The sequence below is a fragment of the Tachyglossus aculeatus genome, chromosome 7, assembly GCF_015852505.1.
Source record: "Tachyglossus aculeatus isolate mTacAcu1 chromosome 7, mTacAcu1.pri, whole genome shotgun sequence".
In the NCBI taxonomy this organism is placed as follows: Eukaryota; Metazoa; Chordata; class Mammalia; order Monotremata; family Tachyglossidae; genus Tachyglossus; species Tachyglossus aculeatus.
The window spans coordinates 27,621,127-27,693,215 of NC_052072.1; the positions used below are offsets into that span (position 1 = coordinate 27,621,127).

Below are 72,089 nucleotides of genomic sequence, written 5' to 3' on the forward strand. Positions count from 1 at the left end.
CAATCCACTACGCCATGCTGCTTCTCTGGGCACTTCTTATGAGTCCACAGGGGTGGGGTGAGGGCAGAGGGGACAAAGTGGGTGGGGGGAAGAAGGATGGTCCAAAGTCGCATCCTAGAGTCTGCTCAGGGTGTCCTTCTAGGGCTTCTGGTCCATCATTTGAGGGAGACAGGGCAGACTGTCTGATCCACCCTCTTCCCTTTGGGCCACGCGTGCAGAGTGATTGGTTGCGGCTGCTCGGCCTGAGAAGCCTCCGGTTGGGCTCTGTTTAAGTAGTGTCACCAGAAGGTAGAGATGGCAGGTGAGGGAGTCCCATGCATTCCCTCTCCAGGTCAAAGATTAGCCTTCACCCTGCTGGCGTTTTGGCACTCAGCAGTATTTACTGAGCATCTACTATGTGCTGAACACCGTCTTAACTGCTTCAATCACATGCACAATCCTTGCCCTTAAAGACTTCACAGTCCAACAGAAGAAAAAGACACTAAATTACAGGCAGGGGGAACAATAGAATAGTGTGGCCTCCCGGAAACAGCATGGTCCTGGAAGCTAGAGGGCCTGAGTTCCAATCCTGACTCCTCCACTTGTCTGCTGTGTGACCTGGGGCAAGTCACTTAACTTCTCTGTGGTCACTTAACTTCTCTGTGCCTGAGTTTCCTCAACTGAAAAATGAGGATTCAATACCTGTCCCCCCTTCTCCTACTTAGACTGAGAGGCCCGTGTGGGACAGGAACTGTCTGAGCTATTATTATTATTGTGGTATTTGTTAAGTGCTTACTATGTGCTGAGCGCTGTTCTAAGCACTGGGGAAGATACAAGGTAATCAGGTTGTCCCACGTGAGGCTCACAGTTTTAATCCCCATTTTACAGAAGAGGTAACTGAGGCACAGAGAAGTTAAGTGGCTTGCCCAAGGTCCCACAGCAGACTAGTGGCAGAGCCAGGATTAAATTTTATCTACCCCAGCACTTAGAACAATGCTTAACATACAGTAAGCATTTAAATACCACACAATAATAAAGTTATATAAATTATGGCTGTAGGGAGCAGTGAGCACCCAAAAAGTTTAGGTGGTACAGAATTGCTGAAGTGACAGCTGTGGGATTATAAAGTGGGAAAATTAGGGAGAAATCAGGGAGGGCTTCCCTGATGATGATAATAATAATGATGGTATTTAAGTACTTACTATGTGTGAAGCACTGTTCTAAGCACTGGGGAGGCTACAAGATGATCAGGTTGTCCCACGGGGGGCTCACAGTTTTAATCCCCGTTTTTACAGATGAGGTAACTGAGTTACAGAGAAGTTACTTAACTTAACTTTGTGACTTGCCCAAAGTCACACAGGTGACAGTTGGTGGAGCCGGGATTTAAACCCATGACCTCTGACTCCAAAGCCCGGGCTCTTTCCACTGAGCCACGCTGCTTCTCCAAAAAGATGGCATTCATTAAGCGCTTACTATATGCAAAGCACCGTTCTAAGCGCTGGGGAGGTTACAAGGTAATCAGGTTGTCCCATGTGGGGCTCACAGTCTTAATCCCCATTTTCCAGATGAGGGAACTGAGGCCCAGAGAAGTGAAGTGACTTACCCAAAGTCACACAGCTGACAATTGACGGAGCTGGGATTTGAACCCATGACCTCTGACTCCAAAGCCAGGGCTCTTTCCACTGAGCCACGCCGCTTCTCCTTATGAGATGAAGTCTCAGAAGAGCTGTCAAGGTGGGGAAGGAGCAGTGGTCTGCCAGGTGTGAAGGGATCAAGGAGAATGGCAGGTGGTAGGGGTGCTGAGAATGATAGGTCAAGAGATGAGAATCGAGGGGAACGAAGAGTGCGAGTTGGGGTGTAGTGGGAGAATGAAGTGGATAGGTAAGACGGAGAGAACTGAATGAATACTTTAAAGTCGATGGTCAGGACTTTCTGCTTGAAGCAGAAAGGAATGGGCAACCATCGGAGGTTTAGAGAAGCAGCGCGGCTCAGTGGAAAAAGCACAGGCTTTGGAGTCAGAGGTCGTGAGTTCAAATCGCGCCTCGGCCAATTGTCAGCTGTGTGACTTTGGGCAAGTCACTTCACTTCTCTGGGCCTCATCTGTAAAATGAGGATTAAGAATGTGAGCCTGCTTTAGGACAACCTGATCACCTTGTAACCTCCCCAGCACTTAAAACAGTGTTTTGCACATAGTAAGCGCTTAATAAATGTCATTATTATTATTCTGAGGAGTGGGGAGACCTGTACAGAATGGCATTTTAGAAAAAATTATCTGGGCAGTAGAATAAAGGATGGGCTGCAGAAGGGGAAGGCTGATGCATGTTGGCCGTCTGTCTACTGGCTGCCCAGGGGGGGCAGAGCCGCCGGGGTGCACACTGCCCCTGCCTCGGATGCTGCGGGAGTCGGAGACCCGGGGCAATTTGTGGATTCAGCTAGCCAGTTAGGCTCACTGGCTCTTGTGAACCAAACCCACAGAGCTTCAGTGGACTGAGCACCCTTGTGAAAGGTGAGTCAATCTCCTGGAGAAATGCTCAGCTGGATAATCGTTCTAGCCTGAACCTCATCTCCCAGCGCTTAGAACAGTGCTTTGCACATAGAAAGCACTTAATAAATGTCATTATTATTATTATTATTATTATCCTCCCTCCCCAAGGTAGCCCAGCCTTCATCCACTTCTGTCCACCAGAGAGCAGCAGGGAAAGGAGGGTGTCGACAGTTGCTCTTTGGCATCCGCTGATTTTCCATTCCACTCCCTGCCCACTCCCCCTGCCCGGTCCTTTATGCATTGTACGTTTTGTGTGTACACAAACACACACAGCATTCCACCCCCCTCCCTCCCTTAATTTACCAACATGCCAGGACCTTACGGTGAAGGCTGGCAATAAAAATAAAGCATCCCCCTGTATGCTTCTGAACTGGAAAACCCAATCCCAAGACAAGCAGTTTATAAGGGAGTAGAGTTGGCATTAACTCCTAACAACTGAGATAGCCCGGTTTTAATTTAAAAAAAATAATGGTTTCAAGAATCCATATCTGTTCTCCTCCTCCCTCATCAGCCCCTCACCAACCCCTCCCCTCTTGCAGTCCCCTGGAGGGGGGTGTCAGTGCTAACCCTGGCCAGGGACCCTGGAACATGGCCAACATCCAACCCAGCAATTGGTGGGGGTGGAAGGGAGGAAGAGGAGGAAGGATACTGTGGTCGCACTGCACTTCTCCTCTTAGTATGTGAATGGCCGCCAACCTTGCCACAAGCTCTCTGATCCTCCAGCAGGTAGGCCCCTCTCATCTCCCATACCACATGGCCATACCACCCTGAACACGCCCGATCTCGGAAGCTAAGCAGGGTCGGGCCTGGTTAGTACTCGGATTAGAGAAGCAGCGTGGCTCAGTGGAAAGAGCCCGGGCTTTGGAGTCAGAGGTCATGGTTTCAAATCCCGGCTCCGCCACTTGTCAGCTGTGTGACTTCGGGCGAAGTCACTTAACTTCTCTGTGCCTCAGTTATCTCACCTGTAAAATGGGGATGAAGACTGTGAGCCCTATGTGAGACAACATGATCACCTTGTAACCTCCCCAGCACTTAGAACGGTGTTTTGCACATAGTAAGCACTTAATAAATGCCATTATTATTATTGTTATTATTATTATCATCATCTCCCACCAGCCCACCATGCCTCCCTCTGCTCAGACCAGGGCACTGGCCTCCAGATTCTGACTTCGAACAAACATCCCAGTGTGGGGGAGCACCGGATCCCGACAAACCCATCGCTGTCCAGTCTCCCCCCAGGGGTTTGGGGGTGGAAGGGGGTGGCTTCAAGAGGTTAATGGGGTCATAAAGAGGAGACTGGGAACTAGCCAGAGAAACGGCTTCCTGCCTGCAATCCAAGCAGTGGACTACAGTCACTGATCAGTGCACAGAAGAAGCCTGCACTGTGCAGATATCTGTGGCTTTCGCAAATCCAGTTAAAATGCCTGTAGAAAGCCATCACGGGCTAAAAATAGAGAAGCTGAAATATTTTGCAAAGGAAAAAAAAAAAAACAGATGCCCAAACAGCTCACTTTCTGAAAACCGTCCATGTGCTGTCCAACCCTGCATGTGGTGGAAAATTTTAAACTGTTTTGTACTTTGGGTCAAGGTCCTGGTGGCTAATTCCATCCAGGGCCAGGTCCCGCAGCTCTGATTCAGGGGAGCTGCCCTGGAGGGAGCAGGGTTGCCCGAGAGAAGAGGCAGGGAACATGTCTGTTATTTTGCACTCTCCCAAGTGCTTAGTACAGTGGTCTGCACATAGGAAGCGCTCAATAAATGATTGATGAGGCAGGATGGGACTTTTCGTCAGGTTGGACTGGATGGGACAAAACTTCGTGGGTCCTTTTCAGATGTCCTCATCTGCACCCTTCATGCCCTGGACACTATTTCCTTTTCAGGAATAAGAGAGCTTACTATCCATTGCCACCCATTTGGTCCCCTGAGGCCATTTTCTCTCCCATGACCAGTCTGTAGCAGAGAAAAACAATCAGTGGTATTTATTGAGCACTTAATGTGTGCAGAGCACTGTACTAAGTGCTTGAGAGAGTGTAATCTAGAAGAATTACTGGATGCATTCCCTGCCCATAATGAGCTGGATTTCTATCAGTAGTGCTCTGCAGCTCATGCCCAGGAGTGAAGGAAGTGGACTGTGGAGGTGAACCAGGGCTGGGAGTTAGTGATCAACAAAGAGGAGTGAGCGAGTTGAGTAGAAAAAGTGATGGGGAGCGTGCCAATTTAGTCATCAAGGGAAGGTAGTCTGGGCCTGGAGACTAAATGGGGCATGATGACTTGAGAAAATTAGATGGGGTCAAGGATAGGAGGTTTCTGGTGGGAGAACAGGATAGTTTTGTGGGGAGAAGCTTTGTGGGACAGGAGGCAGGTGAGGATGTTTTGGTCGGCTAGAAGGATTTCAGAGTTGGTGGGGGTAGAAGTTGTGCAGTGACAAGAGATAATAAGATCAAGTGTGTGTCCAAGTTGGTGAGTGTGTGAAATGGGGTGGAGCAGGAGGTCAGTGAAGTTGAGGAGTGGTAGAAAGCAGCCAGCGGAAGCACTGCCAGGAACATCCACATTGATATTGAAGTCCCCGAGGATCAATGTAGGGATGGAGAAAGAGAGAAGGAATGTGAGAAAGGGATCAAAATGGTTCAGAAAGTTGGAGGTGGGGTCAGGAGGGTGATAGATGACTGTGATTAATAACCAGAGTGCATGGTAGAGGCAGATGACATGGGCTTCAAAGGGAGGGAAAGAGAGGGATGGGGAGAGTGGAATGGTGAGGAAAAAGTGGCACTGGGGAACAAGAACGTAGCCCACTTCTCCCTCTTTTTGTGTTTTGGGGAGTGGGCCCCCTCTAGAAAGAGTGGCAGGGGAGATAGTACAGATCCTCCCCACACCCAACCTGTTCTTACCTCCACTGCAATGGCAACTAAACTAAAACCAGCCCTTGCAGCTTCTACTTTGCAGGGTGGAAGGGAGCTAACTCTGGCCCTGCGGGGCTCACAGAGCTTCCTGTCCCACAGACTCACCAGAGCCTTAATCTGGAACTGGGCAACGGTGGCAGCAGGACCTATTTAGTCTGGGCCCCAAGGGAGAGCATCTACCCCATAAAAGTGGTTGGGGCGCTCTGCTTCAGAGAGAGGCTGTGAGCGTAAGAGAAGGGCTAGGACAAGATGAGGAATGACTCGGAAACTACCAAACCTCTCTGATTTCCCACTATAGCCCAGTTCTCACACTTCACTCCTCTAATGCCGACCTACTCACTGGACCTCCATCTCTTCTATCTTGCCGCAGTCCTCTCTACATCCTGTCCCGGGCCTGGAACTCCCCGCTACCCACTTTATATCTGACTGATGATCACTCTCTTCACATTCAAAGCCTTATTAAAAATCACAACTCCTTCAAGAGGCCTTCCCCACCTAAACCCACGTTTCCTCTTTTCCCCCTCCCTTCTGAGTCACTCTTGCACGTGGATTTGCATGATTTATTCATGTTGCCCTCAGCCCCCTATGTCTATAACTTATGTAGATATGTACTTATGTCCATAACAGTAATCTATATATTCATACTAATGCCTGTCTCCCCCTCTAGCCTGCAAGCTCCCTGTGGGCAGGGAATATGTCTACCAACTCTGTTATACTGTACTCTCCCAAACACTCAATAGTAGGATTGATTGATTGATTCCAGGATTTAATCACCCTGACATTCAGGAGATTCCTTCTTAGTCCGATCTCTTGCACTCTTGCTACAGTTTAAAACCCATTTCCTCTAGTTCCATTGATCCAGGAAATGGAGAATGCCATTTAGCATCCTCCTTGTAATAGTAATACTTTCAACTGCTGAAAATCACTACTGAATTACCACTCTGCCTGCTCTTTTCTAGCCAAAAAGTCCCAGGATTCCTCCCAGTGGGGTGACATCGGGTTGGGAAACGTTTAAATCCAGGAGAATTCAGGTACTGAGAGTTCTCAGCCAGTTCCAAGCTAAAGTGACCGTTCTATTTTCCTGATGATGTCACTTTCTGACCTTTCTCTCACAACAACCTGGATTCCCAGAACAGAAGAGAGGGGAGAGACAGAGTCAGAGGGTGGAGTAGGAAGGTAGTAAGGCCACTGGGCAACTATGCTTGGCTACCAGTGGCCCCGGGGGGGGACAAAGGGGAGGGCCCTGGGGTAGATCAATGCAACAGCATCTTCCCATTCCAGGATCAGGTCTGCAGTCTCCAGCACCAACTGGAGCTCTGCTAAGTCCTGGTGGCAGCTCTGTGTTCTATTCTCACCTCCTGGAAAGTGTCGTAATTTAGTGCTATTTCCCTTACAGCTGAGAGCTGACAAAAGACCCTGTGAGATGACTGCATGGAAGCCTGGAACTAACTGGACACGAATCTCGAAGGACATGTCTGGGCCAGACCAAATTTATTCCACATAAGTTCTCAACCAGAATCTTTTCAAGGGCCAAATTCAGGGGAATACAATGGGAAGGTTACGTGGGGATCTGCCCAGAATTTTCCTCTACTTGGGGTTCCCATTAGCCTGCTTGATTCAGACAGGGAGGAGGGTTTTTGGAGGCAGAGGAGAAGCTGCCACAAAGAGTGTGAAGTTGAAGGAGACAGTCATGGAGGGAAGAAGAATGGGCACAAGGGAAGGGATGGAGAAGAGAGGGTAGATTTTGAATCCTGGGGAGAGATCTCCTAAAGAGGTGGTGGAGAAGGATGAGGGGGTGGGAGTGGGAGACAGTTGATGAGATGGGGGTGACTTTGGGAACCTGGGGCCTGGTAAATTTGATTTGATCAATAAAGTAATAGGCAAGGTCAACTAGAGTGAGAGAGGGGACAGGTTGGGTGGGGGGCAGTGCAGGCACCAGAAGGAGGGTGGGACAGTAGCCACAGGAGTTGCTGACGGAGGAGAAGTACTGTGGCTATAGTGAAGAGAGGGAAGAGTTATAGCAGGTAAGAACTGAAAGTGGCCAAAGTTATCTTGGTTCCTGAATTTCCACCAGGAGAAGTCTGCATCACAAGCACAGGAGGAGGAAGAGGAAGTGTATTGCATAGGGCTGATGAAAGAGCAGGGAGAGGGGAAACTGGGGAGAAGATGGAGAGGAAAGGATCCATCTCTTCCTCTCTACCCTTAATAGCATCAACCTGATTCAAGCCCTCATCATCTCCCAACTGGATTACTGCAACAATCTCCTGCCAGTCCCCCAGCCTCAAGTCTTTCCTCTCTCCAGTCTACCCAGATCATAATTAATAATGAATATTTATGGTGTTAAGTTCTATGTGCCAAGCACTGTCCTAAACACTGGGGTAGATTCAAGGTTATCAGGTAGGATGTGGTCTCTCTGTCCCACATAGTGCTCACAGTCTAGGTAGGAAGGAGTAAAATTTTAATCCCCATTTTACAGATGAGGAAATGGAGGCACAGAGAAGTTAAGTGACTTGCCCAAGGTCACCCGGCAGACATGTATTGGATCTAGGATTAGAACCCAGGTCCTCTGATTCCCAGGCCTGTGTTTTTTCTGCTAGGCCACAGTGCTTCTTTAAATCATCTTTCTAAATCACTGTCCAATACACATCACATCCCTCCTCAAAAGTCTCCGACAGCTACCTATTTTTCCTTGCCCAAAACAAAATCTCCACTAGCTAAGTCCCCTATTCTGTTGTGCCCCAGCTTTGCTTTCCCCAAACTGGCACTACTGTGCCTCATTCTCCTGCTTCTGGACCCATTGCTCATCGCTTTTTCCCTGCGGGAAAATTCCTTCTCCCTCTGCTCTCCCAAACTGCACCCCTCCCCTTCTTCCTCATCTTCCTGCTAAACCCCCGACCTTGTATGAGTTGTTCCTTGACTCATCCCCTCCTTTCTGGGCATGTCATCTCAGCCCTCAGGTACACATCTGTGCACTTATCATTTTATCATGGCATAGAGGCTAGAACCCGGGCTCGGGAGTCAAGAGGTCATGGGTTCTAATCCTAGCTCTGCCGCTTGTCTCTCTGTGTGACCTTAGGTGAGTCACTTCTCTGGGCTTCAGTTACCTCATCTGTAAAGTAAGGATTGAGATTATGAGCCCCACATGGGACAGGGACCGTTTCCAACCCGATTTGCTTGTATCCATCCCAGTGCTTAGTCCAGTGCCTGGCACTTAACAAATACCATAATTATTATTATTTATTTTCTTACTCTTCAAACTTCTGCATTTGGGGCTATTGTGTCCTCCCACCTGCCAAGAAGATTGTAAGCACTTCAGGGGATAAGGTAACACTCATGCCTACCATCTGTTATTTGTGTCCATTACAACACCCCCCACCCAAAAGGGGCCAGTAAATACCACTAATGAGGATGAAGTTGCCCTCCGCCTCTCCTCCAGTTCCTTCTCCCACCTTTCCTCTTTCTCTTTGTCTTTTTCCTCCCCTCCCACCCAAGATGCCAGGGCAAAATGATCCTGTCTCTCTGATCCTGACAAGATGTATGGTCATTTGTGTGTCTCCTGCTGCCTTGAAATACTTATTTCAGCAACAGTGCAAGGGCAACCTTGCAAGCACAAGCATTAAATGGGTGCAATCCTACTTTCCCTCCACCAGTGACAGCAGGCTGGATGGGGGCCCATTATTTCAGCCTCTGCAAGACACAGTCCTTCAACACAGGAAGTGTAAGGCAGATGGAGCCCCCCCACCCCCCGACTAAGGAGCAGACACCCCAGCGAGTGAGTAGTGGAATAGTGATACAGAGCCAGGGGCCATGAGGATCAGCAAACGCCTCAGGGACCTGTGTTAGGGAAAGAAGTCTGGCATCAGGGAGAATGCCACACGAGTGTGACCCAGTGAACTCTGCCACCCTCCCCATCTCATCCCTGGCCCTAATATAAACCAGAGGGTCCAGTCTGAGGATCAGAAAAATCTGGAGTTGTGCCCCAAACTCTGACCTCCCAGGCTTCCCCTGAACTGGGGATCATCCTGACCTGGACCATGCTCCCAAGATCCTCTCTGGACCAGACATGCACTCCAGGGGTGGTGAAGGGGTAACATTTCTGGGGCATTTACCCCTGGGCATTCAGTGGAGCATCAGATCCCCACAGGGAGACTGGCCCCTCACCCAGTTTTGCTCTCCCTTGCCCCAGATGCCGGGGATGCCAGAGCCAGCTGCAAACAACTAGAAATCGAAGCACAAGGAATGGAAGGAACACACTCCAGTGTGCCAAAGGAAATGTTCCCCTGGCTGCTCCTCAGGGTCATGTGACTTTTATCTCCAGCTGGGGAAGACCTGGGGAGCCAAGGAGACCCAGGGCGGCCGACCACACCGCGTGGCAAAACCCTCCCTGTTGCTCGAGACCCAGACTCTCTGGGAAGTCACCATCTGTGTGTGCATCTCTGGGTTCTTGGGCAAAGACACACACAAAAATAAATTAAACCCCCTTCTGGCAGCTCCACCCAGAGCCTACCTATCCTCCTTCTGTTCCAGCCGGGCTAATCTCCCTACTTCACAAGTACCCTTATTTCATCTCATCATCATCTTCCTCCTCATCGAACCTCTACCTGGTGTCCCATCCCACTGGTCAATCATCAAGTCTCCCTTCACCTCTCCTAAGCCCAGTTCAAAGCACACTACCTCCAGAAGGGCTTCCTTGATTAGGTATGAGGAACACCTGGATTTACACCAAGAAGCCCTCTTTCCCAGATAATCAGTCTACTTCCCCCAAGAGGAGGCCAGAGTGGTATGTGGTTCTCTGAGCATGGCGGGGGGGGGCAAGGAAATGTTGACAGCATTACCATCCTTCCCATCTCACAAGCCCGCAACCTTGGTGTCATCCTCGACTCCGCTCTCTCGTTCACCCCTCACATCCAAGCCATTACCAAAACCTGCCGGTCTCACCTCCGCAACATTGCCAAGATTCTCCCTTTCCTCTCTATCCAAACCACTACCCTGCTCGTTCAAGCTCTCATCCTATCCCATCTGGATTACTGTATCAGCCTCCTCTCCGATCTCCCATCCTCCTGTCTCTCCTCACTTCAATCCATACTTCACACCGCTGCCCAGATTGTCTTTGTCCAGAAACGCTCTGGGCATGTTACTCCCCTCCTCAACAATCTCCAGTGGCTACCAATCAACCTACACATCAGGCAGAAACTCCTCACCCTCAGCTTCAAGGCTGTCCATCACCTCGTCCCCTCCTACTTCACCTCCCTTCTCTCCTTCTACAGCCCAGCCCACACCGTCTGCTCCTCTGCTGCTAATCTCCTCACCGTACCTCATTCTCACCTGTCCTGCCATCGACCCCCGGCCCACATCATCCCCCTGGCTTGAAATGCCCTCCCTCCGCACATCCGCCAAGCTAGCTCTCTTCCTTCCTTCAAGGCCCTACTGAGAGCTCACCTCCTCCAGGAGGCCTTCCCAGACTGAGCCCCCTCCTTCCTCTCCCCATCCTCCCCCTCTCCATCCTCGCTGCATTACCTCCTTCTCTTCCCCACAGCACCTGTATATATGTATGTTTGTATGTATTTATTACTCTATTTTACTTGTACATATTTATTCTATTTATTTTATTTTGTTAATATGTTCTGTTCTCTGTCTCTCCCTTCTAGACTGTGAGCCCACTGTTGGGTAGGAACCGTCTCTATATGTTGCCAACTTGTACTCCCAAGCACCTAGTACAGTGCTCTGCACACAGTAAGCACTCAATAAATACGATTGAGTGAATGAACGAATGAATGAAAAGAAGAAGAGGGGATAACCTAGCCAGTTTGTGCAGTCCACAAAAAGAGGCAGGGCCTAAGGAATGGGGAGAATGGGCTGCAACAGCAATACTGTGATGACTATCATTTGACAATGCCAACACTAAATAGGTCAGGAATGTCTTGAGGACAAGGACTGGATCTTGGATAATAATCTCCAAACTGCCCTGAGGGGCCAGATGATCATAGGCCAGTCATTTAGTCAGTTCCCCCATCTGAAAAATGGGGGCCATGTTTCCTGCCCCTCTGGCCTCCAGGGCCACTGGTGGGACAAAGGAGAGCAAGAGGACTGGATTCTGATCAAATTTATTGAGCACTTCATGTGTGCAGAGCACTGTACAATGTGCTTGGGGGAGTACAAAGCTTATTGTGGGCAGGGAATGTGTACTCTCCCAAGTGCTTAATATGGTGCTCTGCACAAAGAGCTCAATAAACACTACTGACTGACTGACTTGGAGCTTACAGTCCACAAGGAGCTTACAGTCTAGAGGGATCTGATCTCAGTTCTGTTCTGTTCCAATCCCTTTGGAAGATGATGCTTCCTAAATGGATTGTTTTCATACTTAACATTCTGCTCCATTCTGTCCCTATTCCACACCCTTAGGGAAGTCAACAGAAATTCACTGGCAAGGCCCCTGTTAGGAGAGTCTAAGGGGATGGGGGGGGAGGGTCAGATAAAAGCTATGACTTGGCTAGTGTAGACACTCACTTATCATCCCTCCTGCGCCCTAGAGCTGCTCAGCCAAGATGGAGAGAAGGTGGAGAAGGGGGAGGAAGCATCACACAAGTGTTCCTCCTGGGGTCTGGCCCACCCCCACCCACGTGCAAACCAGATCCTGGCTCTGGGCAGCAGAAGCCCTAGAATTCCCTCCTGACCTCATCTCCATCCTTTCTTCCCCCATCTCTGGCCACCTCTCTCTAGGTAGCCTGGGAGACACCCTACAGCTCCACTCTGGGGTTCAAATCCCGGCTCTGCCACTTGCCTGCTAAGTGACCTTGGGCAAGTCACTTCCCTGTGGCTTAGTTCCTCATCTGCAAAAAAACGGGGATTCAATATCTGTTCTCCCTCCTACCTGACTGTAAGCCTCATGTGGGAAAGAGACTGCATCTGGACTGATTATCTTGTATCTACTCCAGTGCTCAGAACAGTGCTTGACATGTAATAAGCCCTTAACACCATAAAAAAAAGTGAAGTCGTTTGTCCAGAGGCACAGCAGGCCTGTAGCAGAGCTTGGATTAGAACCCAGGTCCTCTGACTCCTAGTCCTGTGCTCTTTCCACTAGGCTGCACTGCTTCTCGATTGATGCTAGAGTAGTGACTAAGAATCCTAGAAAGATGGCAAGATATTATCTAGCCCAGCCCCTTGCCTCCAGGACAGCTGTCCGAGGCAGATGGGTGTTTATCCTATTGTTGAAGATCTCTAGGAATGAAGGTTCCACTATCTCTCCTGAGAGCCCGTTCTAGTGTTGAATCATTCGTAACAGCCTGGGTGATTTCATCCATTTACTCCTCCGGGAGCCGAGGAAAAAGAAAAAATGTGTGTGGGTTGCCTGCTTTTGAAATACTGTAGCAAGAACCTTGACTTTTATACTTGAATTCCTCTCTTCTCTCTCTGCCCTGGTGAGTGTGGGGTGTGCAGAGGGAAGATGTGTTTCAGAGAGCTTTTGTTCACAGTCTAAATGGGGAGAGTTGGGATCAGAGTAGACCCTGGATGAAATGACTGAATCTCCTTCCCTAAAGATTAAGGTGCTGAACAAGTGACAGGGATTCGGATAAAATGTCTTCTGGAGCATCCTTCCAGCCCACAGGCTTTGTAACCCCCAAGTCCACAAGATGTCAGAGTGAACCAGGACCCTTAATGGTCGGTGCCTCAGTTTCCTCATCTGTAAAATTGGGATTAAATATCTCTTTTCCCTCCCACTTAGCCTTTGAGTGAGACAGGAACTGTGTCTGACCGGAATATCTTATATCTCTCCTAGTGCTTAGTACAGTGCTTTGCACATAATAAGCACTTGATAAATACTTCAGTTAGCATTAAGGAGCTGACTATGTAATAGGGAAGACAAGAGACCCCCGCCAAACACAGACACACACCCTGTAGAGAACTGCAAAAGCAGAAACATACAAAATTTGCCAAGGTGAGTACCGTTTAGGGGAGATAGAGGAAGTGACTGGACTGCAGGGTGTGAGAAGGGATCCCCAGTTTGGTGAACTTAATCTGGAAAGAACTGAAAGGGAGGTAGCAAGATATCTTGAAAAGCAACTTGGAACCAAAGGTCCGCTTCTCATCCTGTAGGTGACCTTGGGGAAGCCACTTCACCACCTGCCTCCATTTCTTCATCTGTGATACAGAGATGACAATACCTACCCTGAGCAGAGTCAAATGACAACCAAGCAGTGAGATCCAAGGAAATGTATTTTAGGCCCATTGCCTAAATTGCATTAAATTCACCTGCCTAACTTCCCCAGGGTCCCAGTAGCCCCCCGACCCCTGGCAGAAAACCCTGCACATTGGTTCCAGAACACAACCTAGCTGGAAACTCTGAGCTTGGCCTCCTTGCCCGCTGCTCTCTGTGTCCAGTGACTGCTGGGAAGTGAGGCTTTCCACTTCATTGGGCACATTTACCCAGCTGCATTACACTAAACCCTGTGCCACCTGTGAGCCCGGCCTCTTCAATCACCCAAGGGGAATGAACGGAGGCTCTTACTACAGACAACAGGATTTTCCCAACTGCAAAATGGTGATGGGAGAGTCTGGGGCAGGAGGAAAGTGAAGACAGAGCATTGCTTTGGGACAAAGAGTTGAATAAGTCAATACACCTCCAACCCAGGACTCATTCCCACTGAAGCTGGCAGTCCCAGTCTGATTTGGGAGCAGGACCGAGGCAAGGATACTTCGCTTTCTTTTCTGGAGGTGATTCGAATCAGACAGAATGGAATGTTTAATGAGTCTCCCAGATCTGCAGGGTTTATTTCATTACCAGCTTGAGACATGCTGAAAAACTCTGCTGCTCTGGCATCCAGCTACCGAAGTAGCCATGGAAGAAATAGAGCAGGGATGTCAAGCAGAGGCACCTAAGCAGTGCCCAACCAATCATTCTTCTGGCTGTGGCTAGCCCAACCTGACTTATCAAAGCCACTGGGACTATTGTTAGAAAAATACAGAGATGTTGGGGGTGGGGGGAAACTGAGAAGAATTGGATGGAAGAAAAGAGGGTGTTGGGGGCAACGGAGAAGGTCAGGAGCTGGGACTGGAGGTAACAAGGGAGAGAAGGGCACTGAGAAATAATCCCAAGTGTTAGGGCAATCCACCATGTGCTCTACGCAGTTCTCACCTTACTCTGAAATATTAGTCTAGCTTTGAGGAGGTCCTTTGAGAGCAGGGATATATATATAAAATGGCATTTATTAAGCACTTACTATGTGCAGAGCACTGTTCTAAGCGCTGGGAAGGTTACAAGGTGATCAGGTTGTCCCACGTGGGGCTCACAGTCTTAATCCCCATTTGACAGATGAGGTAACAGGCACAGAGATGTTAGGTGACTTGCTGACAATTGTCAGAGCTGGGATTCTAACCCATGACCTCTGACTCCAAAGCCCAGGCTCTTTCCACTGAGCCACGCTGGATCCATGCCTACCTACTCTATCGTACTCTCCCAAGTGCTTAGGATAGTGCTCTGTACACAGTAAGCACTCTGTCTCTGTCCTGGAACGCCCTCTCTCCTCAAATCTGACGGACAATTACTCTCACCCCCACCACATTCAAAGCCTTTTGAAAGTAGATCTCCTTCAAGAGGCCTTCCCTAAGCCCTCCTTTCCCCTTCTTCCACTCCCTTCTGCATCACCCTGACTTGCTTCCTTTATTCATCCCACCACTTCCCAGCCCCACAGCACTTATGTACATATCTGTAATGTATTTATTTACATTCATGTCTGTCTCCCTCTCTAGACTGTGAGCTCATTGTGGTCAGGGAACGTGTCTGCTTATTGTTGCATTGTACTCTTCCAAGCACTTGGTACCATGCTCTGCACAAAGTGTTCAATAAATACAATTGAATGGATAAATATTATTGACTGAGTTGGAGGGCCCAGGAGAATAATGCCTTTGGAAGTGAAGCTGTTGGAGCATTGCCTTGAAGTTGCCTGCATTGTGGGCTAGGGAGAGGGATGGGAAGCAAGCCCAGGACAAACTGCTACCTAATGAGGGGAAGGAACCTGCTATGCCCACCTCCCTCCCCCTAATAGGTGGTCTCCAGGGGGCTTCTCAGCCTTTAGAGACCTACCTCCACTCCCCAAATTGCCCTAGAGGTTCTAAAGCTTCCAGTCAAAGCTTTAGGCCCACAACTGGTCCTAGCAGAAAGATAGGAAGCCCACATTGGTAGTCCCTTGCCCAGCCTGTCTGCCCAAGAACCTATTAGCTCTTGGGGAGGAGGGGATGGAAATGAAAGACCTTCCATTGAACATTTTGGTTTAAGCCCAGGAGTGTGGGCCAGCCAGCCAGGCAGCCAAAGGTCCCTGTGAAAACCTGTATTCACAGCTGTTTACTAAGTAAACACAACAGCTTTTTTCCTTTTTCCTTTCCCCTGCCCATTTGGGAAAAATGCCCTGGGCTGTCCCAAGGCTCTCGGGCGGGAAGAGAGCGAGAAAGGGTATGAGTTGGGGATTCAGGGTCTTAGGGCTCCTGTCAAATGACAGGCAATAATAATAATGATGATGGCATTTGTTAAGCACTTACTATGTGCCAAGCACTGTTCTAAGCACCGGGGTGGATACAAGGGTGTCAGGTTGTCACAGTCAGTCCCCATTTTACAGATGAGGTAACTGGCACAGAGAAGTTAAGTGACTTGCCCAAAATCACACAACTAACAAGTGGCTGAGCTGGGATTCAAACACACAATCTCTGACTCCCAAGCCCATGCTCTGCCCACTAAAACCACACTGTTTAGCATGGCCTAGTGGATACAGCACAGGTCTAGGAGTGAGGAGGACCTGGGTTCTAATCCCCACTCTGCCATTTGTCTCCTGTGTGACCTCAGTCAAGTCACTTAGTTTCTCTGTGCTCAGTTCCCTCATCTGTAAAATGGAGATTAAGACTGAACCCCATGTGGGACAAGGACTGTGTCCAACATGATTAGCATGTATCTAATCCAACGCTTAGTACAATAGCAGACACACAGCACTTAAATACCTTTGGGAAAGAAAAAAGAATGGGATTGCTATCTGATATACTTGGAGGCCACACAGCTGTGGTGACACTTAGCAATGCAGCTAAATTGGGGAAATGGCAACTCAGATCACAGTCCAGGGATTCTTTCAGCCAAGTGAAAGCTAGAGGAAAGGGCACTAGCCTGAAAGTTCAAGGATCTGCGTTCTAATCCTGCCTTTGTCGGACCTTAGATAAGTCAGTTTTCTTCTCTGAGCCTCAGTTTACCCATCTGTAAAATAGAGATTCAATACGTGTTCTTCCTCCTATTTAGATTGTAAGCCCCATATGGAACAGGGAGAGTGTCCAACCAGATTATTTTGCATTTAACTCAGTGCTTTGTACACAGTTAGTACTTAACCAATGTCACAATTATCTTCAAAGGGCTCACCTGCGCAGTGTTTTAGTTTGCTACCAACTACTGAATCGAGAATTTCCCCCACACAAGCCACTGGATTCATTGTCACCTCCAGATTCCCACCACCTCCACTCCTGAAGAATGTTGCCCAGGTAGTGCACCCTGAAATTTGTCAGATAATCTTAACTTCTCTGTGCTTCAGTTACCTCATCTGGAAAATGGAGATGAAGAGTGTAAGCCCCCTGTGGGACAACCTGATCACCTTGTAACCTCCCCGGTGCTTAGAACAGTACCTTGCATGTAATAAGTGCTTAATAAATGCCATCATAACCTGCCACTTCCCCACCGATTTAGAATTATAGCCTCCCCACACCCCCAAAAGGCACAGGAATGACTCAGCCTTCCCTATCCAGTCCTGCTTTACGCTGAGCTGAAAATTGTGTTTGAGAATCCTCCCCTCATTTTGTGTTCGCAATATGAACGCGTGGATTTCCAGGAAGCAAGACTTTCTCTCTACAAAGTAGAAAAGAGATTTTACTAAGGCTTAAGAAAGGTGATTCAGGTATAAATTATAAATAGCAAATAGGAATGGAAAAAGTTGAAATCAGAGGACAAGGCTACATATTATGTACAAGGTCACATCAGTCCAAAGTCAAAAGAGCAGAAAAGAAAATCCAGTAATAAAATGCAAATATATGCTTGATCTATTCCATTTCCCAAACTAGAAGCCAGTTCCCAAAACTTTTCAAGACACTTACTGACCATGGACGTTGCCTTTCCCAAGCAGGCTATTCTCAACAGTTCACCCTTGTAGTATCCATCTCTGAAGATAAAATAAAAAACCTTCCCTTGCTGTTCCCAGGTGTTTTATATCTTCACCTGCCCCTCTCCCCCGACCTAATTCCTAAAGGGGCAGTTCTGGTAACTATTAAGCCTCTTTTCCTCCACCTGTTCCATTCCCTTTTCAGGCCAGGCAGTGGCTTAAAGCTGTGAGTTTACTAATGCCTTTCCCATCTTTCATTCGGCCAGATAATAATAATAATAATAGCATTTATTAAGTTCTTACTATGTGCAAAGCACTGTTCTAAGAGCTGGGGAGGTTACAAGGTGATCAGGTTGTCCCACGGGGGGCTCACAGTCTTAATCCCCATTTTACAGGTGAGGTAACTGAGGCACAGAGAAGTGAAGTGACTTGTCCAAAGTCACACAGCTGGCAATTGGCAGAGCGAGGATTTGAACCCATGACCTCTGACTCCCAAGCCCGGGCTCTTTCCACTGAGCCACGCTGCTTCTCTTCTCTGTAAAAATACTGTCTTTACAGGCTGGTCCTACATGCTTGCTGGATGATTTTAAAAGTACAGTCCAGATCTTACCTTTCACCTATTCTATGTGTTCAGCAAATAGTAAGTTCTTATCAAATGCCACAGTTATTAGTATTTTATTATCAATCAATGGTATTTATTGAGCACTTATTGTGTGAAGGGCACTGTACTAAGAGCTTCAGAGAATATAAACCAAAGGAGTTGATAGGCACGATCCCCGTCCTCAGGAAATTTACAATCTAGCAGGAGAAACAGGCTTTCTAATGATTTCAAAGCATCAATACAAGAGAGCTGACTGCATTCTTAATGACGGTGATAGTGATGTTAAGCAGAGAAATATCATCCCTACATCTAAATCCAGCTTGGACTGGCTAAGCTGGGTGACCTTGAATGTATCCCTTAACTTCTCTGTGCCTCAATTTCCTTCTCATGCCTGGGGAAGGTGATCCCTAAACCATACCCGGGAGGAGGTAAGGAATAGCAGAGCTGCTAACATCTCTGTTCTGCATACACTAACCACTCAATAAATAAGATTGACTGACTGACAAAAAAAATATGATCTGACAAATCCAGAGAGACATTCTACAGTCCAGGGAAATCCTTTCTAGGTTAGAGACATCTATGTCAAGCACAACAATGCTGAGAGGCAGTATGACCTAGTGGGAAGAGCATGGGCCTTGGAGACAGAGGACATGAGTTCCAATACCAGCTTCACCATTTGTCTGCTGTGTGACCTTGGGCCAGTCACTTAACTTCTCTGTGGCTCCATTCCCTCACTGACAAAATGGGAATTCGATACCTGTTCTCCCTCTTACTAATATTGTGAGCCCTATGTGGGACCTAATTATCTTGTATCTACCCTGGCACTTAGTGCAGTGCTTGGCATATAATAAGCACTTAAAAAATGCCTCAATTATTACAACAATATGGTTTCTTCTGAAACCAAAGCTCCAGAGCAGGATAAAGCTGGGCCTCTGTGGAATGACTAAAACCCACTGGGCTTTGCAACATGACTGAATGTCAGTAACAATAAAGACAATCAGCTCCTTGGGGTTTCAAAGCCCACGGCTATTCTGGAGGAAAATGGTATAAGCCGGGAAAGTGTGGTGGAGTTTAATGGCAGTAGGAAATGTACTATATGCTCAGAAAAGAGCCCACATGTTCCTCTTTCACGTAGGATTGAATTTCTTAGCTGTTCTTTAGCGTCCTCTCTTCTCTGCTCACAACATCAATAATAATAATAATGGCATTTGTTAAGCACTTATGTGCAAGGCACTGTACTAAGCACTGGGGTGAATGCAAGAAAATCAGATTGGACACAGTCCTTCTACAGGGTTCACAGCCTTAATCCTCATTTTACAGCTGAGGGAACTGAGGTACAGAGAAGTGAAGTGATTCATCCAAGGTCACACAGCAGTCAAGTGGTGGAGCTAGGATTAGAACCCAGACCTTTTGACTCTCGGGCCCACTGTTCTATCCACTAGGCCATGCTGCTTCTCCAACCAGTCAGTGATATTTACCTACCTGCCACTTGTGTGATTTTGGGCAAGTCACTTAACTTTCTGTTCCTCAGTTCTCCCACTAGCAAAATGGGGATTTAAAACATTCTCCCTCCTTAGTCCGTGAGCCCTATATGGGACCTAATTGTCTTGTATCTACCCCAGACCTCAGTACAGTGCTTGGCACATAGTAAGCACTTGACAAATACCACAATTGCAGCATGCCATAGTGGAAAAAGCATGGGCATGGGAGTCAGAGGGTCATGGGTTCTAATCCTGGCTCTGCCACTTGTCTGCTGCACGATCTTGGGAAAATCACTTTACTACTTTGTGTCTCAGTTACCTCATCTGTAAAATGGGGATTGAGACTGTGATCCTCCTGTGGGACAGGGACTGCATCCAACCCGATTTGCTTGTATTTAGTACAGTGCCAGGCACAAAGTGCTTAACAAATACCACAATTATTATTATTATTACTATCGTTACTTTGACTGTGAGCCCCATGTGAGACCTGATTTTTTTTCTATCTACTCTAGCACTTAGTACAGTGTTTGGCACAGTAGGCACTTAAATTCCCCAATTGTTATTATTATTATTCCTTGGACTGTGAGCCCCATGTGGGACCTGATTATTTTTTTATCTACCGCAGTATTTAGTAGTAAAGTGCTTGGCACACAGTAAGTGGTTAACAAATACCACGATTATTATTATGTATTAATAATAATAATGATTGTATTTGTTAAGTGCTTACTACGTGCAAAGCACTGTTCTAAGCGCTGGGGGGGATACAAGGTGATCAGGTTGTCCCACATGGGGCTCACAGTCTTAATCCCCATTTTACAGATGAGGGAACTGAGGCTCGGAGAAGTGAAGTGACTTGACCAAGGTCACACAGCTGACAAGTGGTGGAGCCGGGATTCAAACCCAAGACCTCTGACTCCCAAGCCCAGGCTTTTTCCACCACGCTGCTTACTGTGTACAGAGCACTGTACTAAGCACTTGGGAGAGTGCAATAATGTTGGTAAACACAATTCCTTTAGCCACAAATGGATCTGGCAATAACCACCGTTGGCATGAACTTTATCATGTGCTGTATCCCTGTGAGAAGCAGCATGGCCTAGTGGATAGAGCAGGGGCCTGGAATTCAGAAGGACCTGGGTTCTAATCCCAGCTCCTCCACTTCTCTGCTGTGGGACTTTGGGCAAGTCACTTAACTTCTCTGGGCTTCATTTACCTCTTCTGTAAAATGTTGGGTATGGACTGTGTCTAACCTGATTACCTTCTACCTACCCCAGCGCTTAGTACAGTTCCTGGCACATAGTAAGTGCTTAACAAATACCATAAACAAGCAAGAACAACCCCTGACCAATTGCTTTTTAGTTTTGCTCTGGGCCCTGTGGGAACAAGACTAGCATTGGAAGTGAGAGTACAAAAGGCATCACACAGTTCACTAGCATCACAGTCGATATCTTCAACCAGGTTCATGACCCTGAAGTCTCAGCACTGAGACTCATCTGTCTTTACTAATGGGAGTCACCGTCATCATCAACATCATCATCATCACGGGCTTCACTTCTTGCTGGGCTCCCTCAGCTGACTGAATTCTCATCTTGTCTGAAAACCCAGACAGAAGAAGCTCAGCAGTGGCTGAAGTTACTGCAGCCGCTAGAATGGCCAAAGCTCTGTACTTTGAAGTCCGCCTTGAAGTACCTGGGATCCTCCTCTCCTCCTTCTCCTCCTTCTCCTCCTTCTCCTCCTCCTCCTCCTCCTCCTTTTCTTCCTCTTCTTCCTCCCCCTCCCCTCCTCCTTATTTTCTTCCTCTTCCTCCTCCTCTACTCCTCCTCCTTTTCTTCCTCCTCTCCATCCTCCTCCTCAACTTCCTGATTTTAAAGTGCCAATTCACCTTGTGTGAGTCATTTAATCTCTCCAGATTCCTATTTCCAAGGTAAAACAAAGCAGAAAATCCCCACCCACCTCCTAATCTCTTGGCAATAAAACGAAGATAAGATAATACAGAAGAAGAGTTTTGAGCTATATGGAAGACAGGAGCTAGACAAAACTGATTAAAAATGTGATCTATTTAATCTGTACTAATACTGCTTTTGATATCAGGTCCCAGTAATATATATATAAAAATGGTGATGCTACTGTTGAATTTTACCCATTTGCACATGCAGCTAAAAAGTCGATTCATAATAAACAGTCCCAACTTCACCCCGCTCACTTCAGTTATTCTTCTTGGTGGTCCAGTTCGGTGCTAGAAGCCATTCCACCTCATTCCAGGACCTTTTTATTCATTCATTCAATTGTATTTACTGAGCGCTTACTGTGTGCACAGCACTGTACAAAGCGCTTGGGAAGTACAAGTTGGCAATATATAGAGACGGTCCCTACTCAACAGTGGGCTCACAGTCTAGAAGGGGGAGACAGAGAACAAAACAAAACATATTAACAAAATAAAAGAAATAGAATAAATATGTACAAATAAAATAGAGTAATAAATACGTACAAATATATATACAGGTGCTGTGGGGAGGGGAAAGAGGTAAGGCCGGGGGGATGGGGAGGGGGACCTTGGTGTTTGTGATCCTGTAGCACTAGCTGATCAAGGAACATGCCTACAGACTCTGTTGTGTTGTACTCTCTCAAGCACTTAGTACAGTACTCTGCATGCAGAAAGTGCCCCATAAGCACCAGCCTGGGAGTCAGGCAGACCTGGGTTCTAATCCTGGATCCTCAACTTGTCTCGTATGTGACATTGAGCAAGTCACCTTACTTCTCAGGGCCTCAGTTAACTCAACTGTAAAATGGGGAATAAGATTTTGAGCCCCACGTGTGACATGGACTGTGTCCATCCTGATTAGCTTGTATCTATTTATTTATATTAATGCCTGCCTCCCCCTCTGGGCTGTAAACTCAATGTGGGCAGAGAATGTTTCTTTATTATTCATTCATTCATGTATGCAATCGTATTTATTGAGTACTTACTGTGTGCAGAGCACTGTACTAAGCACTTGGGAAGTACAAGTTGGCAACATATAGAGACGGTCCCTACCTAACAGTGGGCTCACAGTCTAGAAGAGTGGGCTCACAGTCTAGAAGGTTATATTGTACTCTCCCAAGCACTTAGTACAGTGCTTTGCACGCGGTAAGCACTCAATAAATACATTTGAATGAATGAATGAATCTACCTCAGTGCTTTATACAGTGCCTGGCACATAGTTAACGCTCAACAAATACCATTAAATAAATAAATAAATTCCATTGTTGATGATGATGACAATGATTGATTCAGGACATGGGTACAATCAGCCAGATAAGATATCTCTGGTGAGCCCAAATCGCCCAAGGGGAAAAGAAGGATGCGCTGAATCAACATATTGCCTTATAATAATAATAATAATGATAGCATTTATTAAACACTTACTATGTGCAAAGCACTGTTCTAAGTGCTGCGGAGGTTACAAGGTGATCAGGTTGTCCCACAGGGGGCTCACAGTCTTCATCCCCATTTTACAGATGAGGTAACTGAGGCCCAGAAAAGTTAAGCAGCTTGCCCAAAGTCACGCTGCTGACATCTTGTCTTATGCCGTCCAGTCGTCTCCAACCCATAGCGACGCCATGGACACATCTCTCCCAGAATGCCCCACCTCCGTCTGCAATCGTTTCGGTAGTGGATCCATAGATAAACTTTCAGGTTGGCCTGAAGCTTGAGAAATCCTTATTGTTAGTAGTAATTCTAATATTATGGATCGTGTTAAAAGCTTACAATGTGTCCAGCACAGTTCGAAGAGCTGGGGCAGTTACAAGTTAATCAGGTCAGACACAGTTCCTGTCCCACATGGAGCTCACGATCTGAGTAGGAGAGAGAACAGGCATTGCATTTAATCCCCATTTACAGATGAGGAACTGAGGCACAGAGAAGTGAAGTGACTTATCCAAGGTCACACAGCAGGAAAAGTGGCTGAGTGAGTCAGGATTAGAACCCAGGTCTTCCGACTCACAGGGCCATACTCTTTCCACTAGTCCTCGCTGCTACTGACTGTTGCTGTGGCTTGGAGTCTCCCTAAGGACCGGCTGCCCTTCTTGACTGCCTTCACTGGGCAGTCTGACACACTAGCTCTTTTTCTCTTTTTCTCTTCTGAGCATTGGGCTCACTCCTCCAACTGGTTCACATCCATTTACGTTCCGTGCTTTTCCGTCTTTGGGGCCTAATTACCTGAATGAGAGTTTCGAAGTCTTGCGGTGATAGTCATGGCCTGTGGAGTTGGAAGTTTCCGGGAGGATTTAAACCATGTGTGTATCTGGGATCAAGCAATCAATCATTAGTATATTCTGAGAGCTTACTGTGGGCAGAGCACTGTACTAAGCACTTGAAAGAGTACAATGCAACAGAATTGGTGGACACATTCCCTGCCCATAAGGAGTTTACAGTCTAGAGGGATGTAGGAACCCTACAACAATTCAGAGGTAGGCCAACATTCAGCTATAGAATAAACACCCTGCAGATAACCACTCCTCTCTCTGACTGTAGCAATTCACTCTGTACCACCTCCTCATTTGTCAGACCTTCTTAAGATAGAGTGTATTACATCCAAATACGATGATTATACCTATGATTCGTATTCAGTCACTCCATATACAGCAGCATTCGTTACAGCTCACAGACTTGCGAATAAAAACTTGGAGAAACAATAGCAACTGCCAGATCAACAGAGTGGGAGGGTTGCCACATGTAAGATAATGTGTGGTTGCTATTTGCATTTAACTAATTAATAATGCTCCTGCTACCCTGAGGCCCTTTTATCTGATGATCTCGATGCACTTGAAAGGCAGTTTTCCACGCTTAAGGTCCTCAGAAAGGCAGAGAATTGAAAAGGTAGATGGGGTGCAGAGGGAAAAAGAAAATGGAGAGGGAGTGTGGTCTATTAGAAATAATAATAATAATAATAATGGCATTTATTAAGCACTTACTATGTGCAAAGCACTGTTCTAAGCACTGGGGAGGTTTACAAGGTGATCAGGTGGTCCCATGGGGGGCTCACAGTCTTCATCCCCATTTTACAGATAAGGTAATTGAGGCCCAGAGAAGTGAAGTGACTTGCCCAAAGTCACACAGCTGACAATTGGCGGAGCCATTATTTGAACCCCTGACCTCGGACTCCAAAGCCCAGGATCTTTCCACTGAACCACGCTGCTTCTCCATAAGAGCACAGGGAGGGGGAATCAGGAGATTTGAGTCTTAATCCTGACACCGCCACTTGCCTGTTGTGTGACCTTTAGACAAATCATTCAAATTCTCTATGCCAGTTTTTCCATCCATGAAAGGGGGATGATGCATATATCATCATCATCATCAATCGTATTTATTGAGCGCTTACTATGTGCAGAGCACTGTGCTAAGCGCTTGGGAAGTACAAATTGGCAACATATAGAGACAGTCCCTACCCAACAGTGCGCTCACAGTCTAAAAGGGGGAGACAGAGAACAAAACCAAACACACTAACAAAATAAAATAAATAGAATAGATATGTACAAATAAATTAAATAAATAAATAAATAGAGTAAAAAAATATGTACAAACATATATACATATATACAGGTGCTGTGGGGAAGGGAGGGAGGTAAGATGGGGGGATGGAGATGGGGACGAGGGGGAGAGGAAGGAAGGGGCTCAGTCTGGGAAGGCCTCCTGGAGGAGGTGAGCTCTCAGCAGGGCCTTGAAGGGAGGAAGAGAGCTAGCTTGGCGGATGGGCAGAGGGAGGGCATTCCAGGCCCCGGGGGATGACGTGGGCCGGGGGTCGATGGCGGGACAGGCGAGAGCGAGGTACGTTGAGGAGATATATGTTTGTACGTATTTATTACTCTATTTTACTTGTACATATTTATTCTATTTATTTTATTTTGTTAATATGCTTTGTTTTGTTCTCTGTCTTCCCCTTCTAGACTGTGAGCCCACTGTTGGGTAGGGACTGTCTCTATGTGTTGCCAACTTGTACTTCCCAAGCACTTAGTACAGTGCTCTGCACACAGTAAGAGCTCAATAAATATGATTGATTGATTGATGAATGAATGAAATATCAGTTCTACTTCTGTCTTAGACTGTGAGCCCCATGGGGGACATGGACTGGGTCCAATCTGATAATCCCGTGTCTTTCCCAGTGCCTAGAACAGTGCTTAGCACATAAGGAAGTGCTTAATAAATACCAAATTATTATTCTGAAGTTCTGGGAAGGGCTATGCCCATGCTCCTCAGAGTTACACGGAGCATGGAAGCAGAATCCCAGATGTTTTTGCACAGCTTCCGGGCATTGCTTTCCTCTGCTTGGCTGTAGTGTATGAGTCTGGAGTTCGAAGTTGTCACTTATCCCTGGGAACTATAACAGGGCTAGGGTTAAGGGGCCTAATGCATGGACCAAGAACTCAGAGAATGGTACCCATGACAAGGGACACCCAGAGAGCAGAATCAAAGGAAATGGGCTAGATTTAGATTACACTAGCAGAATAAATCAACCTTACTTAGGGTTGGACACACATACACACATACACACGTCCACCTAGAGAAACACAAGATATCACAGAGCACTGGGGTAGATACAAGACAATCAGGTTCCAAATGGGGCACGCAGTCTACATAGGCGGGAGGACAGGTACTGAATCTCCATTTTGCAGATGGGGGGAAAAAAATGAAGGTATTTGTTAAGCACTTACTATGTGCCAAGCACTGTTGTAAGCACTAGGGGAAATACAAGGTAATCAGGTTGTCTCAAGTGGGGCTCACAGTCTCAATCCCCATTTTACAGATGAGGCACAGAGAAGTGAAGCAGCATGGCTCAGTGGAGACAGCCCGGGCTTTGGAGTCCGAGGTCATGGGTTCAAATCCCGGCTCCGCCACTTGTCAGCTGTGTGATTTTGGGCAAGTCACTTCACTTCTCCGAGCCTCAGTTCCCTCATCTGTAAAATGGGGATCAAGACTGTGAGCCCCACGTGGGACAACCTGATCACCTTGTAACCTCCCCAGAGCTTAGAACAGTGCTTCGCACATAGTAAGCACTTAATAAATGCCATTAAAAAAAAAGTGAAGCGATTTGCCCAGTCATACAGTTGGCAAATGGTGGGGATTAGAACCCATGACCTCTGACTCCCAAGCCTGTGCTCTTTCCACTAAGCCACGCTGCTGCTATAGACATACAGAGATACACATTCACACGAATGCACATATATACATATATTTATATATACAAGCATATACATCCATACACAGATACCTTCCAATACAGACATATACACAAACACAGAGACTCCCACACACAGATTCCCAGACACAAAAGCAAACATACATACACACATACAAAGTTTACTGTGTGGCAGAGTTTTCTCTGGGGACTCAGCCCCAGTACCTGTAGGCAAAGCCCAAGGATCTCCAGTCCCGGGATCAGCCTGGGACCTTCCTTACGGCAGGGAAGGCGCACCCCCAACCTCACTTTGGTCTTTCTCATCCACTTCCCACCTAGCCTGTCACATCTGAGGCAATGGCAGTGAGGAAGTTGGCAGTAATTACAGCCAGCCCCTCTCCCAGAACAAATGAAGTCTGTTTTGGTGCGGGGAGCCTAGGGAATGGAGAAGGGCTTATGGCACTGGAAGTTAGCAGAAATCAGGGGGCTTTCAGTGGGAAGTCCTCCCTTCAAAGCCCTACTCCTCCCTTCAAAGTCCTACTGAGAGCTCACCTCCTCCAGGAGGCCTTCCCAGACTGAGCTCCCTCCTTCCTCTCCCCCTCCTCCCCCTCCCCATCTCCCCCGCCTTACCTCCTTCCCCTCCCCACAGCACCTGGATATATGTATATATGTTTGTACATATTTATTACTCTATTTATTTTATTTGTACATATCTATTCTATGTATTTTATTTTGTTAATATGTTTTGTTTTGTTCTGTCTCCCCCTTCTAGACTGTGAGCCCACAGTTGGGTAGGGACCGTCTCTATACGTTGCCAACTTGTACTTCCCAAGCGCTTAGTACATTGTTCTGCACCCAGTAAGTGCTCAATAAATATGATTGAATTGAATGAACGAATGAAGGAAGGAAGGAGTGGGCTTTTGGTGAGCAGAAAGGAGAAAAAGGAGCTGTCAGCTGTGTGACTTTGGGCAAGTCGTTTAACTTCTCTGGGCCTCAGTTACCTCATCTGGAAAATGGGGATTAAGACTGTGAGCCCCACGTGGGACAACCTGATCGCCCTGTATCCCCCCAGTGCTTAGAACAGTGCTTTGCACATAGTAAGTGCTTAACAAATGCCATCATTATTATTATTAGTACCCTAGAGAAGAGACATTTTGCCAACTTCCTAGGTTGAAGGGAGCCATCTCACCCATGGATTGGTTTGTAGCATGGCTAACTCATTGTCTTTGCCCACAGCTGTTGGGGCAGTATGGACAACTGTAGCTGACCTGCCCCACCCCTCAGAGCCCAAAAGAGGCTGAAAGTAGAGCCAAGATGCTGTCTCAACTTTTTGCTTTTTGCCATCAGGTCCCAACCGACAGCCTGGCCCAGACCCGTGAAGTCCCTCTTCTTTCATTCATTCATCCATTCAATCATATTTATTGAGCGCTTACTGTGTGCAGAGCACTGTACTAAGTGCGTGGGAGAGTAAAATATAACAAAAAACAGACACATTCCCTGCCCCCAACAAGCTTACACTCTAGAGGGGGAGACAGACATTGACAGAAATAAATTAATTACAGACATGTACATCAAATCTGATAGAAAATTACTCTCACCCCTTCAAAGCCTTATTCATTCATTCATCCAATCGTATTTATTGAGCGCTTACTGCGTGCACAGCACTGTACTAAGCGCTTGGGAAGTACAAGTTGGCAACATAGAGAGACGGTCTCTACCCAACAACGGGCTCACAGTCTAGAAGGGGGAGACAGACAACAAAACATGTGGACAGGTGTCAAGTCATCAGAATAAACAGAAATAAAGCTGGATGCACATCATTAACACAATGAATAGAATAGTAAATATGTACAAGTAAAATAGAGTTATTAAAGGCACATCTCCTCCAAGAGGCCTTCCCTGACTAAGCTCCCCCCTTTATCTTCTCCTATACCCTTCTGTGTCTCCCTGACTTGCTCCATCTGTTCTTCCCCCCTCCAAGCTCCCAGCACTTGTAACATATCTATAATTGTTTTTTATATTTATGTCTGTCTCCCCCCTTCTAGACTGTAAGCTTATTGTGGGCAGGGAATATGTCTGTTTATTGTTGTATTGTAGTCTCCTAAGCACTTAGTACAGTGCTCTGCATCCCCCCCATCACCTGCCACCCACCCTCACAGCGCCTTGAAGACAACCCAGATGGTAACTTTCTCCTCTTTTGTACTGGCAGAGAGGGATATATCAAAAAGAATGTCTTAATAATGAGTCATAATAATAATAATAATAATAATAATAATAATAATAATAATAATAATAATGAGGGTACAGTGCTCTGCACACAGTAAGCACTCAATAAATGCAACAATGAGTGAATGAATACAAAAGTGCTGTGGGGCTGAGAGAGGGGATGAATAAAGGGAGCAAGTCAGGACAAGGCAGAAGAACATGGGAGTAGTGCCCTTATAACTCCTGGTTTCTAGTACTGGAGCCCAGTAGGATGATCCATAAATATGTTTGGCCCAGCCACGCAACACACAGTCTGAGGGACAACCAGGGGAAAATGGACTACGAGGTTCTGGAGTCACTGAGTTGGCACCATCCCAGCCAGGCTGCAGTGTCACCAGGGATTTTACTCCCAGAGGGGGTGGACATCTGTGACCATGGCCCCAGATAGATGGAGGCTTTGTCTGCCAGTCCTCTCGGGGCAGATGCTTAATGTACAGAAGCAGCGGTAGCTCTGGAAGAGACAGCACAGCGGGGGAGGTAAGAACCATCTTCCCTTCCTCTCCCTCATCCTCCTCTTCCTCTCTTTACTCCCCTCCCTTTTCTCTGTCTCTTCCTACCTTTCTCCCACTTTTTCTTTGCTCCATCCCTTCAAGACTCCACCCCTACTTCACCGTTCCCGCCATTGCAAATACCTGCCACCCACCCTCACATTCATTCATTCAGTCATTTAATCGTATTTATTGAGCACTTACTACGTGCAGAGCACTGCACTAAGCGCTTGGGAAGTACAGCCCTCAGAGGGTCTATCAGGACCCTTGAAGGCAACCCAGCTGGCAACTTTCTCCTCTTTTATACTGGGAGAGAGGGATACATCAAAAAGAATGCCTTAATAATGAGGGTCATTAAATGCTGGAATAATAATAATAATAATGGCATTTATTAAGTGCTTACTATGTGAAAAGCACTGTTTTAAGCCCTGGGGAGGTTACAAGGTGATCAGGTTTTCCCACATGGGGCTCACAGTCTTAATCACAGAAGCAGCGTGGCTCAGTGGAAAGAGCACGGGCTTTGGAGTCAGAGGTCGTGGGTTCAAATCCTGGCTCCACCAATTGTCAGCTGTGTGACTTTGGGCAAGTCACTTAACTTCTCTGTGCCTCAGTTACCTCATCTGTAAAATGGGGATCAAGACTGTGAGCCCCCAGTGGGACAACCTGATCACCTTGTAACCTCTGCGCTTAGAACAGTGCTTTGCACATAGTAAGCGCTTAATCAATCAATCAATTGTATTTATTGAGCACTTACTGTGTGCAGAGGACTGTACTGACCGCTTGGGAAGTACAAGTTGGCAACAACATTTGTTGGCTTAACAAGTGCTATCATTATTATTATTATTATTATTATTATTATTAATCCCTATTTTACAGATGAGGAAACTGAGGTCTAGAGAAGTTAAGTGACTTGCCCAAAGTCACACAGCTGACAAGTGGTGGAACCAGAATTTGAACCTATGACCTCTGACTCCAAAGTCCGTGCTCTTTCCACTGAGCCATGCTGCTGGAAGAGGAGTCTGAGGGAGGATTCAGAATCCCCAACCCTGGAGATATTTAAAGGTAGGGTGTGGACACACAAACATACAAACACATACACCGCCCACATCTTAAAACAGGGGGATAGCCAAACTGACATTTAGGAGACCCTGCTAGTTGTACTATTTTGTAATGCCAGGAGATAAAAGACCCTTAAATCTTCAGGAGAGCAAAAGGAAGCTCACATAGAAGCTGAAATAATCCAATTCATGACTCTCTGAGTTCCAGAGTGAAGGACTACCCAGCAAATTTGATAGACCAAGAGGACGGAGGCAGAGCAAACAGCCCCCTTCCCCAACCATGGAGGTGCAGCTCTTGGGAACATGGAGCGTTAAGCCTGTTTAGCTGCTCTGCTCTTTAATTGGGACCAAAATGACTGTGAGACAAGCCACAGGGATGAGGACCTGGGCAGCAGCCGGTTATTTCTCTTAACTAGAGACCTAACGCATCCCTCTCCTGGAAGCTGGGCCCTTTGGAAATGGGACTTAGAGTTTCACTGCATTCCTCCCCACATGCTGCGGAGTTAATGAGGCACCACTGGTAGCAGCTGGATTCACCGTGGCTGCCAGACCAAAAGGCAGAGGAAGTCTTTAATTCTGCAGTTAGTGTGATGGATGCTCTTAAATAGCAAATAGGAATAACAATCTGAATAAGGCTTTGTGAGAAGACAAATCAATTAGTGGTATTTATTGACCACTTACTGTGTGAGTTCATTCAATCCTATTGCACTGCACTAAGTGTTTGAGAGAATACAATATAACAATAAGCAGACCCAGTACCTGCCCACAAGGAGTTTACCACAACTAGGATATTGCATCAAGTACTCAGGAGAGTACAATATGATAGAATTACTCACAAGGAACTTACAGTCTAGTTGGGGAGGCAGACATTAAAATAAATTACAGATAGAAGAAGGAGCATAGTTTAAGGATGTGGACATAAGTGCAGTGGAGGTGGGGTATCAAAGTGCTTAGAGGCTGTCAACTTAAAGTGCTTAGGTAATGCAGAATGTCTCTATATGTTGCCAACTTGTACTTCCCAAGTGCTTAGTACAGTGCTCTGCACACAGTAAGCACTCACTAAATATGATTGAATGAATGAATTAATGAATGTATTTACTAAATGTTTACTGTGATCAGAGGACTGAGCTAAGCACTTGGGAAAGTACAATGCAACAGGATTAAGGGACACTTTCCCCACCTATAATGAGCTTATAGTCTAGAGAGGGAGACAGACAATATTATAAATAAATAAGTTATCTATATTATATAATTTAAAGAAGAAAGGGAGAATAGAGTGGGGAGATGAGAAGGAAAAGCTTCTTGGAGGAGAGAAGATCTTAGAGAAGCAGCTTGGCATAGTGGATAGAAGACAGGCTGGGTTCTAATTCCAGCTCCACCACATGTCTGCTAAGGGGGGACACTGGGAAAATCACTTCACTTTTCTGTGCCTCAGTTACCTCATCTGTAAAAAGGGGATGGGACATGGGACAGGGACTGCATCCAACCTGATAATCTTGTATCTACTCCAGGACTTAGAACAGTGCTTGGCACAGAGTAAGTGCTTAAGAAATACCATCATTATCATTGTCATTATTATTATTATTATTATTAGGACTTTGAAGCGGGGGCGAGTGGTGGGCTGCTGGATATGAACAGGGAGGGAGTTGCAGGCGGGAGGGAAAATTTGAAAATGTGAGCAAGGGGTGATGGGCTAGAGAGACTAGACTGAGGAACAGTGAAGAAACTGGTGTTAGAAGAGTGAAATGTGTGGGCTGATTAGTAGTGGGAGAGGAGCGAGGTGAGTTAGGAGTGTAAGCGATCACAGAATGGCCTGACCCTCCTTCCTTGGATACATTCATCAGAAGAGCAAAGGCCAGAAGATCAGAGAATGAAAGTACTGGTGCCTACCAGGAGAAGGTACCATTCATAAATTCCATTACAAGGGACACCCCAGAGGAAGAAGGAAGTAGTTTGTCTTGACGTGGTACTCCTTGATGGTTAAGGCGGATGCCTCTTTGATTTAATGAAATCGGCTTCACCTTACCCAGACTTGTCCTTTTCGCTTTCCATCTAGTTTCAGCGAATTAGGAGACAAGGCAGTCACACAGGATAGAAAAATAAGGTTAATTAAAACATTGGTTCTACGCCTCAGCTCCAGCCTCGCCTGTCACTTATTTAAAAAGCAACCCGAGTCAGTTTCATGGCTCAGAGGCTCCGGTAGGCCCTCGGGGGCTGGACTGTAGGCTGCATCACCGGTGAAGGAGAATGAAGAGGCAGCTAGATTAGACAGCTCTCAGCTGTTCGGCCTCTCAATTTGTCTGATCCTTCCGGCTAATGACAATTGTACCAGATGCTCGGAATGTCAACTCCCAGTAATTTGGGACTAACTTTCCTTTCCTCTAACAAACCTAGAGCAGCCAATTTCAAACTCATGCTGCCTCCCCAGAGGGAGCCCCATCCTGGCCTCTTGCAGTTCAACTGTCAGCGCTTAGAACAGTGCTTTGCACATAGTAAGCGCTTAATAAATGCTATAAAAAAACAACTGTTGCCCAGGTAGGGAAGGAAAACATCTCTGAGGGAGAACCCGAAGAGAGCAGAACCTCTTGGGAAACCCGGCATTTCGGGCAGCCATGAAAACAAGGACTGGTCTCTGTGCCCGGGCTGTAATGAGAATCAGGCAGCAGAATGAAAAGAAATAGAATGTCCTGCATTCTTCATTTGTATTGGGATTATATAGGACTCTGTGGTTGAAAAATTAAATGTAATGATAATAATAATGGTGGTGGCACTTACTGGGTACTAAGATTAGGGTAAAGACAGTAGAAGCAGATCAGGCAGAGGCCTTGCCCACATGGGGTTGACAGTCTGAGAGGGAGGGAGAACAGGTATTGAATCCCCATTTTACAGATGAGGAAGCTGAGGCTGAGAGAAGTTAAGTGACCCACCCAAGGTCACACACGGGCAAGTGGCTGGTCTCCTGTCTCCCAAGCTGGTGGTCTTTCTCCTAGACCATGCTATAATGGCTGTAGGTTGAAGCTTGTGTTCCCCGTCTAATGGGGAGCAGTAGTGGAAAGAGTACAGGCTTGAGAGTCAGAGGTTATGGGTCTAATCCCGGCTCCGCCACTTGTCAGCTGTGTGACTTTGGACAAGTCGCATAACTTCTCTGTGCCTCAGTTACCTCATCTGTAAAACGGGGATTAAACCCGTGAGCCTCACGTGGGACGTGGTTACCTTGCATCTACCCCAGGGCTTAGAACAGTGCTTGGCACATAGTAAGTGCTTAACAAATATCATCATTATTATCAATCAATACTATTTACTAATCACCTACTTTGGGCAGACGCTGACGGATGAGCATAGAAGAATGTGATAAAAACAAAAGCATAGATGCTGCCCTTAGGGAGCTTATAATCAAATGGGAAAAAGTGCATACTTAAGAGGAAATTGTGAGAAGGCCAGCTGAAGTTTGGCAAACACAATAAAGGTTTTTAGCCTGATGATATTTGTAAAATTCTTCTGGGCCGGCTGCAGGTGGGGAAGTGGAGAAGAAAACAAAATCTCCTCAGGAGATGGATTATTTAGAGTAGCTGGAGATGGAGAAGGAATTGGGCTGGGGGAAGGGAGCTGTCTGTTGCTGGGGAAGGACCATCTCTATATGTTGCCGACTTGTATTTCCCAAGTGCTTAGTACAGTGTTCTGCACACAGTAAATGCTCAATAAATACGATTGAATAAAAGGGGGTGAGTGTTTCTGGATTTTATTTAGAGCTGAAAACAGTTTCTCTTTTTGTGCATTCTCTCCAGTGTCCAACTTCAAAGGTATCAGGAAAAAATTTTATTTTTCTCAAGTAGTTTATTGCTGGGAATGGCCTGGAGCCACTTGGCAGCAATTTCACTCATGGGAAGTTTCGGGAAAAACAGATATCCTAGGGCCTGGTGGGGGTCTGAGGCTCTGCTCATGAGGAAGAGGAGGAGGGGAGACGTCACCCTCTGAATGGATCATAGAGTTTAGTATCTCATTTTCCCCTAGGCTAGATATCATCACCCTCCCTTGCAAGCTGTGAAAGTATTTCTACCCATCTAAATACCATAATTATTTAGTTCAAGCCTCCTGCTATTTGCAGGATGGGAGGCTTAGTCAATCAATCATTAGTATTTGGTGAGTGCTTACTGTTTATAGACTGCTATAATAATAATAATAATAATGTGGTATTTATTCAGTTCTTTTGATGTGCCAAAAACTGTTCTATGTGCTGGGGTAGAAACAAGATCATCAAGTTGGACACAGTCCCTGTCCCACATGAGGCTCACAGTCTAAATAGGAGGGAGTAGAATTTAATTTCCATTTTACAGCTGAGGAAATTGAGGCACAGAGAAGTGAAGTGATTTACCCAAGATCACATAGAAGGCAAGTAGCAGAGGCAGGATTGGAAACCAGATCATCTGACTCCCAGATATGTGCTGTTTCCACTGAACTAATCACTTGGAAGAGTACAGTAGAATAGAGAGGGTAGATGTGAACCCTAAGCACGAGGAGTTGAGGGACTAGAGTCTTAAGTGTTTCAAATGTGTATAGGGGCCTTTCCACAGGAAGTTTAAGGAACCAAGGGAACTTGGCCTACCTGGTTGCTTTGTGGCTCCTGGAAATAAATAGTTCCTGGATCCAATCCTCAAGGTAAATCCACTTTGCCCTGGCACCTGTCAGAAATCTGATGGGTGGGAAGTAGCCAGAATGCCATAGCTAGACTTGGATAGGGAGTCCCAGACGTATGAGAGAGGTCCACGGGGTAGAGTCTGGCTGTAGCAGAAGACGGGTCGAGTGATTCGTTTTGCCAGCACAGTACACCCAACACTAACCAAACACCTCTCCAAACTTTCAAAGGCTCTCTCTAGGACCCGTCTGTTTTGTTGATTATTTTTAATGGTATTTGTTAAGTACTTATTAGGTGGCAGGGACTATACTAAGCACTGGGGTAGAAACAGGCTAATCAGGTTGGACATAGTCCATGTCCCACTTGGGGCTCCCCATCTTAATCCTCATTTTACAGAAGCAGTAACTTGACCAAGGTCACACAGCAGACAAGTGGTAGAACTGGGACTAGAACTCAGGTCCTCAGAGTCCCAGGCTCGTGTTCTTTCCACTGGGCCATTCTGCTTCTCCATTCCTTTAATCTGTGAGCCCAGATGTGTGTTAGAATTAACATTTCCACTGGCAAAGTCCACATTCCTGTGGACTCCAAGCTCTTGCCTCCCCTTTGCCTATCTGTCCAAAATATACCCTATTACCTAAAGTAACTTTTTTGTTCCTGGAGGATTTGAATAGAGGAAAGGTGGGAGGCTTTTGGCAGTGGTTAGTGGGAGTAGGGGGGAAACAGAAGAAAAACAACCCAAATAACATTCTTGAAGTGAGAGCTGAAACAGTCAGAAGAAAGATGACCACCGAGAGACAGTCCAGCCATCCCAGCTGGCCCATCATGGAAATTCTGACTTTTTTATTAGTCTGGCATTTCAGTGGAAAGTCCTGGCTACTCTGGCTCCATATTGGTGTCCCACAGTTTCCAAGGCAATTTTCTTGTTTCTTCCCCAGACCCAAACAAAATATGGGATGCCATGTTTTCGCCCCAAGTGACTCCTCATTCAGCTTCATCACCTTCTTCTTGTTCCTGGGCAGGAGGAGGAAGGGAGGGAGGGAGGGACCGAGGAAGAACTGGAACTCTCTGGATGCTGTGCTCTGCACTGAACTGACGGGAAGTTCAGAATAAAGAAATGACACATTCTCTGCCCACGGAGACAAACATAAGGACAAAGACTAACATAAAGAAGCAGGGTGGCCTAGTGGAAAGAGCATGGGCTTGGTAGTCAGAGGATATGCCTGCTGTGTGACCTTGGGCAAGTCACTTCACTTCTCTGTGCCTCAGTTACCTCATCTGAAAATGGAGATTAACTGTGAGCCCCATGTGGAACATGGACTGTGTCCAACCGAAATCTCTTCTATCTACCCCAGTGCTTAGTACAGTGCCTGACACAAAATAAGTGCTTAACAAATAGCATATATATAATATTCTGTTTCAAGCACCGGAGTAGATACGAGTTTATCAGGTCAGACATTCTCCCTGTCCTGTATGGGGCTCACAGTCTAAGTAAATCTAAATTCCTCTCTCTCTCTCTCCCTACCCCCCTTCCCTTCCCTCCCATCACCACCAGTAGCATTTCCTGGGCACCAGCTGTGTGCAGAGCACCTCACTAACCACTTGGAACACACAACAGAAGGAAAACACAAGGTCCCTGTCCTCAAGGAGCTTACAGTCTAATGCCTTCTCCACCCCAGGCCCAGTTGGGCAGGACACCATTTTTCCCCACCATTCCTGAAGCCAATTTGTCCTGTTGTCCTTCCATGACTGAGCAGGGGAAATTTCTTGGGGAGAAGGCAGTACTTTATGAGACCCTGAAAAACTCATTAGCTTGTACACTTCTTGAGGGCAGGGAACATGTGTTTTGCTTCTGTTTTACTCTCCCCAGTACTTAGTACAGTGCTCTGCACTTAAAAGATGCTCGATAAATATCTATTTATTTAGTATAGTCCCTGCCACATAGTAAGTGTTTAACAAGTGCCATTTTTTAAAAAAAACAGCAAACACAGACAGGTCCTAGGGAGAGCCAGTGGAAGTTTGGAGAGATGCTGGTTAGTGTGGGGTATACTAAGTTCACAAAACAAATCACTAGACCTGTCCATAAAGTGCCCACATTAGGGAAACCAAAATAGTGAACCTGCAGGTTCATCAAACACATCTGGTAAAGCAGACCAGGACTTAACTCCTGATGGTAATATTCTCAGCCCAAGGCCCTTTCTTTGGCTTGGCCGACCAGGGCTGTTGGTCTATTCAAACACCATCCAACTCCTGCTTCAAAAATAAGTGATGGTTATTTGCATTCTGTTCCTTTAATGTGCCAAAGCACAAAATGCTCTCCAGCTCAAGATGATGATAATAATAATAGTATTTAAGTGCTTCCTATGTGTCAAATATTCCTCTAGATCAATCAGTCATATTTACACTGTAGACTGTAAGCTCATTGAGTACAGGGAAGATGTCTACAAACTCTACTGTATTGTACTCTCCCAAGTGCTAGTACAGTGCTCGGCACACAGTTAAGTGTTAAATAAATATCACAGATGGATTTATTGAATGCTTGTTATGAGCAGAGCACTATTTTGGTTTCCCTTTAAAGAGGGCTCTGAGGGCATTTATTGAGCTTGGGAAAGTACAGTACCAAAGAGCAGGTAAAAATGATACTGTCCACAAAAACCTGCAGACTAGAAGAGGAGAGAGACTTTAAACTAAGTTATAGACAGATATGTACATAAACACTATGGGGTTGGTGTGGGGTAATATCAGAGTGCTTAAGGGGAAAAGACCCAATTGCATATGTGCTGCAAAAGGGTGTGGCTCTGTGACCTCGGGCAAATCACTTCACTCTCTGTGCCTCAGTTACCTCATCTGTAAAATGGGGATTAATACTGTGAGTCCCATGTGGGGCATGGACTATGTTCAAACTGATTAGTTTGCCCCTACCCCAGGGCTTAGAACAGTGCCTGGCACTTCACAAATACCATAAAAAAAAGCGGGGAGGCTTTAGACAGGGACGTGAGGGCTTAGATCATGTCTAGACACTAGATTGTGTCTACTAACTGCATTTTACTCTCCCAAATGCTTAGTACAGTAAGCACTCAAATACCTTTGCTTGATTGTTCTAAGTGCTCGGGTAGATGCAAAATAATCAGGTCAGACAGAGTCCCTGTGCCACATGGGGCTCACATCTAAGTTGGAGAGAGAACAGATATCAAATCCCTATTTTACAGATAAGGAAACTGAAACACAGAGAAGTGAATCGACATGTCCAGGGTCACACAGCAGGCAAGTGGCAGAGCCGGAATTAGAACCCAGGTCCTCTGACTCCTAGGCTCCACCAGACCACGCTGTTTCTCTGGGCTTGTCCAGATCTGGATGAAGATAGTCCTCCCGACTGGTAGTTGGGACGCCTGATTCTTCAGCAGCCATCACACTGTGTCTCTGTGATGGAACCTCTTCCCCCCAGGGCCAGTCCTCCCCTCTATGAGATGAACACTCTTCAGGGTGGATAAATATCAGGCTGAAAGGGCTGCATCCCAGCTCTCATCAGTCAGTGATAGCCTATGATTTTCACTAGTTCAGTGCCAACCCTCTTCAGTGCCAATTCCCAAACCCCAGAGAAGGGGCCTATTCCTTTACGTATTCAACAGCCTCCCTTGCTCCACTCTTTCCTCCCCTTCTTAAGCGGCAGATCAAGACCACCTCCTCCAGAAAACTTTCCCTGCTTATCAACCATCAAATCAAGTACCCTCTTTCCCTTTTTGATTTTTTTCTATCATTCCGGTATCTCTTTGGCACATATTCAGTTGGATTGTCAGACCTGCCTCCCTTCTTCTCTGTGGAGGAAATAGGCCTCTTCGGCAGTTTGTCACAGATCCCCTAAGCTCCCAGTTCCATATTCATTCAATCGTATTTATTGAGCGCTTACTGTGTGCAGAGCACTGTGCTAAGCGCTTGGGAAGTACAAGTTGGCAACATATAGAGATGGTCCCTACCCAGCAGCTGGCTCACAGTCTAGAAGGGGGAGACAGACAACAAAACAAAACATATAAACCAAATTAAATAAATAGAATAACTATGCACAAGTAAAATAAATAAATAAACTTGTGTTGATTGAGAGCCTTCTGTGTGCAGAGCACTATAGTCCAATAGAGTTAGTAGACAAGATTCCTGCCCTCAAGGAGCTTACCATCTAGCACATGGGACAGAAACTAAAAATTCCATATTCTGCACCCTTTGGGTGCTCAACACAAATCTGTTGCCTGTGGAGACCCTCCCTCTCCTCCTCAGATTTAAAATGCCCATAGCCCTGCCCTGGCAAGGCCCCCGAGGCTGGACCTGACTGGGGCCCTTTTGGATCTAATGAGAAACCCAGGCCCTTCCCAAGTGACTGTACAAACAACTTCTGGGACACCGCTAACTCATTCCGCAGAGGCAGACTCAGGGCTGCCAACGCTTCAGGGAAGATAAGTGAGTGGAAAGAGCAAGGGAAAATAAAGTGGTTTTTATAGAGCCAGGCAGATTGACGGATTTTTCACTTTCTGCTGTGAACTCCCCATCTACGGGACTCCCAGGAGGTCACTGAGAAAGACCATTCTGCTCCTTCTCAGTTTCTGAGTTAACAATATTTGATTAAGCTTTTGGGCGGATACTCCTGACCAGCAACTGGACACACAAAAACAAATACACGCACGCGCACCCCCACCCCCCCCACGCCCAGACATACATTCACACACACCCATATACACTTACATACTCACACACAGGACATCAGACAGACGACCGGGAAGATTTTTCTAAGACACAACTCTTCAGGTAAGTCTGATTGATTTCTTAATATTTCAAGTCCTTGGGGTCAGAAGAGGATGGGAAACTAGAGGGATGGAGGTTGTAATCAAGGTAGCCAGGGGGTTGGACCCCTGTCATTGTGAGAGCAAAAAAAGGAGTGGGAAGGGAGGGTTAATGATAGCTTCGTTTTGCTGCTGGAAGTTCATTTGGTTTTCCTTTTTGGAGGTTTGTTAAGTCCTCGTACCTAGTCCCCAGATTGTAAAGTGATGTTCAGAGAGTATGTAAAATGCAATCACCTCCCCGGCTTTGTCTCCCCTCCCTCCCTCTTGGATCAGTGTATTTCTGCAACCTGTCACAGAGTGGGCTGGAATCTATCATCCTATCGTCCTTGAAGGCCAGTCCCCAGTCCCAAGTGGGTGGGGGCAGGGACTCTCCTGGTCTGAAGAGGGGCTTCCGGGCTGGGCGTGATCAATCCTTCTCGGGATGAAATGAAGGTGGGTTGTATATAGTACTCTCCGAAGTGGCTAGTACAGTGCTCTGCACACAGTAAGTGCTCAGTAAATACCACTGGTTGATTGACTGACTTCTCCTCTCGGTGACAGATAGACATAGCAAGATCTGTGTCCCAGGAGGAAGGGGATATTAAACAGGGGGAGAAATTCCCTTTATGACATAGCCCCAATCCCAGGGGTTTCTCCTTTTTAGTAATGATTCCTAGAATACCCCTCCCCTAAAAAACACGTATTTCAGTGGGAGACAGCTCCCTGCTATGGGTAAATCTCCCTCCGCTTGCACCACAGAACAACTCCCCACAAAAGCCCTTGTGGAATCCACACACAACCTGAGAAAGGAGAGTTTGCCGGGTGCCCAGTCCAGGGGCACTGCTCCTTTAAGGGGGAGGGGGTCTTCTAACCCAGCAGTCCCTTGCCTGGTTCAGGGGAGGGAGCCAGGAGATGCTCCCTGTGCCAAACATCTGGGCCTTGAGCACAGGGAGCAGAGAGCAGCCTCCTCATTCCTGTGGGTCGTGAAGCAAGCGGGCATGGAAAGTGAGGAGTTGGCACCTGGCACTTCAATCCCTCTTTTCTTCCGGGCTGAGCTGCGGGCCAGGCAGTGCGCCTAGGCTGGGATGCTGCCGTGTCTGGCCTGGAGGAATACTGAGGGCTCTTTGTCTGAAGCTCCCTGTCGGTCCAGCTCTTCGGCTGCTGCAACCTTGGGCCTCAGTGGACCAGACCCTGAGAACCTGGCCGGAGCCGGGCCCAGAAGGAGATCTGGGTGGGGAGGGAGGGATCCCTCTCTCTGGCCACCAGTCATATAAGCTTCTACTGGTTTGTGCCCATTCTTCAGCTAATGAGTGATAGGCCCACTGCATTTTTTGGTCAATAGATTGGCCATGAAGCCAATCTCTGCCCCCATGCAGAGAGATTTGGGCTTGGTTCTCCTTGGGTCAGGGGGAGACTTTGGAGGCTTGAAGATTGTCTGCCACGGGAGTATTATCCAACTTCTGCACTCGTGGATGTTGGCAGTGACATAGACTTTGCGTTCCCTTCCCAGGTCCCTGTAAAAGTGGGAGCTGATTCTGAGCCACGGGATTCGGTGGCAGGGCCTGAGGCACAGGGAAGCTGAGTATTTAAAACCAAAATGCTGGGCATCTAGGTGTCCAGTGACCTTTCAGAACCCGACAGGTTTCAAACCAGGCAAAGACCAGACTGGAAGAAAAATAGGATAAATGACCTTAACCCTCTCCAGCTCCCACTGAAGGAGTCAGGAGGGGTTTGCTGCTTTGACCTGAAGTATTAATCTGTATGACCCCTTCTCCCGTTCCGTGCCGCTCAAAACATCCCTAGATAGTGACGCTACTTGACTGTCCAAAGGCCTGCCCCTGACCAGGCCAGAGTCATGAGTAGTGAGGCGGTATGTTGCCCCACTGCCCTGTATCTTGGGTGATCCAGGCATAAAGTCTTCCAGTCCGGGAGCCAGTGCTCAGTGCCCGCTGGCTCATACGGGGCATTCCTCGGGCACTCCCATCAGCCAGGTAGGTGGAGAGGAAAGGGCAGCCACATAACCGAACTGGCTCATCCCCCTTCTGTAAGGTCTATCGGTGGAGAGGCCAGAAGAGTCTGGAAAGCATGGCAACATGAGGGCTGACATGAATCCAGCCCCTCTCTATTGGTCCAATGGTTATATGGATTTGACCAACACCCCTTAACTTTTCTCCTCTCTTAAGCTGGGTATTTTTGAGGGAGTCTCAAGTTGGCTCTGGGTGGAATTATTTGGAAGGTTACCAATGCTCTGTGAAGTGCTGGTGGTACAGATTGGGTTCTCAGCCCTTGGGCTCTTCATCCTTTGGCCACTACCCAAACCGAGGATAGTGTCAACTCAGTGGCGATCGACAGCCTGCAAACTGATGTGGGCAAACAATTCAAGAAGCCCAACTGCCCAGTCAGCCACTAAGTCTGTCTTGAACAATCAAAGGGGACTGAACCCTGGTTTTAGAGCTTGGGTCCTTGACCACAGTGTCTGGCTTTAGGAAGCGCAGATCAATAGGGGCAACAGATTGCCCATGACAAGATGTCTACCAAGATACCCAGTAGTGACCAGAATGAATTGAGGGGGAGGAATTGATCCCAGATATTTCTGGCTGACTGGCTGACTGCCTGAAGAATGGTGAGGGAAAACAGGGAAAGCTTCTTGAAGGAGGTGACCATGACCCTTCTAGACTGTGAGCCCGCTGTTGGGAAGGGACCGTCTCTACATGTTGCCAACTTGTACTTCCCAAGCGCTTAGTACAGTGCTCTGCACACAGTAAGCGCTCAATAAATACGATTGAATGAATGAATGAATGAATTTTGTCTCTCTCCCCACCTAGACTGTAAGCTCATTGTGGGGTAAGGATAATGCCCACCATGTCTCCAGACTGTAAGCTTATTTTAGGCAGGGAATGTGTCTGTTTACTGTTATATCATGCTCTCCTAAGCACTGAGTACAGTGCTTTGCACACAGTAAACGCTAAATAAATTCGATTGAACGAATGAATGCCAACTCTATTGTACTGTCCTGTCCCAAGCGCTTGGTCCAGTGCTAGGCACATAGTAAGCACTCAGTCAATACCGTCAGTGGATTGGTTGAAATAGTGGGGCAGGCGGGCACAATACCCAGACCCAGAAGCAAAGACTCCATGATGTTTGGGCTAGATGGAAGAGACCTGGAGCATGAACTTGCTGTCTCCATTCGGTGGTTCTCTGTCACTCATGCACAGCCCCACTCTCTCCCTGCCCAGGCACAGCAGACAGGATGCAGTGGGTGACCCTCCTGATCGTGGCTGGACTCTTCACATTCTCTCAGGCCCAGTATGATGATGACCCACACTGGTGGTACCAGTACCTGCGCAGCCAGCAATCCACCTACTATGACCCCTACGAGCCCTACGAGCCGTACGAGCCCTATGCCGTGGAGGAGGGCCCGGCCTACCCCTACGGCAGCCCGCCTGCCCCAGAGAGCCGGGACTGCCCCCAGGAGTGTGACTGCCCCCCGACCTTCTCTACGGCCATGTACTGTGACAACCGCAACCTCAAGTACCTGCCCTTCGTCCCGTCCCGCATGAAATACGTCTATTTCCAGAACAACCAGATCTCCGCCATCCAGGAGGGTGCCTTCGATAATGCCACAGGCTTGCTCTGGATTGCCCTCCATGGCAACCAGATAACCAGTGAGAAGGTGGGCAAGAAGGTCTTCTCCAAGTTACACCACCTCGAAAGGCTCTACCTAGACCACAACAACCTGACCAAGGTGCCCGGTCCCCTACCTCGCTCTCTCCGAGAGTTCCACCTGGCCCACAACAAGATATCGCGGGTGCCCAACAACGCCTTTGAAGGTCTGGAGAACCTCACAGCCCTGTATCTCCAACACAACGAGATCCAAGAGGTGGGGACGGCCCTGCGGGGTCTCAAGTCTCTGATTATGGTGGACTTGAGCCACAACAACCTGCGAAAGGTACCCGACGGGCTGCCATCGGCCCTGGAGCAGCTCTACCTGGAGTACAACAACGTCTACACGGTCCCCGATGCGTACTTCAAGGTGTCCCCCAAGCTGCTCTACGTACGGCTGTCCCACAACAGCCTCACCAACGCCGGCCTCTCCTCCAACACGTTCAACTCCAGCAGTCTCCTCGAGCTCGACCTCTCCTACAACCAGCTGCAGAAGATCCCACCAGTTAGCACCAACCTGGAGAACCTCTATCTCCAAGGCAACCGGATCAATGGTGAGGCTTCGTCGGATCTGGGGAAGTGGGGATTGGGTCTCAAGTGTCGGGAGTTGGGGGGCACGCAGGGACCGAGGCCATCCATTCTAGAGGTCCAATAGAAAGACATCCCTGGTCACTGGCAAGGGGGTCACTGGCTGAGTAACGACGTAGGCCAGAGGAGGGCTGATGTCATTCATTTAACTACGCATAATTCCTGTGGCTGCTGAGAGGGCCAGCTGGAAAAAAAATGGGGTGGACCAGTCAATAGCTGACTTTCCTTCCCAAGACTGTCTTGTCCAGGGAGAAGATGTTTGGAATTTTAACTAGCAAAATATCTGGAGTCAAGGAGACAGCTCTAAGTCTCCAGAAAGAAGCGCTGAAATGAACCCTCCAAAGGTGATCTCGTCCAACCCAGTGCCACCAGAGGAATTCTTGTTAAACTATCACATATTAACAGGAATCTTTCCTATTTGGAAAGGTCTCCAGGGAAGGAGGTTTTAACAACCTCCCTCAGACACCCTTTGCACAGCTCTAGGAACATCAGGATATCCTCACACTCTAAATTCCTCCTGCTGCAGTGTACATTTATTTCCACAGATTTTGTCTTTTTTTTTTTGATGGCATTTATTCAGCGCTTACTATGTGCAAAGCGCTGTTCTAAGTGCTGACTTCATCAAAAATAAAGAACAGTTGGATGATATTCACTAAATATCAACCTCCCTGTGGATATGAATGGAAATGTTAGATGAACTTCTAGTATTGTCTTCTTCAGGCTAAATACTCTTTCTTCAAATGGCCTGTTTTCCAAACCTTGAACAGCTTTTATATTTCTCCACTGTAGCTCCCTCAAAATTCCCCACCTGCATCCTCAACAGTAGAGCCCACAAATGGGAGACAGTAGTTCAGTGAAAATCTGCTTTTCCCTTGGGGATGGGTTCACTTGTGATTCTGCCTGGCTTTTCATCAGCCTTGCAAGCACTACAGTGCTGCTTAACAACTGAGTCCAATTCATTAAGTGCCTATCTGCCTATGGTTCAATTAATTAAAAAAACGACGCCATCTCTGCCCTCTGAGAACCAATGAGCTCAGAAAAAATAGCTCAGAAAATAGATTGGATTTTATCCTACTGAAATCATTCAGCCAATTGCCTTGTTTGTCTCCAGTACAAAACCATAAAATAATCCTAAATCTGGAAGGAAACTCAGAGGTCTTCTAGTCTAATCTCCTGTCTCCAGGCAGGTTATACCAAATGTCCCCTTATCCCTCCTGAAGAAGATGATGCATTAGTTGCCCTTGGCTAAGGGCTTTGAAGGTGCAGCCTGCTGGGAGGGAGGAGGAAGAGTATAGGCCATCAGGCTGACTGTTCTCCAGCCCTTCCGAATCTCTCCTCCTTCCCCCAGCGCTGAGGTGGATCAGTGTGGCTCAGTGGAAAGAGCATGGCTTGGGAGTCAGAGGTCATGGGTTCAAATCCCGGCTCCACCACTTGCCAGCCATGTGACTTTGGGTGAGTCACTTAACTTCTCTGTGCCTCAGTCACCTCATCTGTAAAATGGGGATTAAGACTGTGAGCCCCCCTTGGGACAACCTGATCACCCCAGTGCTTAGAACAGTGCTTGGCACATAGTAAGTGCTTAACAAATGCCATCATTATTATTATTATTATCTGGGATGGGCAGTTAATGAGCAGAAGGGAGAGAGCCAGGCAGAAGAGGCCAATAAACCAGAAAGATGGGGGGCATGGGGGTAGCTACTACTACCTCAGGACCCTCATCTCTAGGGGACTCCGGGGGGGAGAAATGATTCCAGCATGGCCTAGAGAACAGATCACGGGCCTAGGAGCCAGAAGGACCTGGGTTCTAATTCCAGCTCTGCCCCTTGTCTGTTGTTCATTCATTCATTCAATCATATTTATTGAGCGCTTACTGTGTGCAGAGCACTGTACCAAGTGCTTGTTAGGCAAGTCACTTAACTTCTCTGTACCTCAGTTACCTCATCTGTAAAAGGGGAATTAAAGCCATGAGCCCCAAAGTGGGACAGGGACTGTGTCCAACCTGATTAGCTTGTATCTACCCCAGCACTTAGAACAGTGCTCGACACATAGTAAGCGCTTAACAAATACTATTATTATTTTTCCTCAGCTGGGACACTTCTGGTGCCGCTCTGTTCTAACCAGAGCAGCAGGCAGCAGCAGGGGCATGGGGCACTATGCAGGGGCAGGAAGAAGAGAGGGAGACGAAAGCCAGGACAGACTATGTGCAACTGTGAGAGGAAGGGGAGACTCCCTGCTTCCCTCCTTCCCCACAACAACTCCCAGGGAGGGAACCCACAGAAGGAAGACCTCATAAAGTCAGGAAAGGGGAGAGAAAGGGAAAGGCAGCAAAAGGAAAGAGAGGGCTTCTCACCAGGCTGGGACCCCAAACAGATGGGATGTTTCGGGTTTGTTCGGTGGCCCCCTAAAAATGGAGGGGGCAGCAGGACTGCCTCACTCCAATTTCTCACCTTCCCAGCTGCCAACAGGACAGGATCAGGCAATGCTCGAATTTGTCTGGTTAGCTGGGCAATGACTTAGCTGGAAATGCGCTCTAGAGCCGTATAAGGAAATTCACACTAGGGTTCCCTAGTATCTCTCAATCCCCCTCCTCTGCAAGCCAGGCGGTACGAGGAGGCTTTTGGTTTAGGGCGCAAATCCCAGATCGGCATTTCCGAGAAATGTCTTGCCAAGTTTCAAAGCCTCTCCTCCAACACTGCTGGATCTTCTTGTTCCTAAGAAGCTTTTCTCTAAGACTTTATGGTCGACAACAAATTTGGCACACAGGGTACTGTATTTACCCACGGAACAGTCCTCGTTGCACAACTGCCACCTACTCTAATTTATATTTTTACCACACTGGATGAGAGGCCTGAAAAAAGTGGTAATAATGAGGCATTGGGAGGACAGAAAATCTGGAAGTTATTTGTCATCCACAGATCTAGAGCCTCCTTCTATCATCCCTCCACCTCTCAGGCAAGACTGAACTACCCCAACCCAGTCAGACATTGGATCACCCCCTTTCTTAAAAATCTCTAAAGAAGAGACCCTTGGTCATGATTTCTGGAGCCTCCCAAAGAAGCCCTTCCTCATGTCTAACATAAATAATCCTAAATACCACCCGAATCCCTCCTGCTGCAATTGAAACCCATTTCCCCGTTTCTTGGCCTTATCGATTTACTACTTCTTCGGAATGAAATTCCTCCCCACAGCCCCCCCTTCTTCAGGCTAAATCCTAGCTCCTTTTCCCTCCCAACTTCACCTTGAGGCTGGGGTAGATGCTTCTCATCCCCATACAGAGAAGTAACTCAGGTCCAGTGAGGGACGGGTACTTGTTCAGTCGTATTTATTGAGCACTTATCGTGTGCAGAACACTGTACTAAGTGCTTGGGAGAATACAATATAACAATAAACAGACACATTCCCAGATCAGAATGAGCTTAATCATACACTTCAAGAAGGAGGGTGGTGTAGTGGAAAGAGCCCAGGCCTAAGAGTTAGAGGAAGTTGAGCAAGTCACTTCACTTCTCTGTGACTCAGTTTCATCAACTGTAGAAATGGGGATCCAATAGCTGTTCACCCTCCTACTAAGACTGTGAGCCCCATCTGAGACAGGGACTGTGTCTGACCTATTGCAGTACTTAGACCAGTGCTTGACACATAAGAAGTGCTTAACGAATACCATTATTATAATAATAATAATGATCTGTGGAGGAGCTGAGACCAAAATCCCAGGCTCCTTCTACCCTTCTCACCCAGTTCAAACTGTTTTGAAACCATTCCTCTGTGGAGCCCAGCCCCAGACCCTAATGGACACCCCTTGATCAAACCCCCAGCCCCAGTATTAACTCAGGCCCAAAGCCGGACAAACATAGTCCAGAAGGACTTGCTCAACAGTGGTCCTGGTTGGACCAAACCTGACATTTGGCTTCTGCAGGGAGTAGGTAAGGGGAACACGGTGATTCCAGCTGCTCTCCTCCCTGTGAGAAGAGCTGGAAAAAGGCAAAGGAGCAGAAGGCCATGAGCAGGGGTGATGGACGGTTCTTCTCCTCTCCCCCTCCCTCTTCCATAAGTATCTCCTTCAGTTTTTCCAACTTGGCACAGGGCGGGGTACGCAGCTTGGAATGTTATTCTTAAACCTTCAAATCCATTGGAGCAGGGCGGGTGGACCGTAAGGAATTTGGAAAGACTTATGTCAGTGTTTGATCTGGGCTATGGAAGCGCCTTCCTGCTACCTCCCTGTCTTATTCATCATCAGTCTTAAAGGCCACCAGACAAGCCCATAGTGCCAGCTAGTCATATATGTATGCACTGTGTATAGATGCCCACGTGTGCACACAGGGTATACATATACACACACACACGCACGCACGCACACACACACATAAACACTCAGTTAAGAGCCAGGTCACTAGCGGACTGTCTGGGCATCCTTACAGACATTCCTACTGTAGGGGCCAAAGATACAGGACAGAGAGTCTATTGCTGAGTCTTGAGCTTTGGCCCAGATGGTTTGGGGTAAACCTTCAGTCCCTGCAACTTGCTCAGATTCGGTTCTTTTGCTCAGATCCTTGTTTCCTTTCCTACTTTTGAGCACATCACTGCCCACCCACTACAGGGGATAGAAAGGGAGGAGTGGAGGATCAGAATATTACTTCCTCAAGGATCCACCCTCTCATCCTGTTCCCAGTTCCCTGATAACCTTGGTAATTACATCCATTCCACTCCTCTGCAGCAGTCCGGGAGAGGATGGGTCCCACAAAACAACCGCTCCTCCCCTTCTCAGCCTCCCAGGGACCTTGGCCTAACCCTTTCGATCCAGCCACTTAGAGCAAGGAGGACTCTTCCAAAGTCATTTAGTCCATCCCCCTGCTGCAGGGAATCAGTGAAGCAGCATACCCTAGTGGAGCACGGGCCTGCGAGTCAGAAGGATGGTTCTAATCCCCATCTGCTGTGTGACCCTGGGCAAGTCACTTCACTTCTCTAGTTCTTATTTACCTCATCTGTAAAATGGGGATTAAGACTGTGAACCCTAGGTGATCAACCTGATCAACTCGTATCTGCCCCAGCACTTACTACACTGCCTGGCACATAGTAAGCGCTCAGTGAATACCATAATTGTTTTAAAAACCTGCCCCTGAAACGTTGCAGGGGGATTCTGAGGCCTTCAGGGAAGGAGAAAGACACCACTTAGCCCTTATCAGGAAGTCCTCCTTAAATCAAATTGCAGTTTCTCTGGTCCATTTTCCCTAGCTGTCAATAGCGGAGAGGACACCTGCCCCTTCCTTTTTTTTTTTAATGGTATTTGTTAAGTGCTTGCTATGTGCCAGGTGTTTTCTAAGCACTGGGATAGAGACAAGCTAATCGGGTTGGACGCAGTCCTTGTTCTGTATGGGGCTCATAGTCTTAATCCCCATTTTACAGATGAGGTAGCTGAGATCCAGAGAACTGAAATAATGTTGGTATTTGCTAAGTGCTTACTATGTGCCAAGAACTGTTCTAAGTGCTGGGGCGGGGTGGGGAGGATACAAGGTAATCAAGGTTGTCCCACGTGGGGCTCACAGTCTTAATCCCCATTTTACAGATGAGGGAACTGAGGCACAGAGAAGTGACTTGCCCAAAGTCACACAGCTGACAAGTGGCAGAGCCGGGATTAGAACCCACGACCTCTGACTCCCAAGCCTGGGCTCTTGCCACTGAGCCATGCTGCTTCATGGGAAATGACTTGCCCAAGGTCACACAGCAGACAAGTGGCGGAGCCGGGATTAGAACCTGGGCCCTTCTGACTGCTAGGTCCATGCTCTATCCACTAAGGATAACAACAACAGGTCTGATAAAGTGGCCTGTTGTTCCCTCACAGGCTCGCCTTCAAGGAAGAACAATCCCCAATTCCCTAACAGAGTTCTAGGCAAAATGCCAAGAGAAAGCACAAGTTATGGCAGAGCGGAGCACATTAACCCTCCAGAGACTCGAAGCCTCTAGAGGCACCCTTCCCGTGCCTCATTTTCCAATCCTTAAGTTGTTTTCCGTGCCGCCCTTTTGGGTCCTCCACCTCTCTCGGAAGACGTAGCCACCGTCTCACAACCCGAAGGAGCCTTTTGTGAAGGAGGAACCTCCCACTACCTGGTTGAAGCCTCCTAATCGGCTCGGTGTCCAACACGTTCCATCATCCTCACAGACCAGAGGACTCCCTGAGCAGATTAAACAGGCCCCGAGGCAGCAGCCTGCTTTAAGGGAAGGAAACTGCCGATGTGGCTCCCTTTGCTTGGAAGCGCAGGCAGGACTGATGCCTGGATCAGAACATCAATGGCGGTTTTCTCAGCTCTCCCTCCTACCTTTTTAAGATGTGAGGACTAGGAGCAGCTTTTCAGCATAAGCTGTGCTGATGACCTTTTCAAACCCTTCATGCTTTCTAAGAAGGCCATGAAGAGTTTGGGGCTTTATTATTTTTTTTAGGACAGATCACTAGCAGCTACAATTTCAGTGCAGACAGAGCCATTAAATGATCCAGGGGAAGGGCCTGGGCTGCCACTTATAGGGAGCAAGTGTTTTCTAGGCCTGCTAAGGGCCAGGTGAGGGGGAATGGCTGGGTTCTAATTCTAGCTCTGCCACTTGTCTGCTGTATGACCTTGGGTAAGTCACTTAACGTCTCTGTGCCTCAGTTACCTCATCTGCAAAATGGGTATTAAAACTGTGAGCCCCGATTTGCTTGTATCCACCCTAGTGCTTAGTACAGTGCCTGGCACATAGTCGTTAACAAGTCGTTGTTGGGTAGGGACCGTCTCTATATATTGCCAACTTGTACTTCCCAAGTGCTTAGTACTGTGCTCTGCACACAGTAAGCGCTCAATAAATATGATTGAATGAATGAATGAATGAGCAAATACCATTATTATTAAGTTAGGTGTCCAAAAGAATACTCTCACTAAAAACAATTGAGTTTTTAATATTATTATTGTTCTTATCATTAATAGTATTTAGCAATGATGGCATTTATTAAGCACTTACTATGTGCAAAGCACTGTTCTAAGCACTGGGGGGTTTACAAGGTGATCAGGTTGTCCCATGGGGGGGCTCACAGTCTTAATCCCCATGTTACAGATGAGGGAACTGAGGCACAGAGAAGTGAAGTGACTTGCCCAAAGTCACACAGCTGACAATTGATGGAGCTGGGATTTGAACCCACGACCTCTGACTCCAAAGCCCATGCTCTTTCCACTGAGCCATGCTGCTTACTACATGCCAAGCACTTTACTAAGCACTGGGGTAAATACAAGACGATCAGGTCCCAAATGGGGCACACAGTCTACATAGGAGTGAGAACAGCACCTGTATATATGTATATATGTTTGTACATATTTATTACTCTATTTATTCATTTATTTTACTTGTACATATTTATTCTATTTATTTTATTTTGTTAATATGTTTTGTTGTCTGTCTCCCCCTTCTAGACTGTGAGCCCACTGTTGGGTAAGGACCGTCTCTATACGTTGCCAACTTGTACTTTCCAAGTGCTTAGTACAGTGCTCTGCACACAGTAAGCACACTCAATAAATACGATTGAATGAATGAATGAATGAATCCCAATTCGCAGATGAGGAAAAAAAAATGAAGGCATTTGTTAATCACTTACCACGTGCCAAGCACTGTTCTAAGCTCTGGGGTAGATACAAGGTGATCAGGTTGTCCCACGTGGGGATCACAGTCTTAGTCCTCATTTTACAGATGAGGTAACTGAGGCACAGAGGATTTAAGTGATTTGCCCAAAGTCACACAGCTGATAAGTGATGGAGCTGGGATTAGACCCCACGATCTCTGACTCCCAAGCCTATGCTCTTTCTCCTAAGCCACGCTAAGGCACAGAGAAGTGAAGTGACTTGCCCAGTGTCACATAGCAGAAAAGTGGCAGAGCCAGAGTTAGAACTCAGGTCTTCTGGCTCCCAGGCCTATATTCTTTCCACTAGACCGCACTGCTTCCCATTCTTTCAAAACAAGAATAGACAGCTATTCTCATGGCCCATCTTAGATGAAACCTTGCTAAGCAGGGGAAAGGAAAGGGTGAGCTCTTGGGATCCCTGCCAAGCTGTGGATTCCTTTGTCTTCCAGGTCGTTGTCCCTTTTGCTTTATTATGGCCCGAGTCTCTCCATTCTCTCCTGCAGCAGAATTCAAGTTAACAAAAGGCAAAATTGATTTTTTTTCCCCCTTATTTTTTTGTCTCTAAACTCTTATGCTTCAAAAACATGTATCTCTGGGCCCAGTCACATTCGCCGTGCTCCAGTTTCCTGCCACTATCCCTAACTGGCAGTGGAAGGCAAGGTGAGAAGGCAAAGCGGATTTCTGTTCTGAATCTGCCCCGTTTCCCACTCCCCAACTGGGCTTTACCAGTTGGGGAGTTTACCAGCAACATGCAGTTGCTGTGAACTGAAACTCTTCCACTCCCTAGCGACTCATATTAGTAATAATAAAATTAATAATAATGATGGTATTTGTTAAATCCTTATTATGTGCCAGGCACTGTACTAAGCACTGGGGCGGATACAAGCAAATTGTATTGGACATAGTCCCTGAACCGCAGAGGGCTCGCAGTCTTAATTTTCGTTTTACAGATGAGGGAATTGAGGCACAAAGAAGTCAAGCGGCTTTCCAAAGCCACACAGCAGACAAGTGGCTGAGCTGGGATTAGATAGGATAAAGGAAGGATAGGGGAAGGAACTGCCTCTCTCTGTCTGGTAACTAAAGCCCTCCCCTGAGGGGTCTCCCCAAAAGAGACTAATCGGAGGCTTTATCTCAAGGATGACCTGGGTCCTTTCACCAGCACATCCTAAATCTTAACTACCCTCCACACACACAATCCAGTGCTCTGCAATGCTCATTGTAGGGGGTCCCTGGTGGGCCCCCCAATACCAGACACGGAGACACAGCCGACATCACACATACTATGCAAGGCACATGGTGGAACATGACAATGTCATAGCCACCATTTTGCAAAAAAATTCCATGGCCTTCTGGAGGAACCCTGAACGCCCCAATAGCTCAGGGCTTTGACATTGCCCACCCTAGTCTATATGAACTTTGCCACCATATCTGAGCCACAGGACTCGGTGTCAGGGACTTCAATGGAGGAAGACTTAGGGCAGAATTTTTTTCTAATGGTCTCAGAAGTGTGTGGCACCATATTGGAATCAGACAGGAGAAAGACCAGCTGAAAATTTGAAGCAGCTGAGGACTTGAAGCAGTGTGGCCTAGTGGAAAAAGCCCGGGGCTGGGAGTCAGAGGACCTGGGTTCTAATCCCAGCTCTGCCAAATGGTTGCTGTGTGACCTTGGGCAAATCACTTAACTTCTCTGTGCCTTAGTTCTCCTGCTTTCCCTCCTACTTAGACTGTGAGCCCCATGCGGGACAGGGATTGCGTTCAACCTAATTCACTCGTATCAACCCCAATGCTTAGAACAGTATTTGACACATAGCATGTGCTTAACAAAGACCATAAAAAAAGACTGTCTATCAATCAGTTAATTGTATGCCTTTTGGAAAACTGTACAACTGGCCAACCAGACTCCCTAGGCTTACCTTCCAGGTGACTAATCCAGCAATCTAGAGAAGCAGCATGGTCTAGTGGCTAGAACCTGGGTATCAGAAGGACCTGGGTTCTAATCCCGGCTCTGCAACTTGTCTGTTGTGTGACCTTGGGCAAGTCACTTCACTTCTCTGTGCCTCAGTTGCCTCATCTGTAAAATGATGATTTAGACTGTGAGCCCCAAGTGGGCCAGGGACTGTGTCCAACCGGATTTTCTTGTATCTTGTATCTGCCACAGTACTTAGAACAGTGCCTGGCACAAAGTAAGGGCTTAACAAATACCACAACTATTATTATCATTATCATCATCATCATCATCATCATCATCAATCACAGCCTGGATGCTCTCAATAGTAAATCAAATAGGCTACCAGGGGAAAATTAAAGCTGTTGAGGTAAGGGACCTGATAAGATTTAATTAATCAGTGGTATTTACTGTGAGCTTACTGTGTGCAGAAAAGTGCTAAGCGCTTAGCACTGTTCTTGAGTTTACTTTAGCGCAGGTTCTCCAACACACACTCAGATTACTTTGACAGGCAGGGGAAAAAAAAAAGGACCATAGACTGATAAGCATATGGTTGTTCTGAAAGTTTGAAGAAGACACCCCACCCCCACCCCAGGCCAATGGTGAAATTCACTTATGGGTGGAAGGGGACTGAGAAATAATCTGAATAAAAGGAGAGAGGGTTTTCACATAGAGGCTGAAGAGCAGCTCTTCTCAAGCTCCACAGAGGACAAATCAAGACAGAAGGATAAACAAACTACAGCAAGAGAGGCTCAAGTTAGACAAAAGGAAGAACTTCTTGGCTAGGAGATTGGGTGGACACTGGAATAAGTGGCAGAGAGGTTGCATCATAACTTTCTCTGGAGATCTGTTGCCACCGCTGCAAGGGATCCAATTTATTTCTGCAAAGTCCCTTAATATATCCTCTCCCATCTAAATGGCTCCTAACTGGATTGGGATAGAATAATAGAAGTGAATTTAATTTGAGAACTGAGTCTTCAAGAGATCCAGCCCCCAAACCCCATACCAGTGAATGACTCTAAACTATGTCGGTTTGAGGCCGGAATCTGAATTTCTCCCAACCTGAAATTTATTTCTTCATTCAATTGTATTTACTGGGGGCTTACTGTGCACAAAGCATGGTAGTAAGCACTCGGGAGAGTACAACAAAAAACGGACGCATTCCCCGCCCACAACGAGCTCACAGTCTAGAGGAATTCTGGTCTTTGCCTCCAATTCCTAACTTCGGAGCTTGGCTCCTTCTCTCTCTCTTTCCCTTACAGAGTTCTCCATCAGCAGCTTCTGCACCGTGGTGGATGTCATGAATTTCTCCAAGCTTCAGGTGCTGCGACTGGATGGCAACGAAATCAAGCGCAATGCCTTGCCCGTTGACGCGCCCCTCTGCCTCCGCCTCGCCAGTGTCATTGAGTTCTGAGTCTGCCCCACCCCGGGGCCGCCTCTGCCTCAGGGAACTGGGTGGGGGTAGGGGGGAACCCGGCTGGATGATCTGGGCTGGAAAGCCCCAGCGTTTACTGTGGGGAAGGTCTCCCCAGTCCTAACCCCTCTAGCTTGATATGGTTTTGGCTTTTGCAGGATTAGGCCCCAGTGGATTCCCAAGCCCCTCCCTACAATCTCTCTTCCTATTGACTGCATGTTCCTCCCCCAACTGTTCAATCCAGTTGTGCAACCCCAAGTCCTAGGGACCAGTCAAGAGAAACAAGCCATCCCAGAGAGAATTCAGGCCTGGAGACTCACCAGTAGCCTGCCCTTTTCTGGAGAGGTGAGTGGCTTAGGGGCAGAACAGTCCATCACTAAATTCTGCTTTTTACTGCTCCCTGAAGCCCTTCCCCAAAGTGCTCTCACACAGGCTCTCACCAGCTCCCAATAGCGTCCACTCCACATCTCCCTCCAAGCTACTCTCTATGGCCTGACACCAGGATAATTGGCCTGCCTGAGGGGAATCCTTCCACTCTTATCAATCTTCCCTGATATTTTTCTGCCAATGGTCCCTTGTGACAGTCAGCTGTATTTCACAACCTCCCTAAGATTCCTGGGTGATGTAAAGACTTTGATGTTCCCTCCCCAATTTGACCGGGAGGCCTGCACATACTTCCAAACTCCCAATTTTGCTCCATCAGAATACACCTCCTAGTCTACGTGACCCTCCACCTTACACAGTTCCTCCCTTTTCAACTACTCTTCCAACTACTCCACAAGAGCTTCTGAGGACTGCCTCAAAGGACAGTCCTTTGGTCAATACTTACTCAAGTTTTATTTTAACCAGGAAGTTCTTGGGATGGGTAGCTCCTTGGGTCTGACTTTAATCTTCCCTGCTGCAGTTTAAGCTCATTTATACTTCTTTCACTCTGAGCACAGGGTCTTTCAAAAGGAGTAGGAGAAATAGTTTTCCCCCTGAAAGCACCCCAGGCAGGTAAATTGTCTTCTGGTACCAGAAGGCTAAAATGAGAAAGCAGCATCAGTGTGTCACCCAAGTCATTCACAACTCTGATGGATAGGTTTGTTTTTGAGTTTCCTACCTCTCCTACCCCTCTCCACCCATCCAGTTCTCAGAGGCATTAGGTCCAAGAGGCAGAAAGAAGCAGTTTCTGGAAGGACAACAAAAAAGCCATAGAGCCCCTCTGGGCCCTCCTAAGCTTACACAATAGCCACTCCCCAAGAATTAAGACCAGGGCAGTGAATTTCCCTCCAGTCAAATTCCTCTCTGGGTGCTCACCTAGTCTAGTTTCCCAACCCTGAGAGATCCAACCCCAGGGAAATCTAACCTGAATGGACTGAGCCCAGGAGACGGTTGGGTCCCTCAACCTCACTTCCTGTCCTCTCATTCCACCCACCACATTCCAAAGTTTCTCCCAGCACTCTATGCCCTTCAGATCCAACACTTGCGCTTGGACAAGTTTCTGAACCTAGGCAGCATCACCATGGCGCCCCGCCCTCAGTGTTGGGCTACTCCAGCGGAAATCCAGGCACTTGCCCACATTGTAGGCAACCCTTTTCTGAGAGTGAGGAAAGAAACGATGGCCAGCTGATGAGCTCCATTTCTTCCCCACCTCTGTGTTCGCCCACTCCCTGACACCACAGAAAATGGCACCAATTCTCAAAAACCCCTCCCCCTGATGTCTCTCTCCCACCGGGAGCTTCATCCAGTCACTGGACATCAAAGGACTCGTCCAGAAATCCTGGGCAGAAGAAGTATCAGGGTCACGAGTAGTCTGATGCTGTCCAAAACTCCAAATGGCAGGTGTTCTGTGCCTTGCCCTAGCGAGCCTCCTTTGACTCAGGTGGCTTGGCAAACATTAAGACCACAAAAAAAGGAGACAGACAGGCAGTCAGCACTGCGGAATGGAGTGGGGGGTCTTCTCTCTGGGTGAAGACAGCAGAATGCAAGACAGACTGAACTTGTTGCACCCAAGCAAACAATTCCCTTCGGGAGTCTCTGTGCCTGCTGTCTTCTATAGACTTGTCCTGCCTTGGGGCTACTCTATGAGGCTTCCAAAGGGAGAAGGTCAGACTGAAGTAATGACTGACGTGATCCTTCCTGGTTCGTTTATTCCTAGGGTCTCACTTCATTGTTGGAATTTCATCCTTTCCATCAAATTCTCCTGCTACAGTCATGCTTAGCTCCATTCATTTCCCTGGAGACAATCTCCTTCTCCTCCATAGTTGAAATGTCCCTGAGCTGATCAGAGGAGCCCCATGGGGCTGACTGGGTTGTGGTCCATTTGCCAGGCAGATGGGCTTCTGTATGGCCATAACTGAGGAATTTTCTAACTTTCTGACTTGGGGGCCAGATGAGGGGATGGTGGCCTAGGGGCTGCTGGCTTCCAAAAGAGTCCAACCACCCTCGATTATAGATCCCAGTCATGGTAGGATGCTGTTGATCTGGATTGATTGATCAATGGACTGATTGGGGCTTTAGGGCAGTCCCTGTCACCAAGCTGCTAAGGAACCACTGGACCAACGTCTAGTTGCTGCCCTAACTGAACATCAGAACATTGCTTATGCTTCTAAGTTGCTTCTCTGGGAGTGGAAGTGGGATCTCTGAATTGGCTCTGGGCCCTGAATTCTGCAAAAGCCAAAGAAGCAGCACAGGAGGGGTCAGGGGGAGGGTGCTGTCTCCCCTAATCCCCTCCCCAACCAGTGCTTTTCAGAAACCGTCTGCATGTAAGCCACCTGATGTCCCTATACAGGATCCTGTACTTTAGGCAAAGCATTGAGTGGTAGCTATATTCACCAATAAAACCTTTTTATTATAATTGCATCTGCTGGACTGGACAGAGATGGTTATGGGCTTCTTCTCAAGCTTGTGATTGACATCTCATTGGACTTTGAGTTGGTGAGTTTGGGGGGTGGAGGGGCAGTGCACCCTGGACTTTCTGGCCCTTTAGGCAGGAAGGTCCCTCCAGAGATCATTTGTTTGGGCAGGGCTTGCACCTGACAGATTTTACACAGGCCCAGACTTGATCTGTCTTGAAACCTCTCTGGGAAAGGAAACTTCAAATTTCACCTTGACTATCCAGAGTCTCAACCTTCACCTCCTTCTTCATGTCTAACTTCCATCTCCTACTGCAAACTACTTTTCCTTCGAATTCCTCCATCAGAGGAGATGAAGAACAGAGGATGCTAACCAGACGATCTCCATTTCCTTAGACAAAAGGGCTCTAGTGGCAAATGCTGGCGAAACTGTGAGGGGTGAGCTTCCCTCAGATGTTGGCTGCAGCTGTGTGCCTAAATATAGCTACCCCTGGCTGAGCACTGCGTTTGGGAATTCTATTTCTACTAGATGACATGTGTAACTCTCAGGGTTTTACCTAATTTTTCCATCTGTCTCCCTCCTCTCCCCATCACCCCTCAGACTTCATTCTTCCCTTGACAACTTGTGCCCTCTTCACTGCTTTAAAATGACGATTCAATGCTTGCTCGCCCTCCTACTTAGACTGTAAGCCCCAGGTGGAACAGAGACTGTGCCTGATCTGATTAACTTTCTTTAATGGTATTTAAATGCTAATCAGGTTGGACACGGTCCATGCCCCACATGGGGGTCACAGTCTTAATCCTAATTTTGCAGATAACTGAGGTGCGGAAAAATTACGTGATTAGCCCAAGGTCACTCAGCAGACAAGTGGCAGAGTCAGAATTAGAACCCAGGTCCTTCTAACTCCCAGACCATGCTGCTTCTCTGCTTCTCTTGTATCTACTCCAGTGCTTACAACAGTAAGCCATAAAAATATAATAATGATAATAATAATAGTATTTGTTAAGTGCTTACTATGTGCCAAGCATGGTTCTAAGCACTGGGGTAGATTCAAGGTAATCAGGTTGTTCCACGTGGGGCTCCCAGTCTCAATCCCCATTTTCCAGATGAGGAGGTAACTGAGGCACAGAGAAGTGAAGTAATAATGATGATATTTGTTAAGCACTTACTAGGTGCATAGCACTGTTCTAAGCGCTGGGGGGATACAAGGTGATCACGTTGTCACACATGGGGCTCACAGTCTCAATCTCCATTTTACAGATGAGGAGGTAACTGAGGCACAGAGAAGTGAAGTAATAATGATGACATTTGTTAAGCACTTACTATGTGCAGAGCACTATTCTAACCACTTGGGGGGTACAAGGTGATCACGTTGTCCCACGTGGGGCTCACAGTCTTAATCCCCATTTTACAGATGAGGTAACTGAGGCTCAGAGAAGTTAAGTGACTTGCCCAAGGTCACACAGCAGACAAATGGCAGAGCCAGGATTAGAACCCACAACCTCTGACTCCCAAGCACAGGCCATGATACTGCCACCCCAGGACAAGGATCAGTTTAATACCAGGGAGAGATGGAGACAAGCACCTTTGAACCACATTTACTGGTCATTCTCTAATGGCTCAGGCAGAAATGATTCCCACTGGGTATAAGGACTGCTAAAAACCCTTCCCCAAAGGGAAGACTACCTGGAAGTGGTATCTTATTTTGGCAAGAGGGCAGTTGGACAGGTTTTTCTAGCTGGGAGAAGCCTTAATAATAATAATAATAATAATAATAATAATAATAATGGCATTTATTAAGCACTTACTATGTGCAAAGCACTGTTCTAAGCGCTGGGGAGGATACATGGTGATCAGGTTGCCCCACGTGGGGCTCACAGTCTTAATCCCCATTTTACAGATGAGGTAACTGAGGCCCAGAGAAGTGAAGCGACTTGCCCAAAGTCACACAGCAGACATGTGGTGGAGCCGGGATTCAAACCCATGACCTCTGCCTCCAAAGCCCGGGCTCTTTCCATTGGGCCACACTGCTTCTCATGATAATGGTGGCATTTGTTAAGCACTTACTATGTGCAAAGCACTGTTCTAAGCGCTGGGGGCGATACAAGTTGATCAGTTTGTCCCACGTGGGGCTTCACAGTCTTAATCCCCATTTTACAGATGAGGGAACTGAGGCTCAGAGAGGTTAAGTGACTTGCCCAAGGTCACACAGCAGACATGTGGTGGAGCTGGGATTCGAACCCATGACCTCTGACTCCAAAGCCCGGGCTCTTTCCACTGAGCCACGCTGCTTCTTCCTAGGAGTTGGAGCCCCATCAGGAAAATTGACCATTCCAGGTTCTTCTCAAGATCCGCCTCATTTGGAACTTGAGCTACTCCTGGCCTCTAGTGGCAACGCACAACTTGCTCTCAGACAGGCTAATTTGTCCCCCAAAAACCACAATAAATTACATCTATAATACTAAGGGAATCATGAGACGGATGGATTAACTGGGTAAACCCAGATCATGGGTTTTTTTTTGTGTGTGTGTGTGTAATTCCCCCTTTTTAGGAGATCATTTTCTAATAGATGAGATGAGAAGTCTGGATAATGTGCAGTTGTGGGGTCTTTTAATCTCCCAGAGTTTGGGATCCAAGACAAATAAATGGGTTGTGTGTGGAATGCGGGGGGAAGGAGGGTGCAATAATAATAATAATAATAATAATAATGATAATAATAATAATAATAATAATGGCATTTATTAAGCGCTTCCTATGTGCAAAGCACAGTTCTAAGCGCTGGGGCCGAGACAAGGCAATCAAGTTGTCCCACGTGAGGCTCAGACTTAATCCCCATTTTACAGATGAGGTAACTGAGGCCCAGAGCAGTCAAGTGACTCGCCCAAATTCACACAGCTAACAAGTGGCGGAGCTGGGATTCGAACCCATGACCTCCGACTCCAAAGCCCGGGCTCTTTCCACCGAGCCACAGGCTAAGAGGTGACAGATCATCATCATCATCAATCGTATTTATTGAGCACTTACTGTGTGCAGAGCACTGTACTAAGCGCTTGGGAAGTACAAGTTGGCAACATATAGAGACAGTCCCTACCCAATAGTGGGCTCACAGTCTAAAAGATGAAAGGTTGTGGTGGCCATGGGGGCAACAGTGACATAGAGAAGAGACACCCCGGGCCCCCACTTTCTGAACCACTACATTTAGGGGATCAGATCTGACCAATCCAGGACTTCTCACTCATTACCTTGATAGGTGCCCATCCTCCAGTAGGAGCTGAGGAATACCCAAGTACAGGTATTCCCAGTACCATTTCCCTCCAGTCCCAGCACCTTCCTCAAAAGTATGCCAAACCCCAGCGGGCTGCATCAGTCTGAACTTACTGCTTCCAGACTTTAAAAATCAGGCTTGGTTTAAAATATCAGGTCACTCGGAGATAGGGGAAAGTTTATGTCCCCCCACCCCGCTCCCAAGTCCATATCGTGTCATCTTAGAGAAGCAGCATGGCTCAGTAGAAAGAGCATGGGCTTTGGAGTCAGAGGTTTGAATCCTACTTCGCCACATCAATCAATCAATCATATTTATTGAGCGCTTACTGTGTGCGGAGCACTGTACTAAGCGCTTGGGAAGTACAAGTTGGCAACATATAGAGACGGTCCCTACCCAACATCATCAATCGTATTTATTGAGTGCTTACTGTGTGCGGAGCACTGTACTAAGCGCTTGGGAAGTACAAGTTGGCAACATATAGAGACGGTCCCTACCCAACATCATCAATCGTATTTATTGAGTGCTTACTGTGTGCAGAGCTCTGTGCTAAGCGCTTGGGAAGTACAAGTTGGCAACATATAGAGACAGTCCCGACCCAGCAGTGGGCTCAAGGTCTAGAAACTTCTCTGAGTCTCAGTTCCCTCATCTGTAAAATGGGGATTAAGACTGTGAGCCCCCCGTGGGACAACCTGATCACCTTGTATCCCCCCAGCGCTTAGAACAGTGCTCTGCACATAGTAAGTGCTTAAAAAATGCCATCATTATTATAGATGCCCACATAGCATTATAAAGTGATATTGAGTGAAACATTTTGCAGAAGCCCAATAAAAGAGTATTTCCCCACCTTTGCTACTGCCACCGCCACCTCTCATCAGAAGCTCGCCCCGCCGGGGGAACTCAGCTCCAAAATCCCACTTCCACCCCCCTGCCTCTTCGAGAGGGGCACCCAGCCACCCCCACCAATTCTCACCCTACTTTCCATCTAACACTAGCTCCGGGCAGAGTCTGCACAGTTAATTAATCAATCAGTGCTTCTGTGTGTAATAATAATAATAATGATGGCATTTGTTAAGCGCTTACTATGTGCAAAGCACTGTTCTAAGCGCTGGACACTGTTCTAAGTGCTGGACTGTGTGTAGAGCACTGTACTAAGTGCTTGGGAGAGTACAGTGCAACAGAGTTAGTAGACACATTCCTTACCCACAAGAAGCTTACAGACTAGAGGATTCCTCATTAGAGGTTTCATTCCATCAGCTTGGGAAAAGACTTCCGACTGCTCTGCCGCCTCACACTCTCATCAAAAGAGTGAACAGCCTTCAGAAATGACCCAATTTCCCAGCCTGCACTCTTCCCAGAAGACCCACTGAGAATAAAATGAAATTCCTGCTTTAATAAGCGCTTAATAAATGCCATAATAATAATTGTTCCCTCAAAACATCAAAATCACAAGAAGAGACTGAAGAGAAAATCTCCTTAGGAGGGGCCAGTTCTCTAGGCTGTAAATTCCAAGCAGGCAGGGAACATATCCATCAGCTCTGCTGCATTGTACTCTCCCAAGTGCTTAGTACAGTGAAACAGTGTTGCTTAATGGATAGAGCATGGGGCTGGGAGTCAGAGGACCTGGGTTCAAATCCTGCCTCTGCCATATGTCTGCTGTGTGACCTTCGGCAAGTCACTTAACTTCTCTGAACCTCAGTTATAACATGTGTAAAATGGGGATTAAGATTGTGAGCCCCATGTGGGACAGGGACTGTGTCCAACCTAACTTGTATCTACCTTAGTGCTTAGAACAGTGCTTGGCACATAGTAAGCATTTAACAAGTAATCATTCATTCAATCGTATTTATCAAGCACTTACTATGTGCAGAACACTGTACTAAGCTCTTGGGAAAGTACAATATTACAATAAGCAGTGACATTCCCTACCCACAACGAGCTCACAGTCTAGTACCATAATTATTGGCAGGTCAATTCGTTGGAAGCAGTGTGGCTCAGTGGAAAGAGCACGGGCTTTGGAGTCAGAGGTCAGGGGTTCAAATCCCGGCTTTGCCAATTGTCAGCTGTGTGACTTTGGACAAGTCACTTCACTTCTCTGTGCCTCAGTTACCTCATCTGTAAAATGGGGATTAAGTCTGTGAGCCCCCCGTGGGACAACCTGATCACCTTGTAACCTCCCCAGCGCTTAGAACTTACACATAGTAAGTGCATAATAAGTGCCATTATTATTATTATTATTATTAGAAGTAGTAAGTGTGCAATCAGTACAATTGAATGATTAATTAAATGTTACACCTCACATCCCATAGAGTCATCTTGGGGTTTCATAGAACACAAGAGAGATCCAGAGAAGGGAGAAACCTTTGGCATAAAAGGCCAAAAACCTAGCCAATGTAGCATAATTCTTTCTAGCCCTCTCTCTTATTTCTCAGTTTAGACAGTTATTCTAATGACCCGAGCCCACTGTTGGGTAGGGACTGTCTCTATATGTTGCCAACTTGTACTTCTCAAGCGCTTAGTACAGTGCTCTGCACACAGTAAGCGCTCAATAAATACGATTGATTGATTGATTGATTTCAGGGTTTCAAGTCCTAAATAAACAGGAATTACGTCCTGCCCAAATTCACACTGATCACAGGGCCAGTCTATCCACTCCCACAGTTCAATTCACCTGTATATATGTATATATGTTTGTGCATAGTTATTACCCTATTTATTGATTTTACTTGTACATATTTATTCTCTTTATTTTATTTTGTTAATATGTTTTCTTGTCTGTCTCCCCCTTCTAGACTGTGAGCCCGCTGTTGGGTAGGGGCCGTCTCTAGATGTTGCCAACTTGGACTTGCCAAGCGCTTAGTACAGTGCTCTGTAAGCGCTCAATAAATACGAATGAGTGAATGAATGAATGAATGAATGAATGAATGAATGAATAAATGAATGACAAATATGGACCACTGGAGGGCAGCCTTGTACATCCGTTGTCAAAAAATGCTGCCATAATTCTTGTCAAGCAGAAAATGGGGATTTACTCATTGTCCCACCAGCTTCACTGACCCCTGACTCATTTCCTACCCTGGTCAACCTCATGTTCCCATTGCCATCCATCTGAATCAGACCCCTAGAGCTGGAAAGACTCTTAAAAGTTCATCTGGGGCCCAGCAACCTGGTAAGACACGATGAGATCACCCTAAAGAATATGAAGTCATATAGGAAGGGTAAACGAGAAAGGAAAAATCAAGTCAATCAATCAAACAATCGTATTTATTGAGCAATTACTGTGTGCAGAGGACTGTACTAAGCGCTTGGGAAGTCCAAGTTGGCAACATATAGAGACGGTCCCTACCCAACAGTGGGCTCACAGTCTAGAAGGGGGAGACTGGATCTTTCAACCGAAGAACCATGATCACAGAGAAATGAATAGAGCCACACGTAATTGTGAAGCCAGGGATCTGGTAACTTCTCTAGGCCTCAGTTACCTCATCTGGAAAATGGGGATTAAGACTGAGAGCCCTCCGTGGGACAACCTGATCACCTTGTAAACTCCCCAGCGCTTAGAACAGTGCTTTCCTTCCTCTCCCCCTTGTCCCCCTCTCCATCCCCCACATCTTACCTCCTTCCCTTCCCCACAGCACCTGTATATATGTATATATGTTTGTACATATTTATTACTCCATTTATTTATTTTACTTGTACCTATCTATTCTATTTATTTTATTTTGTTAGTATGTTTGGTTTTGTTCTCTGTCTCCCCCTTCTAGACTGTGAGCCCACTGTTGGGTAGGGACTGTCTCTATATGTTGCCAGCTTGTACTTCCCAAGCACTTAGTACAGTGCTCTGCACACAGTAAGCGCTCAATAAATACGATTGATTGATTGATTGCTTTGCACATAGTAAGCGCTTAATAAATGTCATTATTATTATTATTATTATTATTATTATTATTATTATTATTACCTGGAAGCAGTGTAGGCTAATGGACAGAGCACTGAGAGTTGGCAGATGCAGATTCTAATCCCAGCTCTGTTATGTGCCTGCTGTGTGACCTTGAATATGTCACAATTTCTCTGGGAGCCAGTGTCCTCAACTGTAAAATGGGGATTAAATACCTGTTCTCCCTCCCTCTTAGACTGTGCACCCCATGTGGGACAAGAATTGCACCTGACCTTATTAGCTTGTATCTACCCCAGCACTTAGTAAAGTGTTTGGCACAAAGCACTCAAGAAGTACCATTATTATTATTATTGTTGCTATTATAGTAATAATAATAATGATGATAATGATGTTACAAAACTGGGGCACCTGTTTTTCTTCCTGACTCACTTTACAGCTTCTGGCAAGATCCTATCCTCGGTAAAAAGGGGGAAATTTCTCCCTCCCCCCCTTGCCCAGCCTCTAAAGGTGAAAGAAATCATGTCTATAGGGTGTTTTTGATTCCTTCAAAAGATACACAGCCCAAGACCAAGATTTTTACCCCCTAAATTTTCTACCATAGTGCAATCCTTTTCAGCTCACGCTGCTCTGAAGCTTTCTCTCTCCTAGCTTCCCGGATCTTCAGACACCCCTACTCTCCTGCCAGAGCTAATGCTTCTATCTTCTCCATGCCAGGCCACTCCCCAGGAGGGCCAACACCCAAATTGCTTTTCTACCATTCTATCGAGCCTGGGCCACCTGAGGTGGACCCTGTGTCAGTAGGCACAGGGAAGGTTGGGTAAGGGGATGGGATGACCTGGGAAGCAGCAAGAACCCAGCCCAGTTGCAGAACCAGAGCCTCACCTTGGCTGAAACACAAAGTATTTATTTTCCAGGCTCTCAACTTCTCACAGTGGCCTTAGAGGGAGATTGGCTGCCATTAGAACTGTGATCATCACTGTCTGGGGACCATTCATTCAATCGTATTTATTGAGCGCTTACTGTGTGCAGAGCACTGTACTAAGCACTTGGGAAGTCCAAGTTGGCAAGATAGACAGTCCCTACCCAACAGTAGGTTCACAGTCTAAATTGAACTCCATCAGCCATCAGTGAGAAGCCGTCTTCACCATTTTTTTCTTCTACATTTAAAGCCATTCTGAGCATATTTCTTCTCATAGATGCCCCTGTGGGATGGTGGTTCCCCAGTCAAATTCCCTACTTAGAAGAAAAATGGCTCCTTCCTCCCCTCTGTCCACTTCCCCCTAAATTGAGCAGTGCCCAACCAGAAGGCAGACCAGCCCTCCTCAGGTTTTACAGGGGCCAGCCCCAGTCTCCAATCCTCCTAACTCTCCCAAAGAGAAGCAGCTGCAAAGCCTGTCTGCTCCAACCCCAGCCTCAGTGGCGTTAGTCCAATCCACCACCTACACCGGCACACAATCGGTTGCCCCACTGAGCAAACACACTGTGCTTTCATGGGGGCATCAAGACCAATGATCCTGCTAGGAAGGTAGGTCATGCCCCGGACTGGCGCTGGGAGAGATTGGATGATATGCCCCACACCAACTGAATGCCCCGTCAGTGGCCTTGGGTTCAGAAACAACGGAAACTGGGACACAGATAGAAAAACAAGGAGACAGGCCATAATCAGAGATAACAAGGCAGCTTCCACCCACCTGCTCAGCTGCCTACATGCAGGAGTCAGGATTGGTTTGACCCAGATAGGGAAAAAGTCAACACTTAATGGGGTCAGGGCCCTCCAGCCAAGGGGTGGGGAGGTAGAACCACGGTAACTTCAGAAACAGAGATTCAATCCAACCTCTCTCTCCCTCTTCAACACTCTTCACGCTCAGGCCCCCAGCCAAGTAGAGACATGAGGGGAACCTCCGGACTGTCTCCCCCCTTTTAGACTCTATGCCCGTTGTGGGCTGGGATTGTCTCTGTTGCTGAATTGTACTTTCCAAGCACTTAGTACAGTGCTCTGCACACAGTAAATGCTCAATAAATATGACTGAATGAATGAATAAATGTGGCCTTCAGGGAATTTGAGCAAGGTACTTATCAGGGGAAGGTTTCTTTTTCGGTTGTGTTCCAGGGAGCCAGAAGTAGGGAGTGTTGTTACTGTAAGGAACGTCTCTATATGTTGCCGACTTGTACTTCCCAAGCGCTTAGTACAGTGCTCTGCACACAGTAAGTGCTCAATAAATACAATTTAATGAATGAATGGTATTTCAGAGTAGAATCAACTCCCCAGCGGGGGGACAGTTCATCCCCTAAGCACTTAGGTACTCCTTACCCACAAACACCCATATGCACACATCTTTATATTTGGTTGCTTTCCCTCACCCGAAATGTATTTTAATGTCTGCCTCCCCCACTTGATTGTAAGCTCCTTGAGGGTGAGGATTATGCCTATCATCCGAATTTTATGCTCTCAAGCACTTAGTACAGAGCTCTGTGCCAAGTAAACACTTGTTGAATTCCATTGATTGATTGATTGATTGGGGTTCCGGCTAAATTCAGATCATTCCTGATTCAAGGACCAAAAGAAGATCTTTCCAGAGATTCAGGTCGATGTTCTATAGGTAAAAAGATATCTCAGAGGTGGTACAGCAGCAGGATGCAGAAAATGAAAAGGCTGCCTAGCTTCCTCGTCTTCCCCCTCCAGTCACCACAAGCTAAACTGGCTATGTAAGACAGTTTAGCAATTGAAAGATCATGGGCCTGGGATTTAGAGAATCTGGGTTCTAATTCCAGCTCCGCCACTTGTCTGCTATGTGACCTTGGGCATGTCACTTAACTTCCCTGTGCCTCAGTTTCCTCGTATGGAAAATGGGGATTAAATCCTACTCCCTCCTAGACCGTGAGTCCCACGCAGAAAAGGGATTGTGTCCAAGCTGATAAACTTGTTTCTGCCTCAGTGCTCAGAATGGTGCTTGGCACATAGTAAGCAGTTAAATACCATTAAAAAAAAAAACTTTCTGGAGGTTTCTGGTATGGTCACTCTGATGTGTTATAGCAAGTAGCCACACCGTGGAGGCTATCAGAGAAGCAGGAACAGTAAAACTTATGGCCATGGCACAAGCAGAACCTATTTGTGTTTGGGAGTGCGCTTGTGTTGCGTTTTTGAGTGATGATGTTTTCCTGGAGTCCTCATTGTCTCATACTTTGCTACGGCCCCTTTTTACCAAACAGTCAAAGACGGTTCCTACCCTCCATAAGCAAATGTTCCAGTTAGATGGCCTCAATTGCAAGGGGAAACCTATAGCCCCTTCATTGCAATTCAGAGCAAGATGAGGAGGGGAGGAGGGGGTATATGGGCCAAGAGGTACTTGGAGATAGATGGGCCAAGGGGTACTTGGAGATACAGCCATGAAATAAAAATGGGGTATTCCGCCGTGAGGAGTAAAATCCCCGAACACTGTATTTTTTAGGGTATTTGTTAAGTGCATATTATGTGCCAGGCACTGCACTAAGCACTGTGGTAGATACGAGATAACTAAGTTGGACACAGTCCCCGTTCCACATGGGGTTCACAGTCTTAACCCCCACTTTACAGATGAGGTAACTGACACAAAGAGAAGTGACTTGCCCAAGGTCACACATCAGACAAGCGGCAGAGCAGGGATTAGAACCCAGGTCCTCTGACTCCCAAGCCTGTGCTCTTTCCGCTAGGCCTTGCTGCTTCTCTATTTCCATGGTACCTCCACTTCCAAAGCACCCTCAGATATTATATCCCAATCGATGATGGCTAATTAAAGCCTATGGGGCTGCTGGATTTTCCCAGGCTGTGCCCTGCCCAGATAGGGTACTGTCTATGACAGACACTAGAGAGAAAAACCAGCTGTCAGCGACTACAGTATTTCTTCAGTGCAACACTGTGCCCAACCAGATGCAAGATCGGAGGGCACAGGGAGACTCATAAAGGGAATAATCAGGCCGCTATCTTTCTCACCCTATCCTAAAGGCTGGGACTTGGGCAGGGGTAATTTTCTTAGGTTTCCATTGGGAATCCAGGCCCGGAAAAGTGAATTGATCCATGTTATACAGGAGCAAGCCAGGACTTGAACCCAGGCCTCTCAACCCTATCCTAGCATTAAAAAGGGCTCCAGGACATCATCTGTACCAAACAGGTACTTAAATCACCCAGGAAGTTTGCCCTGGGTTCCAAAATGCCACCCCAGCCACTCCCTGGGGGCAACCAGAGGAGTTGGGGCAGCCCAGCATCTTCTTTCCTAAGCCTGGCACCCCAACCTCAAAATGACCGAACGGACATTGGGGTTTCTGCTCTCCCCTCCCCTCTTCCACGCCATACTGGAACAAGAAAGTATTTGACTTTTTTTTTTTTAATGGCATTTATTAAGTGCTTACTATGTACGAAGCACTGTTCTAAGCGCTGGGGAGGTTACAAGGTGATCAGGTTGTCCCACGGGGGGCTCACAGTTTTAATCCCCATTTTACAGATGAGGGAACTGAGGCACAGAGAAGTGAAGTGACTTGCCCAAGGTCACCCAGCTGACAATGGGTGGAGCCGGGATTTGAACCCACGACCACTGACTCCAAAGCCCGGGCTCTTTCCACTGAGCCACGCTGCTTCTCTTGGGATAATAATAATGGCATTTGTTAAGCGCTTACTATGTGCAAAGCACTGTTCTAATCGCTGGAATAATAATGGCATTTGCTAAGCGCTATGTGAAGCACTGTTCTAATTGCTGGAATAATAATGGCATTTGCTAAGCGCTTACTTTGTGCGAAGCACTGGTCTAAGCGCTGGAATAATAACAGCATTTGCTAAGTGCTTACTATGTGCGAAGCACTATTCTAAGTGCTGGAATAATAACGGCATTTGCTAAGCGCTTAACTATCTGCGAAGCACTGTTCTAACCACTGGGGAGGATACAAGGTGATCAGGTTGTCCCACATGGGGCTCCCAGTCTTAATCCCCATTTTCCAGATGAGGGAACTGAGGCCCAGGAAGTGAAGTGACTAGCCCCTGCTGACAAGCGGCGGAGGCGGCATTAGAACCCACAACCTCTGACTCCCCAGCACAGGTTCTTGCCCGCTGAGCCCCGCTGGGATGTTTGCAGGACGACCCAAGGGGAATAAGCGTGAGAAGCAGCGTGGCTCAGTGGAAAGAGCACAGGCTTTGGAGTCAGGGGTCATGGGTTCAAATCCCGACTCCGCCACATGACTGCTGTGTGACCTTGGGCAAGTCACTTAACTTCTCTGAGCCTCAGTTCCCTCATCTGTAAAATGGGGATTAAGATTGTGAGCCCCACGTGGGGCAACGTGATCACCTTGTATCCCCTGCAGCGCTTAGAACAGTGCTCTGCACATAGTAAGCGCTTAACAAATGCCATAAAAAAAAAAGGAATAAGGAGGCCAGAGGCAGTTTAACTGTGGATGGGGGCGGTTGTGGCTAAGAAACTGGGGACAACTGAGTGTATCCCACGCCAACCCCAAAGGATGCCAAGGGAGGCTCCTCAGGGCCCTTCCTGACAGGGCTCGGCCAGCACGTCAGGACTGGCTTTCATTCATTCAATCGTATTTATTGAGCGCTTACTGTGTGCAGAGCACTTTACTAAGCGCTTGGGAAGTCCAAGTTGGCAACATAGAGAGACGGTCCCTACCCAACAGCGGGCTCACAGTCTGGAAGGGGGAGACAGACAACAAAACATATTAATAAAATAAACGGAATATCGCCCCTCTCACGCAGGTGAGGGCCGAGGAAAGTAGTTCGACAACAACAGGCTAATTTAATAATAATAATAACATTTATTAAGCGCTTACTATGTGCAAAGCACTGTTCTAAGCGCTGGGGAGGTTACAAGGTGATGAAGTTGTCTCATGTGGGGGGTGTGTGTGCACAATCTTAATCCCCAGTTTACAGATGAGAAGCAGATGAGAAGCCGCATGGCTCAGAGGAAAAGAGTCCGGGCTTTGGAGTCAGAGGTCATGGGTTCAAATTCCAGCTCTGCCAATTGTCAGCTGTGTGACTTTGGGCAAGTCACTTCACTTCTCTGGGCCTCAGTGACCTCATCTGTAAAATGGGGATTAAGACTGTGAGCCCCCCCGTGGGACAACCCGATCACCTTGTAACCTCCCCAGCGCTTAGAACAGTGTTTTGCACATAGTAAGCGCTTAATAAATGCCTTTAAAAAAATGAGCTGTGTGACTTTGGTCAAGTCACTTAACTTCTCTGGGCCTCAATCTGTAAAATGGGGATGAAGACTGTGAGCCCCCGCCGTGGGACAACCCGATCACCTTGTAACCTCCCCAGCGCTTAGAACAGTGTTTTGGGCATAGTAAGCGCTTAATAAATGCCTTTAAAAAAATGAGCTGTGTGACTTTGGTTGAGTCACTTAACTTCTCTGGGCCTCAGTTCCCTCATCTGTAAAATGGGGATGAAGACTGTGAGCCCCCCCCCCCCCCCGTGGGACAACCCGATCACCTTGTAACCTCCCCAGCGCTTTGCACATAGTAAGCGCTTAATAAATGCCATTTAAAAAAATGAGGTAACTGAGGCGCAGGGAAGTGAGTGGCTTGCCCAAAGTCACACAAGTGACAAAGCTAGGATTTGAACCCATGACCTCTGAGTCCAAAGCCCGGGCTCTTTCCACTGAGCCACGCTGCTTCTCGTTTAAAACCTATTATCTTATAATTTAACAGAGTTGCCAGGCTGTTCCCAAGCTGGACCCGTTCCTCCTCCTCCCCCACAGCCTCGGCCCCTGTCAGGGACTGCACCCCCCTCCTTCGCCTCAGGGCGACGGCCTCCATTTTGTTCACCCCGTCTTCCTCCCTCCCCCTC

The 72,089-nt window shown here is 47.1% G+C and overlaps 1 protein-coding gene across 1 annotated transcript; it reads left to right on the forward strand.

The window, feature by feature from the left end:
• Positions 1-39,979: 39,979 nt before the first annotated feature.
• FMOD (fibromodulin) lies at positions 39,980-55,782 on the forward strand. The gene is made up of 3 exons (XM_038749252.1): positions 39,980-40,011; positions 43,262-44,242; positions 55,120-55,782. Exons 2-3 carry the CDS (start codon positions 43,276-43,278, stop codon positions 55,269-55,271), a joined length of 1,119 nt encoding a protein of 372 aa, XP_038605180.1. The 5' UTR covers positions 39,980-40,011; positions 43,262-43,275; the 3' UTR covers positions 55,272-55,782.
• Positions 55,783-72,089: the final 16,307 nt, after the last annotated feature.

Coding starts and splice junctions, on each gene's coding strand:
- FMOD (XM_038749252.1), top strand. CDS start 43,276: ATGCAGTGGGTGACCCTCCTGATCGTGGCTGGACTCTTCACATTCTCT. Junction 44,243..55,119: donor CCAAGGCAACCGGATCAATG/GTGAGGCTTCGT, acceptor TTTCCCTTACAG/AGTTCTCCATCAGCAGCTTC.